The sequence below is a fragment of the Notechis scutatus genome, chromosome 2, assembly GCF_049901735.1.
Source record: "Notechis scutatus isolate UNSWTSFEM ecotype Mainland chromosome 2, rNotScu1.2, whole genome shotgun sequence".
In the NCBI taxonomy this organism is placed as follows: domain Eukaryota; kingdom Metazoa; phylum Chordata; class Lepidosauria; order Squamata; family Elapidae; genus Notechis; species Notechis scutatus.
The window spans coordinates 58872358-58944446 of NC_142010.1; the positions used below are offsets into that span (position 1 = coordinate 58872358).

At 37.6% G+C, this 72089-nt stretch overlaps 3 protein-coding genes across 10 annotated transcripts; 1 reads left to right on the forward strand and 2 right to left on the reverse strand.

Annotated features, from left to right (window-relative positions):
• Nucleotides 1-601: 601 nt before the first annotated feature.
• MKRN2 (makorin ring finger protein 2) lies at nt 602-16088 on the reverse strand. The gene is made up of 8 exons (XM_026677027.2): nt 15563-16088; nt 14390-14518; nt 13025-13212; nt 10674-10981; nt 7542-7756; nt 6596-6706; nt 1861-2005; nt 602-1114 (listed from the first exon to the last, which is right to left on the reverse strand). The coding sequence occupies exons 1-8, from the start codon at nt 15589-15591 to the stop codon at nt 971-973; spliced, it is 1269 nt and encodes a 422-aa protein (XP_026532812.1). The 5' UTR covers nt 15592-16088; the 3' UTR covers nt 602-970.
• A 1630-nt stretch (nt 16089-17718) lies between these two features.
• Nucleotides 17719-23918, forward strand: MKRN2OS (MKRN2 opposite strand). The gene is made up of 4 exons (XM_026676954.2): nt 17719-18056; nt 18361-18410; nt 21327-21489; nt 23462-23918. Exons 1-4 carry the CDS (start codon nt 17839-17841, stop codon nt 23697-23699), a joined length of 669 nt encoding a protein of 222 aa, XP_026532739.1. The 5' UTR covers nt 17719-17838; the 3' UTR covers nt 23700-23918.
• Nucleotides 23919-24218: 300 nt separating this feature from the next.
• TSEN2 (tRNA splicing endonuclease subunit 2) lies at nt 24219-47434 on the reverse strand. 8 transcript variants are annotated; one of them, XR_015747523.1, is made up of 12 exons: nt 47238-47365; nt 44548-44763; nt 44338-44419; nt 43272-43308; nt 39907-40384; nt 39249-39326; nt 38572-38622; nt 31537-31675; nt 29531-29580; nt 28539-28650; nt 27274-27363; nt 24219-24619 (listed from the first exon to the last, which is right to left on the reverse strand). XR_015747523.1 is itself a non-coding variant. In XM_026676929.2 (12 exons), the coding sequence occupies exons 2-12, from the start codon at nt 44734-44736 to the stop codon at nt 24560-24562; spliced, it is 1353 nt and encodes a 450-aa protein (XP_026532714.1). In that variant the 5' UTR covers nt 44737-44763; nt 47238-47434; the 3' UTR covers nt 24416-24559. The 8 variants fall into 8 exon arrangements, 7 of the variants coding, with proteins under 7 accessions (XP_026532714.1, XP_087810980.1, XP_087810981.1 ...); XM_026676929.2 differs by having other exon boundaries at nt 24416-24619; nt 29544-29580; nt 47238-47434; XM_087954854.1 differs by having other exon boundaries at nt 24416-24619; nt 29544-29580; nt 46941-47274.
• Between the last annotated feature and the right edge of the window lie 24655 nt (nt 47435-72089).

Genomic DNA, 72089 nt, shown 5'->3' on the forward strand with positions numbered 1-72089 from the left:
AACCCTTACCAAGTAACCTGCAGGACCTTGTTCAGTCTCCAAGAATCAGACACAATTAAATGGGAGGAAAAAAATAACAATACCCATATATGGATTTAACAGATTTTAGTTCAATATTGGAACATATTGGAACTAAAACAATAATTTATGAAAGTCCATCCCACTCCTACTTGGAGCTAACTAACAAAGGAATTATCTACTTATATGTATAAGTAGAATCTTGGTTATTGCTTCCAATAAAATCATACAACTAACATGGATTATTTTGACTGTACTTTCATTCTTAGATATCTCATTCCTACAAATAATCTTAAATGTGGCTACTTAAGTTGCATTAAAAAGGAAAAATGGGTACAACTTAAGCTAGGAGAACTGTAACATAGTGCGGTAAATGTTTAAATAACCATGCTGCTTATAAAATACATTAACAATGCTCATGCCCATTTTTTTTTTTAAAAAGATCACTTAGTTAAAAAAAAAAAAAGGCCATGTAGTGTTACATACCCTTGGAAGATAGCTTGTTGTTGTTTTTTTGCTAACAACCCTGAAAAGAGTCTGATAATTTTAAACCACACTGATATATTTGACATGGATAATTAGATGTATTTTTCCGTTCTTTTATTAAGATATTATAATATTAAAAGACAACCTCCAATTACTTGGATCTACCTCAAATCTTAATAGCAAGTTTTTTCAATAAAATGGGAGTAAATATTCGTTTAAACTAAAAAAACATTGCTGCTTCCTTCTAATAGAAAAGTTCTTCTCTTCATGATTACATCTATCACTTTTATTCCAACCACTCATTTTATGATGTTTCAACACTTTTGCTCTACAGTGACGCTCATACTAGAATTTCACCAGGACCTCAGTCTCCATGGCACAATAATTCTAACATTGTGGTACAAAGTTACTGAAGAAACAGAAGGATCAATATGGAATATGGACACGGGAGAGATCTTGTGGTATTCTAGGGAGCAGCAGCAGATTCAGCATCTGTGCCAGAAAGATGCATAAAAAGCTCTCCAATCTCAGATACATCATCATTGGCAACTGGCAGCATCCTGTTTTCTCGGTCTTCAATAAAATCCCACAGACGAACAGAGTTGAGGAACTAAAACAGAAGGCATATGAGTTACTCACACATATCTCTTACTAATATATTTAAAGCACTTTTTGGACTAAAACTACAGCTTTTTTTTTACACCCAGGGCAGCATCCCAACATCTCATTGTGGATTGGTAAAAGCATGAGGATGCAGGGAAGTAGAAAAGAAAGAATGGAGAGGGGGCTGGCACCAGAGTGACTTGCAACCTTCCCTGCCAGTTTCCCCACTGACTTTGCTTGTAAGAAACCAGCAGGCCTGTCAAGAGTGATGACACAACTGTCACAATTGTAAGTGCAAGCTGGTTGCCAAACACCCAAATTGCAATCTTATGATTGGGAACTGATGTGACAGCTGAAACTTTAAAGACTGGTAGTTAAGTACTATTCACTTTAGCATGGTCACAACTTTGAATGGTCACTGAACAAGTGGTGAGTGAGGACTACTGTATGTAATTTTCAAAGCTGTTGGAACTACAATTGCTATAGACAAACAGCTCCATGTTATTCTTAAATGCACGTTTTAAAATTATTGAGGTTAATTGGGTTCTAAAATGGAAACAAACAAGTGGAATGTCAAAGTAGGAACTAGGTTTATTATATCTGTGTTACATTTATTATTTAACACAGATGAAGTGTTCCTCCTATCCCAACTATTCAGGTGTTTTCAAAATAGCATGTGCTGTCTCAAATGAAAGGAGATGACTAGTGACCCCAGCAGAGACAGGATAGAGAGTAAGTTATGTATCTTCTTACCCGGACTGTCCCCTCAGAGCTGAGCTGCTTTCGTGGTTTCTCTGGCTCAGCTCGTCTTCCATCTGGGTAAGCATGGAGATACAAACATTTCCCCCCAAATGGGCAAGTCCCCTTTCCTTGTTCAAAATACTTGCAGGCTTTTCTCCTAGAATAAGAGGGTGAAGAATGCATGTGAGGGTTACTCATGTGGAGATTGATGGCTCAATGTATTATTAAAAACTCAAGGAGTTTAGTGGCTCTAAAAAGAAAAATAAAGCCAATTTACAGAGAAAAGATTAATCCTAAAAGCAAGCCCAATGCATATTTTGGGACAATTTTGAAATGTGAATTGTGATGACAGAAGTATAAAGGAAAGCAACTCAGTATTGAAATTCTTTGGCTGTATTTATATGCTGGAATAAACACCGATGCCTTTCCTTTTCTCTTCTCTCTCAAATAATATTGGCGATAACCCATGTTGAACAATCTGTAAATGTGCAATATTATAAAACCACTTCTTCTCTGACTGCCACTATCAAAATGAAACATACTCAGATATTGTTCTTTCACTACTCTAGTCATTTTATTCTATTATTTTCAGCCAGTTTCTCCAATTTATAAACATAATTTTGAATGTTATTTATTGAGTAATATTAATTACCCATTATGTAATTAATGTTATTTTAAGTATGACAAACATTCTCTCCACTTAGTTAACCATGGAGCTAATAAAGATGTGGAAAAGTCACTAGGCCTATTTGTGGCACTTTCCTTGATTCCTCACACCAGGCACTTTTTGAATATGATTTCCAAGCCAGCATTTACTGTCATTGCTACTCACACCTTGTATGATTACATTCCTAGTCAAAATGTAATGGGTTACTTTGTTAAACTCTTTGCTGAAATTAAGATATATTCATTCTAGAGCATTCCTATGTTCTGCTAAGGAAGCACACCAAAAATAATGAGAATAGATTGGTAAGATAAATTATTAACAAATCCATATTAACCACTAATCCTCATGCCTCATTTTGGGGCATATTAAGAGATAGTCTAGTGTGGAAATTAAGACATCCGGCTAGAAACTCACAGGAGAGTGTGAGTTCTCATCCTGTCTTAGGCATTAAGACAACTGGGTGGCCTTGGGGCTCTCTCAGTTCTTGGAAGTGATCATGGCAAACCACTTCTGAAAATGCTGCCAAGAAAACTTCATGGCCCTTGTCCATGCCTTTGTAGGAGTCAATATTGAGTTACACATACACACACCACCACCATCACCACAGATTATCTACTCCAGAATCTTCCCAAGTATAAATGCCTGCCTGCCTGATTTTTCTCTTCTCCCATTTTTGAAGATAAGGATAATATTTACCAGTCATCTGGTATTTCATTCTCAAATATTTCTCAAAGAGCCGTGGTGGCTCAGTGGTTAGAGTGCAGTTCTGTAGACTACTTCTGCTGGCTGCCTGCAATTTGGCAGTTGAAATCTCACCAGGCTCAAGGTTGACTCAGCCTTCCATCCTTCTGAAGTCAGTAAAATGAGAATCCAGATTGTTGGGGGCAAAATGCTGATTCTGTAAACCGCTTAGAGAGGGCTGTAAAAAGCACTGTGAAGCGGTATATAAGTCAAAGTGCTATTGCTATTTATAGCACATGAAAATTTTTAACTGTACTTCTAATTAATCTGATGCTAAGGATTCACATTCCAACACAGAAGTAATGATTGACCTTCAACAGAATAAATTATATGTAACATGGGAGATCTGACAAGTAAGTCAAAGTCAAACACGTTAAACTTATCATTTGGCAAAGAAAATAGCAGAAGTGAAAGAAATTATATTCCCACTTAGGGTAGACTTTTAACCAAACCATTGAATATTTTCTAGTTACATCTTTGCAAAATATAAACTCACAGGGTTTTTTATCTTGGTGCACTTAGGGATTTATTCCACAGGTTATCTGGAGACCATCATGGGTAAACCATCTAACAATCAGTTTTAATTTCTATGGAAATTTATATATTATAGACTTCAAACACAGACCAGAATATGTAATATAAATCTAATATGTGTGTTCTGATCAACAGCTGCAGATTTCAGCTCTACATTTATTAACAGCACAGCTCCTGATGTCACCGATAAGCAAAATGTTCCATAAATAGAAAGCAACATAATGTAAACAATGAAAGTTCAGCTTTTTTAGAGTCACGCACAAAACTTTTTAGAGACTAGCAGTGAAGGTCATAGAACTACAGATGCGTCATTTTGTTAAACATAATGTACATTTAACGATAGAATAGAATGAGTTGGAAGGGACTTTGGAAGTCTTCTAGTCCAACCGCTCCTCAGGCAGGAAATCCTATATCATTTCAGACAAATGGTTGTCCAATCTCTTCTTAAAAACTTCCCGTGTTTGAGCATTCATAACTTCTGGAGTACTATATTAGTACTATATGGTGTATGCTGATAACTGTTTTTTCAAATAAAACCAGTTTGTTAAAATTTTTCATCCCTTGACTTTTAATTGCCTTGACCTACAATAAAAACACTGAACAAAATACCATATGTTTCTTAAACCTATTCACATTTTTCATTCTGAATTTGCTACTTGCAGAATATATTTGAAAACTTCAATAAATCAATGAAAAATGTTCTAGCAAAAGAATATGATTTGAAAACACAGTCCTTCATATATACAAAAGAATACAGATTTGGGTTCAGGAAAGAAAAAAGGGGATAGTGAATCATTAAGGGATAAGGAAAGTCCTGAGAAAGGACCTAATCCCTGCGTTGAATTTATTTGATATAAGATGGGGACAGGGAGGAACTGTGGCAGACTTTCAAGATTCTCTTACTTCCCCTTCTAACAATAAAAAGTATTCCTGGAACCTCTGATGCTTATTTCTTGACCTCAGAAAGTTGACATCAGTCTTGTAAGCCTCACTACTGTCTGAGAGGCACTGGATCTCACCTTCTAGGTCTAGAATATGGTGTCAGATCCTTGAGGTATCCAGCTTCTGCAAAACACCTGGTTGAGGCATTATTACAGCCTCAACAGCAGCAAGATATAGATAATACACCCATAAAACATTGTGATACAGCTAGCACAGCATTACGGTTAGGGCTTATCTTAGTAGGAAGATTTTTTTTCTGGATGTCTACCAGAGAAGTTTGAAGAAACTCAAGATCCTCAACTTTCAAAACTCATGTGACTTGTTCATGGAAGGCTGACTAAACAGGATTTTCTACAGGTCAGAACAAGGTCACCTTTGTTCTTGGTCTGCTGAAAGAAGTGTCAGACAGTTGAATAGTCCTACTGATTGTGAGCAATCATACATTCTCAAATAATAATTTCATGCAAAGATTTGGAGATGCTTTTGATGACCACTGTCTGGCAGATTTGCAAAGTAAAACATGGAAATTGCAAGTTTGTTTTTTGTATGTGGCTAATTTTTAGCTTCATGCTGGAGATATGCACTAAATGAACTTGTCCTAGTTCAACAGTGTCAGAAAGACTTTGAGTCTGATAAAATGAAGGATAAATTAGTAAGACGGGGCATACCAGAGAATTTGGAAGAATTGTGCTGTATGCTAATTGATGGATGAGTTGAAGCACAGAAAGAATAGATATTTTATGGCATTTGGTATTTCTACCCCTATTGCCTCCTTGAAATCCAGCACAGTAAAACCCATGTAAATAGGAATGGTGAAGGAGTCCTTATCTGTAGTGAAGAAATAAAGGACAGATCTTGGTTTATGTTTCTGCTGTTGAGTTCTAGGACATCTAGCAATGGCTTGTCTTACCAAACTTTCTTCCTGTGAGTTTGTTGGAAAGCACCAAACCAGTGGAACTATGAGTCCACAACCTCCACAACCTCTATAACACTCCACAACCTCTTCTTTAGTAAATTTCAGGGTCTTCTCCTAAGAACTCAACAAGGAGGCCCAAGCAATTAAAAATGGCTCAGATAAGCAACAATAGGCAAGTGGCTTTTATTATCCCTGTTATTCTTCATATCCCATCAGCACAGAAATACAATAAAGGAGAATATTTGTATTTTGGGGCTGAAATGTGAGTGGGTGTCCTTGGTGCTCTCTGAGCTTGTTTGTTTTCTTGCAGATGTTGAAATACCAAACTAGGTAACATCATCAGTGCTAGTAAGGAATGGGGTTTGCGCTCCATTTATATTCTAATGGCATGTCCTGTCCTGTCAATATTGGTGGGAGTGGTATTGGGTATTCTTTGGCTGGGATAATATTGTATTATAGGGTTGAAATGAGAGGATTGGGTATCCCAATCAAGGAAATACCAAATAAGCAAACAGTAAACAGGCCAACCAAATAACCTCCAAGACCACTCCCACCAGCACTTCCAAGGCAGGTTGCTAGAATATAAACTAAGAGCAAACCTCACTCCTTACTAGGACTGATGATGTTACCTAGTTCAGGTAATGAAATGTCTGAAGGAAAACTACTAAGCTCCAGAATATCATAGAAAATAATAGAGTGTGTAGCAAGGATTACCCACACAGTGATTAGAGATGTACATGCTGATTGAAATAATTGACTGAAGCTGGTCCTATTTTGCAACACACAACTCTGCTTCAGTTGAAAATACATGGTCATACAGAATGCTCTTAGTCCTCTTTACAGGAAGTCCTTGTTTACCATCCATGTATTCAGCCAGAGTTTTAAGCAGCACGGGACAGAACAAAAATATCTTACAAATGGTTTTAAATGCTTGTACGTATACTTACCCAACCCCCTGCTTAAATGCTTCAATTAGCTCATTCTTTTTTGTCTGATCTTCTACCCAGTACACACTGGGAATGACAAACTCGGATATCACACGGCATTCTGGACAGGACCTTGAGTAGCAAAAAAAAAAAAAAAAAAAAAGCTCGTATATTGCTCGTTGAAGAAGCTATTTTATCTAACTCAAAAACAGAACAAGGTGGGGGACCCACACAACTCCAAAGGGTCTCTGCGTTTATCATAATTTTGAGGACATCTACCAAGTAATTTAATTAAACCTAAGCATTCTATTTATTAAGAAAAGTCCATCCTATTTCTGTTTTTCAGGTCTAAGTTTTCATTCCTGCAGATTAACTTTGTATAATAAAAGTAAGCTTTAAAGCATTTGAAGAGCACCTACTTCATTTTCTGGAAAGTTCTATATTTACCCCTTTGTGGCAGAAGTTGAACTTAAGAAATAACTAGTACCATCCAGCTCAAAATCTGCTGGATAACTCTTATCAGTTTCATATAAATATTGAAATAAAATGAAGACAGACTAGAACTTAAGAGGGACATCATAAGTACCCCAACTAAAATTTGTTTGAAAAAATGAGTAAATTATGGCAAACAACACTAGTCAATTCAGGAAGATATTGTGCTTAATAGCATTAATAATGATGCAGAAATCAGCCAGAACCAAACATTAGTCTGTAACCTGATGCCCAAAGGAAGATAATCCATCAGAAATCAAAGTGCCAAAGCCCACTCTAAAGCCAGTTTGAAATTAATCACGATAATCTGCAACTGAGAAATCCACCGTCATATTTTGTCCAACTTATGTGTCTTGGTAAATACCCTTGTCAACTATCAGCTACTCTATCATTTATTTAAGCTGCAAAGACTGAACAGTTTGAAAGGAAACATGTAACAAACTACGTTTTGGAAGAGCCGGCTATGGGAACTTACTTGATGATGGGATTCTCAAACTGCTTGACCCCCCTCCACTGACGGATACAGGATAAACAGTAGGTGTGATTGCAGTTAGAAAGGATGCCAAATCTTCTTTCGGATGCGGAGGGCTTGTCATAAACCACTTCCATGCAGATGCTGCACACCTTGTCCTGGCTTGCTTGGAAGGCAAAGGCGTTCTCCATGTCATGTTCAAAGCTAGCCATGCACATCTAGACAGGGAAAGAGAAGGCAAAGACTGAGGAAAGGAGTGGTTACTCTACATTGAGAAAATAGCATGCTTTCAGTAAAACACAAGTGCATTAAAATCAATGAAGTTTACTCTGAAAGAAGTAGATGAAGGACTGCAATTGAGAAAGGTCTGCTTCTGCATACAACTGAAGGCTTGAAGTTTTAGCATCCCAATTTTATTGGTAAGAACCACTGCTAATAACATTGGATTACATAATACCAAGTAACTTTATTAAAAACTACCAGTCACTTTGTTCTTACTGAAAAATGGGACATAATCCACTACTATAAATAACACTGGCATTTGAAGTGTCAGCCAGAAAAAAATATGATACAGATACAGACACATATGACAATCTGGATTTTAAAGGGAACTGGATAATTATGGGATAACAGAATTGTACCTTTTATAAATTGTACCTTTTATAAATTATCAAGCTAAATAAATGAGCACATCTTTTTACACAATAAGCCACAAATCACAGCATGACATATGAACCAGGTCAGTGTAAATAGGGAAGCTCCACATGCAACCAATATAACAGATTAACAAAGTTTGGCCCAATAAGTCATAAGCTGAACAGGAATGAATAATTTTTAACATTTGTAGGTGTTATCTTTAATGTAACATTGGTTAACAGAGAGCCTGAAATGAGAAATTCAAAAAGAAATAGGTTGACTGAAAAACTGATAAAAAAGGGAAAGCAGAAAACTTGGAAAAATTTAATTACATATAGTCCTTGACTTCTGACCACAATTGAGCCCAGAATTATGGTTGTTTGTCATGCTGGACATTACCTGACTGTGCTTGATTTTATGACTTTTTTCACATTGGTCCTTAATCACTGCAGCCATTAAGCAAATGCAGTGGACGTTAAGTGAACTGTCTGGAACAGATGTTTTCTTTTTTGCCAGAAACCATCCGGCAAAAAAAGTCATAAATTGCATTCATGTAACTGTGGGGCACTGCAAACAGCTGTAAATGTGGGCCAGCTGCCACGAGCCAAAATACGACCATGTGACTGGGGCAAACAGTCACCAGTCACTGACACATGTAGTCCTGGGAAGGCCTGTTGTAACTTAGAACAATTGCTAAGCAACAGGTCATACATAAGTCAATGATTACCTGTATGTTTATTTTCCAAACAGGGATTTTAGCATCACAAGAGAACCACCACACATGTAAATGATTATGATGGTAACTAACCCAGATTGGATCCTGCAACCTTGTCCAGGGACATGTATATTGGCCTTCATTCATGAATGATTGTATTCAGAATAGAATGCTAAACTAAGCAATTCTTCCTCTCCCACTTTCATGTTATTGTGGAATCAGTTAAAAATTTCTGTTAAACTTTATCACAGTTCACCGTGATTTGTGGTGACGCAAAGAGCTGTGGTGGTGAGTGCACTACTGTAGGCTACTTCTGTTGACTTCTGGCTGACTGCAATTTGGCAGTTCGAAACTCACCAGGCTCAAGGTGGAGTCAGCCTTCCATCCTTCCAAGGTGGGTAAAATGAGGACCCAAATTGTTGGGTGCAATATGCTGATTCTGTAAACCACTTAGAGAGGGCTATAAAACACTGTGAAGCAGTGTATAAGTCTAAGTGCTATTGCTATTATTATTTTCGATCTAGTAAGTTCACTTAAGTCATATTAGAGAAAAAAATATAACCATATTTTATACAGATGGCTTCTATGATCTATAGGTCAATTAACCAATTCTGCTTATCTGCAGTTAGTAAATGTAGCTCAGATCTTCCTATCCCTATTAAAGGATTTTGGCATAAGGCTGTGTTTGGAGGAGGACTTTTCAGGTACATTCTGTATATTTTATGCATGTGCAAATAGGAAGAAATAAGCTTTGGGGCATATGTAAAGTTCAGTAGGTTTTACCAAATCTTATCTGTAGGTTTGTTTCTGCACTTGTTAAGCTAAAATAAAATAGAGCTCAAATAAATGAGGGTCATCTTTGTTTGATTCTATTAACCACATTCCCTTGGATTACAGAATCTGCATGTTAATACAGAATATTAAATGATCTAAACAAGGCTAGGTAGATTCTTCCAATAATCCAAAGAATTTTATATAATACACAATTAACAACAAATTCATTCTTCTTAAATATAAATGAAGTTCGAACTAATATGATTGGTCCCATATCTCTTTCTGACATTTTTTAATCAAAGACTTAAATAGCTTTTTCACTATGTGATTAGGTAGACAGATCATAATCTTTTTTTCACAAAACTACTATTCCCCATATTCAGATGTTATGGGGTACTGCAATTTCTTTCTTGCAGGTATGAAAGAGGAGAGAAAAACTATGCAAACCCAAGGTTTATACAGTGATTTCCTATAATGGAAAATAATAAAAGCATTCCATTAGGTTTGCAGTAAGCCTTTGAAATTTAAGTAAAAAAGTTCATGTTTATATTTTGGTATGTTGTCTGTTCAGCTGTTTGTGCGGGGAAGATATAGAAGATCCTACACAAGGAATAATTATGCCCTTGTGGGCAAATTGAGTTTCCTAAGTATGCTTTTCTTCAGGGATCATTTTTAAAATACATTTTAACTGCTCGTTTCCCAATACTGATTTCAGACCAAGCCTACAGTATGACCTGTGCTAATACAATCCCAAATAACATACACAGTTATCATGTTTTGTGCAAGAGTACATAACATCCATCAGGAATTGGCCACTAGCATAGCAAGAGCTAGTAAATCAGATGAGGACCAGTTCCACATTTTTACATGCCCATATAATTGTTCAATCTTTGTCTTTTTTACATTTTACATCCTATATTATTAGTTGGCCTGATTATTTTTGTCAGTTAAATAATGATTTGATTTGAAAATAACAGAGCCAAGTTAGTTTTATTTCTGGTCATGTTTACCTTTTCATGTGCCTTCCTCTGTTCTGGATCAAAGGGATGGAGCACTTGCATTCCACAGATTTCACACACTTGCCCATGGAGGTAGAGGCACCGATCCCCAAACTGGCACATGCCGGCTGCTGCGTAGGGGCATAACTGTTCATCGTATGCGTATGAGCTCCCAGGTTCAGCATCATCTTCAAGCCCGCTGCGGATAGCATCTAAATACGAATGGGGCTTTGCTTCTGGTATGTCAGCTGGAATGCTGCAACATGCCAAGTCACTTACTGCCCCAGGCCTTGTCCTTTCTTCATTGGTTCCACACAAGTCTTGGAAGAAGAAGAAGAAGAAGAAAATATTTGATTGCATTCAAAACAGGCCACAATTCTCATGAAATCCCTATTCTAAAGCAGGGGGAATTAGCAAGCATTTCTAAGCTTAAGTTTTAATAGCAGTTGATGCGCTTCCATCAAACATGGAAAATCTGCTTTCAATTTCAAAGCATAGTAATTATAATAATCTTCAGCGACATACTATAAAACCACAAAGTTATGGCTATCAGTTGTCTACAAAACCATGCAGCAACAACATAATCTCTTAGTTTACAACAGTACATGAAAATCATTGCAAATTAACAAAATACCAGTAATGACAACCAGAGGAGTTCACATAAAAGAACTTGTTTCAAGGACTTTAGAGGTGAGGCTTGAGCATATTTTGGCCACAAAGTGAGTCTTCAAACACAGCACGTACTATTCTCCCTCCCTAAGTAGCAGCTATCCAATCAGGGGAAAAGAACATTGAGAAATGCAATTCAATATCACTACGGGGATGGGAATTGGGGCTAAAGTTACTTTCTGACTTCACCCATCACGAATCAGGTCTGCCCTTATAACTACAGTTTAATGTAGGATCTATTTCCTGGTCAGTCTAGCAAGTGAGAGAACAGTGGACCTGATGATTTTCTTTATATTTATCCCATAAGATCCTCTGAATATTATACATAAATTTTAAAAAATGATTGCAATACAAACCACAAAAAGCAAGTCTTAAAATATTTAAAAACAAAAGTCAGGATCTATAAAACCCTAGCAGGTTATTAAAAAAAATTCAATTGACCCCAGGCAAGCTTCTTAAGACAGGGGTGTGAAACTGGATTTCTTTTGAGGGCTGGATCAGTATTGTAATTCTTCTCCATGGGCTGGCAGGGAGGCAGGGGGAGAGACAGGACACCTCCTGCAGCAGCCTGCCAGCCAAAGTGGGGAGTGGGGAGGCGTGCCGGCGCCCTGTGCCTTGTTTTCGGCCTCTGTGGCACTCTGCTGGTCAAAAATGGGCCATGCAGATGCCATGCAAAGCTCCCTCATACCTCATTTTTTGCCTCCATGGCCTTCTGCGGCACCCTGACAGCCAAAAATGGGCCCCGTGAGGTCCCTGCATGCCCATTTTTGGCCGGCAGAGACATTGCGGGCCGGTCCTTTGATATTTCCAGGCCGGCCTTGTGGGCCAGATTTAAGCACCCAGTGGGCCAAATCTGACCGGTGAGCCTTGAGTTTGAAACCCCTGTTCTAAGACAAGGCCATTCTATATCTGTGATGCCAGCACCAAAAAGCTCTTCCTTGTCATTTGCTAGAAATAATAATAAAAATATATATTTGCCTCAAGATGTAGGTAGGTATGAATGGTATGAGACATGAAGCTTTCTTACATAAAGGTTTCTTAACCAATATGATGAACTATGGCTCCAATGGACGGAATGCTGAGAACTGCCATAAATGTCCAAAGACCTGGTTCTACAGAGAGTTGGCAAATGGTGATCAAATATTGAAAATACAAGTATATTTTCAGATGTCTGGTGAAGCAAATACTTTGGATGTATCTATACTTGCTTGAACAACTGCACTTTGTATAACATACTTGCCATTATTAGCAAATGAAATATAAGGGGAATGGATATAATGGTAATGACAGAGGAAATTATCAATCATCATATGCAACTCGTTAATTTTCATAGTACAATAGGTTGTTGTTTTTAAGAAAAAATAGGTCTATTTGCTTTAAAACAACTGAAAAGATAGGACATGAAGAACTAGTTAAGTCCAGACAGATGACCATGGCTGACTTCAAAAAGCTAAGCAGGATTAAGTTTGGTTAATACTTTGATGAGAGGGTTGCATACCATACCAGGGTTGCAGATTAGACTTAAAAGAAAACTCAGAAGCCAAAAACAAACAACTTCTCTATTGCTACCAACAAAACTATATGGGTATATCTGTAATGCAACCAGGAATAAAACCTGACTGAAAGATTTTACATTTTAAAGGACCAGTACAAAAAAGAAATTCCATTAAAAAAAATGACCCACTCTTACTCACCTCTGTCCCTGAGCACTAAGGTTTTCTTTTCACGTTTTCCAGATTCGTGTACTTTACTTTTGGTAACAGTTGGGGTTTGCTCTGATGGAGAGTTAAATCTTTGGAATGGTGGTGCAGCAATGTAAAGTGGTCTAGAACCCACTGGGCCCCCGGATGCAGAGGACCCCAGAGGTTTAACGTGATCATATCTTAACAAATGAGAAACAACAATAATGTACAAATGCATTTATTTCAGAAAGCCCGCTGAACACAAAGATAAGAATATTGTGAAGTTAAGATATTGTGAAGTTGGTTTGAAAGATAATGGTTTCTAATTATCTTTCTAATGGTTTGAAAGATAGCAATATTTGCACTATGGATTTGTTTCACAGAACTATTTATCTCAATGCAGGAACCTAAATTATTCTAATCCTAGAAGAAGGATGCCGAAGATAAAAGAAGTAAGAATTAACAGGATTTTAGTTATTTAAGTGCCTGAGTGATTACGTTTATAATATAACTAAAACTATATATAAAATGTAAAACCTTACCCTGTGAAATTTAAAGTTCAATGTAACTTAACTGTAAAGCAATATAATGATATATAGTAGAATTCCAAATGATTAAGTAAAACCATTCATGGTAATGTTTAGTAGTCGGATATAGCCACTCATTAAATTCAATATGGATTATTGTCATATATTCTAGTTTAACAATCTTAATTAAATCTGCTGAATTTGATGAAATAAATATAGCATGTGCAGTATTATAACTTTAAGATGTGGATATATATATATATAGAAAGTAAATCAGAATCTATTGATGGATCTGTGGGTATTTTACAATAGATCAGGATTTCTGACTTCTCAGTAGTTTAACATATAATTTATATCTGAACTGGCTTTTGGAGTTCAAGAAAAAAAGAAAAAAAAAATTAAACTACAAAGTCAAGAGTCTTTCCTCCTTTTAACAGTTGGGCTCTGAACACTGCATTATCAGTGTACTTTGAGATTGCCAAATTTGTCACCTATTTGGGAGTAAGACCTGCTGAATTTCACTTGTTTTGGAGTAGATATGCATATGATTGGGATGCTAAACTTGCAAACTTGTAAAAAGCTATCTCGGTAAAAATGAAACCTATTTATGGACCATATCTCTGCAGTTTCTTTTAAAACATTTATCAAAATTCGAAAGCTCTTCTTTTAAAATAAGTTTTCCCAGATTTCTTCAGTTCCAATCATTTCACAGCAAACAGTGCTAGTAAGAAATTATGAGAAGTGCATTGGCATGAAGTACAAGAAGTACACAAACAATAAGCAGCTTCTTAAATGTCTTTAGCATAATAAAATAACTGCAAGTTTTCTCTTGGAAACAAATAACACATACTTGCAGCGAGTTCCATAGGCACACTGTCCTTTTTGATAGAATTTGCAGATAGTAGATCGTTTGCTCGTAGCCAAGTCATGGGAAAACAGACACCTATTTCCTTCACGACATACTCCTTGTACAAAATACCTGCAATAATATAATGTAAAGTTATACAGCAACTGATGTCAAAATACACAATTGTTCTTTCAATATTTGTCAAGTCCATGAATAAATCTGCCAAGATTTTCTCCAGAAAGTTCATAAAAGCAGAATGCGAAACATCTGTATGTTGAAATATCCAAATATCCTAAAATAAGTAGATTCTAAACTCATGGCTCAAATAAGGTTACACTGATTTCTTTAGGAATATTGTTTTATTGGCACTTTTAAAAGAACTTACAGAATATATTTTAAGATTCTGAATGCATGTACTTTATATATCCTAAAAAGATTCCCATGATTATCAATAAGGAGAGACTTTGGGGCAAATCAGCAATCCACAGGTTTAATGTTATATTTCCATCCTGTGTGAAACTTCAATCTTTCATGATAGGGAATTAAGAGAGCCGCCTGATATTGACTGGTAGAAAGGTTTAGGTGTTTTCTGGGCACAAAGGCCTTGGTCCTAAGAAATACTAGGAGATACCCTTAGGAATCTTTTAGGGAAAATCGGGTTTAGATCTTTTAAGGGGGAATCAGTAAGTCTCGATAAGCCTCCCTGTTCTGCAAAAAGCTCCCCTATGTGTAATGCGCATTTTCAAGGGATACAACACACACAAACTGGGAGAAGTGAAAGAGGGCCATTGGGGACCACGTGAAAAGGATGGGATGGCGAGTTAGCGGGAAAAACTCTGTATAATGCGCATTTTCAAGGGCTACAACACACACGCACACACACAAAACTGGAGGGAAGTGAAAGGCGGCCACTAGGGCTGGGACAGCAAGTTAGCGAAACAAGGACAGGGAACCATCGGCTCTCCGGCTTTTCCCTTTTCCTCTCGCGGCTTCGTCGGAGATGGAGACCGACGAAGAGAGCGAGAAAGGAGCCCGGGAAGCATCTCGGTCCCGTCCTCCTCCTCCTCTGCCACCCCCCTTCCCCGTGGGTGGAGCGTCTTCAAGCGCCCGTCCGTTTTTTGGGGTGGGGAGCAAAGCAGAGAGCGCTTATCCCAAGCGGTAACCGCTCCGTCAGACCTGCAGGTTACGTCCTTCGTGCTGCTCATGTCTCCTTTGGCACCGCTCCTGCTTCGGTGTCTCCTCCCTGCGCGGCTCCTCGCATTTTGGTTCCGCTGTAGCGCCGGGGAGGGTGGGGGTGGTGGAGAGGAAGGGAAAGCTGTTTGGGGAGCCCAACAAAGAGAGCCGGGCCTTTGCTACAGGAACTGGTTTCCGGCCGGAAATTATGAATGAAACGCTCTACCATAGAGTAGGAGAGAAGGGGGGGGGCAAACCGGCTTTCCTTCACACCGGAGAGGGTAGGCAGGAGGGCCCCTTATGATAAAGGCAATCTGCCGCCCTTTTCCAAACTGACAAATTATTGGAAAACCGCCTTTTAATTAAAAAAAAAACTGTCAGTCGGGAAAAAGGACGGCCAGCCTCCTGCTTTTTGGCTACCGTAGACTAACGCGACTCCCCGGGTATACACTATATTCAAGAGCAGGGCATAGAGATCCGGAAAGCGGGACCGCGGCTGCCTGGGGGAAGCGAGATTACCGGCCAGAGTGCTCCTTCCCCAGTTTAAAGTGATAGGGTTTCGGGACCCGCTACTTTTGAGATATCTGTATGGTTCCTGTTTCCTATCTGGTAGGGAATGGGGGGAAATTCCCAACAAGCAACAGGAGAGGGTCCTCTCGTTTTTGAAGCGCGAAATAGATATGCAGCCTGCTGCGCCAATTTGGATTTATTGCAATAAAATGTTTTAAGTTGCAGCAAAAAAAAAAAAAAAAAAGATGGTGTGACACTGGGGCATTAAAGGATTCATCTTGACATACCTTGAAGGGTCGAGCTATATAGATGTATCAGAACTCAACTTATAAAATGCATTTTAAATGAATAAGTCCAACTTGGTACCTGTAGGTATACACACAGGCACACAGAGAAAACATGAGTATCTTAAAACTTCAGTGTATGTGGAATAACAGAATTATTCTGGCGCTGATAAAATAATTACCACATTTTAAATCAATTTACAGTCTATATAACCCAAACTCTTCATGCTGGATTCTCTTTTTGAAGTTACCTTGTAAAATGTATAGGTTAAAAGGCAGAGCATAGAGATCAGGAAAGTGTTACAGCAGTCTCATGACTGTAAAGGTAAGGACAGGCAATAGTTTATATTGCACAATACAGTATAATGTAAAGCAGATTAGCAGTTAAATAAACCTGATCTTGTAAGAATAGCAACTAGTTATATCAAGCAATAATTGGAAAAATCAGCATTTCTTCCAAATTGGATGCAAATATTCTCCATCTTATGTCATTTGTAAGCATTTATAATAATTTGTGCATTATTTTGTGGAGACATTATATAACCTGTGCAGTATGCAGGTAGTAGTTTATTATTATTAACAGTACTAGCTAACTAGAACCAAGGACACAACTTTTTTGGAAACTTTGTGGTATTGGGTCCTTGTACTCTGATATATGGCAGCTTATGAGAAGTATGCAGCTGTCTCAGTTTTGGAAAGCTTATTTTTTATTTGGGTCTTTCATGTCTATGTTTTTATTGGACAACATTGTGAGTTGTTTGCAATACTTCATTTATTAGTCAGAATAAATTTGTATTATTCAAAGTAATAGAATATTACTAAAAAGAGATAGTGTTCCCTATAACTGCATGATAAGCCCACATTAAATTTAGGCTGCTGATTTTTTTCCTGCCAAGGACAAATTAATCTTTCCCAATCTGATGTTTTCCTGATAATTTGGTACTGCAGTTCCTGAAAATCTCAGACAATACAGCTAACAAGAATAGTAGGGTTGTATTTGAAAAGTTTTGCTTTATGACCAAATAAACTAGAAAACTAGAAAAAAAGTTTAAACACTTTTGCCTGTAGTGCAAAAGTCAGAAGATCTTTGTCAGGAAGAGATGATGGTAATTCTAAATTTGTTTATTCCTCATTTTAATCAAGGGAGAGAGATCTACAAAGATGTATCTGTTTACCATTAATTAACAGACAATAACAGACAAATGTGATGGTTTCTATTTATCAAAAATTAAGTCAGCACACAAGTACCAGATACAATTAATACAAAAAGGGAACACTATCTCTTTAAAAGAATGTCCAGGAAAAGCTGTCCCGCCCATATCTTGTATCTCATTTGCTAATCCAGTTCACAGTAGAGGAAGAATTGGTACTGAGACCTGTCATTCTCAACTAATCTCTTCCTTCTTTCAATGTCCAATTCTACTGGCTTCTGTTTATTAAATACAAGTTGGAAAGCAGGTTCATTTACCTAAGGAAGGACTGATCATGCAACCTGTGGACTCGGAGAGAGCCTTAATTAAAATCACCCACTGTGACAAAGACATTTTTGGCTGCTTAGTTCCCAAGAACTGTCCATTGTGTGGGCAAAGATTGATTTACGGAAGTCTGGAAGAAGCACCTGTTAGTATTCCAAGCCCATTTGTTAATGGACACCGAGAAAGATGTTCTTTTTTACTGAAGCCTACTATAGGAACATTTCTAAGGTATGGGTCTTCCTTGTTATTCTATGGTTAGAAACAAGGCACATAGAAGCTGCCTTCTATCATTACCGGAGTATAAGGCAAGCACCAATTTAGAAAAGGATTTCTACACATCTGATTACTAGAGAGCATTTTACTCAGAGGTTTTTAGACGTAATTACTCTTGCCAAGCAAATAACTTTTGTATCGCTAATTGTATTTGAGTAGTATTATATTATGTCCAGCCTATTTTTCAAAAAATTCTTCAAATAAGTGAAAAAAATCTCTAATATATTTTTCCAAAGTGAAACCTTACATGTCTTTTCAGAGATTATGATGGAGATTCTGACCTTCATGTTGGAATAACTAATACCAATGGTAAGAAAACATATAATTAACCTTCTAATATGAAGTCTTCATGCATTGTCAGTATATACTGTACAGCAGGGGTCCCCAACCACCGGTCCCTGGACCGGTACCGGTCCGTGGAACAATTTCTACCAGGCCGCCGGTTTGCTGGGCACCACCATCTTGTTTTGATGAAAAAGTGCTTCCGGTGAGCTTTTCCGGGTAGAAAGCGGCGTTTGGGTGCTGAAAAAATCCTCACGCCTTAGTTTCATCGAGCGGGGTGGTGGCTTCGAACAAAATTAAGGCGCGAGGATTCTTTCAGCACGCATGGTAAGGCGAGCCGAGCGACCGTCCCGAAGCCGTCGCGAAGCCCATCGACACAGGTACAAAGGAGGAGTTGAAGGTGGCGGGGAGAAGCGGGGGACGGCTGGCTGGCCGGTCGCTCGGCTCGCCTTGCCATGCGCGTACTGATGCCGGTACCGGGCGCGGATAATTTTGTGATGCCGGTACCGGGCGCGGCACAAAAAAGGTTGGGGGCCACTGCTGTACAGGACAGACATTTTGTGTTTTTTATCCTGCAAAGTAGTTTGGTTACATGCAGTGCTGATAGCAATATGAAATGAAGCAGTGTCACCTAGAGTGGGGCCTAGAAAAGGTGCCTTTTCTGTCATAGCTCCTGCCTTTTGGAACACCCAGAGATTTGAGGGCTCCAACCCTGCTGGCCTTCTAGAAAGCCATAAAGACCTGGATCCCCCCTCTCTGTTACAGGCACTGTAACCAGGATGTCTAGTGAAGTTCAGCATATATCTGTTTCTTATGGAAGTACATGTAATAGTTTATGATTCTGTACTGTGGAGAAAATCTAGGTGGTTCCTGAATTGCCACCAACTTCATGATACATACATCCCAAAGTTTCTTTTTCAGGGGGCAACTGGACTTTCTTGTTTCTTCTTTTGAAGATGTTTCACTTGTCATCCAAGAATAGCAATAGCATTTGGACTTATATACTGCTTCATAGGGCTTTACAGCCCTTTCTAAACGGTTTACAGAGTCAGCATATCCCCCCCAACAATTTGGGTCCTCATTTTACCCACCTCGGAAGGATGGAAGGCTGAGTCCACCTTGAGCCTGGTGAGATTCGATCTGCCAAATTGCAGATAGCTGGCTGTCAGCAGAGTAGCTTGCAGTACAGCACTCTAACCACTGCACCACGGAATTTTCTTCAGCTCTGAATGGAAGGATTTATATTCTTTGCAAAAAGCTGGTCATTTACATCCTTTTAGAGGGTCGTAAACTTGGAGATTTATGCACTTGGAGGTTTATCTGGATCCTCAGGGTCACCTGAGTAGTGCTAATGGTTCCTGTAGTCTGCAATTTTTCTGGAAATCCGTTCACACTCCCACACCATTCAAAGTGTGCTCAGTCCAAATTGTATGTAGCTTCTACTATTTCATTCTGTTCCATTGGAAGCAGCTTTACAACTCAAAATGCCTTCCCTTTAGTTCAAACACAAGTCTGTTGGCCAAGATATCTCCGTGCAAGTAGTTTTGCTGATTTATCCCTCAAACCATTTCCAGTTAGAAGAGCCCGTGTAGCTTGCTGCTTATCAGCAAGTAATTTAATAAGTTTTTTTTAAAAAAGCAGTTTGATTCTAGGAATGACATTGGTCGTAGATATGCAAACTGGACTGTCAGTAGTGATGAGAATAATTGCCCAGCCCTCTTTTCAAAGTGTCCAGTAATCTACTGCGCTGAGAAAAACGTGGAGAGGCAACATATCTTGGGGCTGGATATATACTTAGAGAGAACTAGGAAGCACTTAATAGGATCACCCTTTGTGCCTTGTACTCAGTAAATTAATGAGCCTTTGGGAAAGACAAAGACTGAGATCATTTTGGAAGCACTATATTTTTGAAATTATTAATTTCAAATATTTGCTAACTCTCACATTTGTGCAGTAGTTCAGTTTGGAGTGCATGTGAGGGCTAGGATGCTTTTGGTCAAGGAACAGTTGGATGCTTGCACACTTGTACTGACAACATGTGAATTAAGGTGGCTCTCTGCCCCCTCCCCCCCATTCTTCAAGCCACTGGTTTCTTTCTATACATAGGATGCAGAACCATTGGCTGCTTCTTGGAGTGTTAATCCTACTATTTCAGCTTTTTTTCTCTCACTCTTTATTCAAATCATCAGCATCTTCTCTAGCAAATATTCGTGGGTTCTTCTGTTTCTCACTTTTCAAACTATTTTGCTTCCCTTCTCTCATCTTTTTTCTTTACCTCAAATCTAAATCAAACAGTTCCAATTAAAGTTTCTCACTGGCCATAGGGCTTCTGTACAAATAATAGACTTTGCCTACCCACCAAAATTTCACCCCTCCTTTCATTTGCTGGGATTTATGTTGAATAGTATGACTAAATATTTCACAGTTGTCTTGCATATTTGGCATCAACATATGGAATAAGAGTGAATGTTGTGCACGTAAGGGTGCAGCTTGTAGAAGGACAGTCTTGCAGGACAAGCCTAAAAGATTTAATTATATCATTCAAAATGGGAAGATGGATAAAAGATGGCAAACTCTGAAAGGTTATGTTTTGTTTACAAAGTAAATTTACTATTCAAATATTCTATTTCTATTAGAACAATCATTCTATTGTTCAAAATGATACATTTTAATGTTTTTGAGACACCAAAAGCTTAGACAGTAAATGCCTAGGACCCTAGACAATTGGATGGTCAGAAAACCACATTTGGTAAATATTCTTTGTTTCACAATTCCACATTATTCTTATAATCAGGATTTTCAAATAGCTTCTGTACATGTCTGTAAGGGAAATGAAAATATCACAAGAGATAGTTACTAATATATGGTAATCAGTCTTTCCATATTACCATAGTATACATAGCAGTTTTGCCCTTCTGATTGCATCTATTATTGTATTTGTAGGTTTGGTGTATAATTACAATGAAACTGGTATTACCATTGCTGAATATGGCTGGGAACAATGTGTCAGCATTCCACTAGTGAAGCCTGATATGTATGGCCTCCTTAACCAATGGGATACCTATCTAGAACAATTTTCAGCAACAGATATTTGGCTTCCACACAGGTACAGAATTCAAAATGGTATTGGGGACTCCCTCCAAAACTAGCATGCTAAATTTTTGCACTTTGCTTAGACTGAGTTACAGATGAGTCTCATGCAGTCATTTGGAGACAATAAAACTCTCCAGAACCTTTGTCTTCATTAGCCTGTTCTAAGAAATAGAGGTAGTCCTGGGTTAATGACTGCATTGTTTGGCAACTGTTTGAACTTATGATAGCACTGAAAAAAGTGCTAATTTATATGGTGGCGGTATCCCATGGTCATGTGGCTGCCATTTGCAATTTTCTCAGCTGGCTTCTGACAAGCAAAGTCAGCGGGGAAGCCAGCAGTAAATAGTAAGTTGCAACTTACATTGACATTGTGCTTAATGATGTGAGCAGTTCACTTAATGACTGCAGCAGAACTCACCCTGTACGCCAGGAAGGATCACGTGATCATTCACTCAATGACTGCATCATTTAGTGATGGAGTTCCCAGTCCCTATTGCAGTTGTTAAGTAAGGACTATCTCTGTAATTTACTTAACAAGAGTTCTAAATGAATAGATTGCAATTGAACCAGCTGTGATAAAGTTTGGAAGAACTATTGATTCTACAACAGAAAGCAGTTCCAGTGTTCCATAATATTTCTATATGTTAGATGAACAGGCTTCAATTATCATTAGGTCAAATACGGTAACCACCTCAGGTGGTATCATAAGTGCTAGATGTTTGTTTTCTGAGATTTCTTCATTCTTCCAGAAGAAAGGATTGGGATGGGAAAAGAAAATTAGTTTCAGACGCAAACTGGGAAGATCTTTTCAAAATACATTTTTGAAACATTGGGATACAGATAGTACTCGACCTACAACCATTTGTTTTGTGACCATTTAAAGTTATAAAGCCACTGAAAAAAGCAATTTATGACTGTTTTTCACACTTACAACTGTTGCAGCATCCCCATGGTCACATGATCAAAATTTGGGCGCTTGGCAACCAACATGTATTGATGATGGCTGTAGTGTCCCTGGCTCACGTGATCATTTTTTACAACCTTCTGACAAGCAAAGTCAATGAGGAAGCCAGATTCAACCATGTTACTAACTTAGCAACTGCAGTGCAAATGTGACAAGAAAGGTGGTAAAGATCATCGCAAAGATCATTCCTCTCCTTCAGATGATAGCAAGATATTCAATTAATTTTTCCACACAAGCTACTTTTATGGAATGAAACTTTTATACAAAATTCTGCAGCTGGCGAGCTCAAAGTTATTCAGATCTCAATAAATTTAATTTATTGGAATCAATAATTTTGAGCTCTCTTGTCAATTGCAGAATTTTGTGTTAATTTTCACTCCATAAAAGTAGCCTGTGTGAAAAATAAATTGAATATCTTGCTATCTGAAGGAGAGGAACTATATGACCTCCTCATGAGAATAACTTAGGTGGCTACCATGTGTGTTGAAAAATATTTTTTGATCTGCAGAAAATTATAAACAGATTTGCTTTTTTATCACAATAGGGGCATTGAGTTTTCATGATAAGTGCAGGGCCTTCCTAAAATCAGCTAAGCAATCTAAATTTTGTCAGCCTTCCATACAAGAAGCTACTGAACTCGCATTTTCCAATAATGCTCAAAGAATACACTGGATTAATAATTTACTGCAATATCCTTATATGGCAATATTCTTTGCCATACCTGTTCTTATTTGTAAATCTATTCTATTTATAAGTCTGCCACTGTTTATTTTTATTCCAGCTGAGCATGATACAAATTCGCAACTAAAAACCAGTGCCTGGCTTGCTCTTTTCTTCTCCCTTATTTAGACTGACTAATAGTGTTTTGGCTAAAGAGCAGGAAAATTATGTTAAATAAGTTAAGATTCCCATTGAGACAATGTGTTATAAAAATACCAGAAGTTAATAAAATATACAGTAGTTATTGCCGAAGCTTTGTTATTGTTGCTTTGAGACTCATTTCTCTTTATCTATTTAACAGGTATGAAGAATGTTTCCATAATTGTTATACGTATGCACTAACATTTATTAATTGTGTGCTGGGTGCCCAAAAGCAGCAGCAAATGAATAAAAATGAATTTACAGAGAAATTTGTAATTCCACAAACAAGAAAAGCTTCCAAATATATCACCATCTACAAGGAAATATGCAAGAACGGTTTTTATGTTGTTGTTGACCATCCTGCTCAAAAAGGCAGTACTTCTACCAATGCCATTTGACTTTAGGCCGAAACACTTACTGTAAGTAAAATTAAAATATTTGAGTTAAGACATAAGGTGTTGTTCTTATCTTGTTGTAAGGAAACTGGAAAACATTATCATCATACTTAATTGGACAGAAATCCAAGAAAAATCAGAACTATTTCCTATTATCCATAAAACTGCAGAAACTGAATCATAATGTAATCTTTCTAATAAACATCTTTTCTACCTGTCTAATTATATTTAGCATTATTTTAATTTAAAGACATTGATATGAAGTCTAAGAGTCTACGAATAGAAAAAAATATCCAAGGCTGTGATCAAGAAATAAGAAACTCTTCCTTTTTGTTGGAAGTCAAAGACAATTTTTAATAATTCTTTCTCTACTCCAGATGGCACTAGAGCAAAGACAATGACTTTTCTTTCTGCGGGTGTATTCATGAATAGAAGTTAAGGGAAATTCCTACCAACCAACAAAATTAAATTCAGCATTCATAGAATCATAGGGTGGGAAGGGACATATAACTATCAACCACATCAATAAAATGGACTTTTATTTGGCATAATGTAGCAGAAAAATTTGGTTGATAAAAATAAAAAATCTATTTTTTTGTTTAATCAATTTAAGCCATCTCCAACATACATGGTATAACTAGAACATTTTGAGCCAAGACTATAGTAGAGGTTAATTAACTCTAGAAGTATTAAGCTAAGTCATAAAACATGCTCAATTGTCACTATCCATTTGAGCTTTTATTAAAAAAAATCACAGTGCTCTGTATTATATACACTTAATATACACATGCTAAAAGGAATAGTTAAAATTTATTTAGTTTGCTACAGTTTTATTAATATTGCTCAACTTTCGGATTCCAATTTCACACCTCTTCTTGTTCACTACGTTCACAGGATGAAACCCAGCGATTTAGGATCAATTCCTTTAAAAAGAAAGACACTGGTTATAAAATAAGTAAAATACATAAATATGGTTGCTGAATGATATTGTTAGCTAATGCATATTTTTCTACTGAAGAGATAGCTTAAGGAGAAATACTGCATTTGGGTATTGTTAGTATACTATTGTTAGTATTTGGTTCACACCAAGCTATAGCAAGCCAGAGACATGATCATTGGCACAACTACGAATAGCACTGAGACTGTTAGTGAAAATGGAAGAATGATTCTTTCCTAAATATTGCTCCGCTCTAATCAATATATAATGGCTGCTTCATCTCTAAATAAAGCGACAGTTGATAAATAAAAATACAGACAATCCTTGTTATTTGGGGAGGAAGTATATTTGTGAATTTGATTATGAAAATATCTTTGTCATCCTGAAATCAGTACCTGCATAAATTATCACACTTATTAGCAGATAGACGGAGTGTCAAATCATTAGAATTGCCCAATATGCACATTCCCAATTGAGGTTTTGGCATTTGCTAATTCGGTATTTATAGCATTTTCGTAGAAAGTAACTACCACTAATAATTTCCTGTACTAGTTGCAATAGCACTTCCAATATCATTTGGCTGACCTTTAGATTTTTTTAAAGATCAACCTACTATTTGATGAATGTTTTTATATAGCTGATTTTTAGCATTACGCATATTATGAGATTTTTTAAAAAGCTTTTTCTCTTTGAACATATTATTCCAGTATTGTGAATGCTTCATAGACTTATTGTGATTTGATGAGGCTGCTTCATTTCAAGATACGTTCAAATCCCTTTAAAATTAAAGAACAGAGTATTTTGCATTCAAACCATTATTTTCCATAGTTTATTTTATTATATCAAAGCATTTTTTAGCATTGCTCTTTCAAACACAATTACAGGTAATCCTTATTCATGATTAAAAAATGAGACTGGCAACTTGACTGTAAAGCGAGTTAGTCGCTAAGTGAAACTGTGGGCTTATCTTAAGCTTTCCTTTGCTTTATAGACCTGGGAAGATTGTAAATGTAAAGCTGCAAAATTACTTTTTCATCAGCATCATAACTGCAAATGGTTGCTAAACAAAGCAACTAAATGAGGACTACTTGTATTCTTGGATGAATTAGTTCAATATACCTAGATCATGCATCATTCCTATTTTTTAGGGAGAAATGGTGTATTTCAATCTCTTCTAATACACACACAGACACACACAGACACAGACACACACACACGGTTTTAGAAAACTGACAATGAATAAATGACCCAGTATACTTACCGTATTGCCGGCGTATAAGAGGCGACTTTTTGCCCTGAAAAACATGCCTCCAAGTGGGGGTCGTCTTATACGCCGGGAGGACTCCGACTCCCACTTCGAGCTTGAGTTGCAGCCGGGAGGGAGGCTGGGGGGCGGTGTGTGTGTGTGTGTGTGTGTGTGTGTGGCGGGTGTCACTGCGCCACGCGCTGCAACCTTTCCCCCTCTTCCTTCCTTAGCGGTGTGGGAGGAGAGGATTCGAAGATCCTCACGTGCGGCGTACTTTTCTTTTTCTTTTTTTTCTTTTGCACGCAGGTTTTGCATGCGGGCGGCTGTAGGTTAAGGATGGGGAGCCCCGGGTGGGTTATCAGGTTTTACGGTGCTTCCAACATGTGCGAACAGTGGGAGAGCGGAGAAGAGAAGCGAGCGGCGCCCGCTGTGTGAAATCCTGCCATCAAAGCAACACTGGGGAGGCAGGGTATAAATTTACCAGGTTAATGTAGCAATGGTGATTAATGCCCAGAACATTGTTTGCGGGTATTGGGGTGTGTGTGTGTGTGTGGTGGTGGTGAGAGGTTGTCCTTTGAATGCGGAAAAGTAGGTGTGACCTTGTGTAGGAAAATAAAGAGATCCTTTTTAGCGTGTTTGGCTTCTTTGCCTCCCCTCGTTCGTTTTAGCGTGGAGATAATGGCCTTCGGGCGGGAGGGGAAGAAAACGGTAGCTGGATCATTTCAAATTTCACTTACTCTCCTGCCTCACTTCAATATGTCTGAGCGACTCCAGATACTGGAAGACTTTTTGAATGAAAGTGTTACCTCCATTTTTTTTTAAAGAGGGCCACTTGGGGAAAAAAAAAAGATTCTAAGGAATTCCTTGTTTCTTGATTAAAGAGAAGGCATTGAATATACTGTTCCTTGGCAGCCTTTTCAGTGTCCGGGTTTTGGTGTGTGTGTGTGTGTGTGTGTGTGTGTGTGAGAGAGAGAGAGAGAGAGAGAGAGAGAGAGATCAGCTGTATTGAGAAGAGAACGTTTCCTGTGTTCTCATTTTATTTACAACATATTTTACGCTTAATGGTAAGCAATGAAAAATATTTTTAAAACTCATTTCTAAACTCCATAGCTATTTGCGTATTCTTGGTTCAAAATTGGATTAGCTCATTTCAAAATTGTCCAAAGCAGAAAAGTGCGTCAAAAAAAAAAAAGTGCAAAAGTGGAAGGTGTGTGGAAGAGGGGGTAGTCTTATACGGCGAGTATATAACAAACTCTATATTTTGAGTGGAAATGTTGGGGGTCGTCTTATACGCCCAGTCGTCTTATACGCCGGCAAATACGGTATTTACTATAGCAGTAAATAAACAATTCAATGTTCATTTCTGACAAAATATTAAATTGGGACATACATACCTGGACTTTCATTCTTTTGAGACATTCAGGTGAAAGCATTTCTTTTTCATTCATATCAGATGGCTTAATTAAATAGCAGAACATGAGTTCCTGGTGACAAATAAATCATGTTACCAAAATGTCAAGTAAATGTAAACGCGATGTTTCTCCTGAAAACTTCAAATTAAGGTTCATGTACTCTTTATAGCAATAATGAGACAGACAGCATCTACTAGTCTAATTAAAAACAAGGGTAAAAGAGCCCTTTTGTAAGAGTGTTTTGATCATTTTATTGCACCCAGGGCAGCTCCAAACCATTTTGGTGATTTTCTAGAGCCAATTTTCAGAGAAAACTGAAGTGGGAAAAATGCATATGTAAAAACTAGAGGGATGCATAGCACTTTAGATTCAAAGGCAAAATATAATTTGGAGTGTGCAAGGAAATGTAGACCTGCCTGCAACTCCTGAAGGCAGTTGTGACTTTTCCTAGGATTATGCAGATGCCTCTTGCAGCCCAGTCCCAAGAAAATATGCATTTGGTGTAAGGAGTTTTGGGCATATACTCTATTGTGCTCCTGGATCTTCCGAAGCACCATTTGGCTTTGAATCTGAAGTGCTGCAGAGCCCTCAACATTAGGTTTCTTGGCCTTCAGAGGTAACTTTCATCTCTAGTTATTATAATTGTTTCTTCTTTCCATCCATTTACTCTTTCTAAAATGTTCAGTGGGGATTATCAACATTTATCCTAAATAGTGTATTAGGACAAACTAAATAAAAATAAAAATATATTTGAAAAGTGATCTGTAAAAGCACTGGGTAGCTAAGTATTCAAGCAAGCCTCAATTATTAGAGAAATACAATCTGAACAACTCAAGCCCCCTAGAAACTAGTAAGCTGAAATACTGTATAGCAGCAGACCAATATTATGGAAGTTTAGATTTAAAGCAATTTTTTGAAAAAATGGAATCTAAACTCTGCTTCGTATCTGTGATGGAATATTAAACATGGAAAAGAGGAGAATCTTTTCTCCATAATAGCAGCTTCAGTCAACCAGACCACATTTGTGATTGCTTTACAATTCACACACTGCAACATTTGTATGAAATATGATTTTCCACTGTTAACCAGAAACATATATACAGACACACATACGCTTACTCTCATTTATTGCAAAATTATTTTACTACACGCTTTATATAATTCTACCTACTGCGCTTAAAGTTATTCATCCATTTTCCTCCATAGCATTTTTGGTTTATTTTAAAATGATGCTTCTTATTGGCTACCTTGGAAACATTTGCTGTAGTTCTGTTCAATCCAGACAAAGATTTCCAACTGAATGGTCTGTGCAGTGGTCCATCAAAATCATCATTAATTAATTCAGCAATCACAGAATAGCTGGAAAATAACCCCCAATATCTTTTTTTAGGATGAAAAGTTAAAACATATATTCAAAAATCACAACCAAAATAACTTAAAATATTGATGGGCTCCTTTAGCGTAAGTGAAAGAATCAATTCAGCAAACAACAGGATATTTAGATTAGATCTCTTTTCACATTCTTTTAAGTCTCTTTTCTGGGGTTAGTAAATTAGAGATAGTTTCCCACAGTATTCATTCAAATAGACAAGTAGACTATGTAGGTTAAAGGGAAGGTAAAACCCAATGTAATATTATGATGAAACTGATTCTATCAAAGGCATGAAAATTCATCCCCTCTCTCTGTCACCAGAGTCATTTCCCCCCTTTCCAAATCACTTCTGGACAGCATTGAGAGTCCCCCAGAACAAATATTTGTGAGGAGAGGTACTCAGCACCAGGTACTCATCACCATAATGTTTTAATCACTTTAATTAGTAGAAGGAGCAACACTGGTTTGCCTCTATCAAAGCAGCATTTAAAGACCACTAGGGCAGCTTTTAATAAAATGCATACTGATAACGCAATATATGAAAGTATGCCAAAATCAACATATTTTTTCTTTATGTTTGAAATTCCAATTATTCAAGTTTTTGAGACCCTTATTTGAATCTCAGGATATCTCCAGGGCTATTCTGTGGGTAATAGAACATTCCAGAATAGGATTGGTTATCTGAATGTTCTTACTGAAGATGGCCGGCCATGGACTCTCCTAATTTGAGATTACTCTTAGTTTCAGCTTTGGAAAAACAATATTCTGAATTATGTTATATAATTTAGAAACAAATATATAATCATACTTTCAAGTAGCACAAAAATTAAGCATAGTATATAGTAAAAATGAAAACTATATCCAAACCTTAATGCTATACCTGGCATGGTAAAAAGGAGGGCCTTTTCGATATAGCACTACAACAGGAATAAAATGAACATTAATAATCAAGTATGTTATTTCTTTACTATAACTTTCAGGCAAAATCCCCATTAAAAAAATATCTCAGGTTTTAAGTCTATGTGTTGTTTTATCATTTTTTCCAACCATACAAACTAGAATTGTATTTGCCCAAAATTGGAAAAATGAGAAATTCCAATGGAGGAGGAGGTGATTAAGAAAATAATGGAATGTGCAGAAATAAGTAGATTAACATTAGCAATTAGGGAACAAGAAGAAAAAGAGTACTATAAGATTTGGGAGTTATTCTATGGATGGCTAGAAAATAGAGTAAGAAATTAAAGGATATTGTATTAATAATGATATACTAAAATTGATTATTTTTGAATAAGCTTTAATATAAATATAATTTAGTAAGATTTGGGATTTGCCTTTAAGGATAGTTTGAAATTGAAATAAAAACTTAATGACAATGTAATAATAAGAGGATATATAATACTGACTATAATATGAATGTAAACTCAATAAGAAATGTATGCCAATATTATTATTATATGCACACAATATATGTACCCAACCGACACCGTACAATTGAAAGATGGTTTTATTTGTTGTTTTTGAACATTCATTTACTACAAAAGCCATATTTTTTTTTCAGCTATAACAAGGTAAGATTGTGGTAACCCATTATAAAACTTTCAGAATCTAAACCACTTTATAGTAAGATGAGCTTGTATTCTATAACATGAATGTACTAAAGTAGAAATGATACCACGTATTTGTTGAAAGTAAACTTTTTTTTTACTTCTATCTACTAAAACTCTCATGTCTGTAACCTTTAACTGGGCAAAATGGTGCATCAAAGGGCAAAACCTTTTGAGCCAAGATATCTCAAATAGGCTAACTTACAGAATGCATCCAAAAACTGGATCCCATGACTCCCATGGAATTGAAATTTGACAAATTTTGTTTAAAAAATTATGTCAATTTTCACAAAGCATTTTAAGACATAATAGAGAATGTCACAAAACATTTCCTGTGATCAGTTCTTAATGTGCTGTACAGTTCAAATGGGCTTTGTTCAAGGCAAATGCATTCTGAATATCCCCTGAATTTTTAAGAACTTTTCAAATAAATTAAAAGCCCTGCCATTGTTGAAGGCGTTGAGGAAACGGGAACCTTATAAGGAAACAATGAGCCAAGGGATCACAGGCTGTTTAGTAGAGTTTTACTGATGTATAGAAAAAAAATTATACATCAACTGAACTGGCCACATAATACATAAATACAATTATATACAGGTAGTCCTCAATAACTGAGCCCAAATGACGTTGTTGTTGTTAAATGAGGCATTTGTGAGTTTTGCCCCATTTCATGACTTATCTTGCCACAGTGGTTAAGTGAATCATTGAAGTTAAGCTAGTAACACAGTTGTAAAGTGAATCTGGCTTCCCATTGACTTTGCTTGAACCCATGACCTTGGGACACAGCAATGGTCTTAAGTATGAACCCATTGCCAAGCATCTGAATTTTGATCCCATGATCATGGGAATGTTGCAAAGGTCGTAACTCTGAAAAATGGTCATAAGTCCCTTTTTTCAGTGCTGTTGTAACTTTGAACTGTCACTAAATAAACTCTTGTAAGTTGAGGACTACTTATATCATAGAACAATAAAGCCCAGCATTATTCTTTGCCATTTTTTCTCCAAACAGCACAAATCCCTAAAATGGGATGTTCAGTCTAAACACGCTTATAGGGAAGAGTAAGCTGCCTTCACATAATATATTCCAAGAATATGAAAAGCAGACACGTAACTATACTCAAGATAATATGCCAAGCAGCAGAACATCAACGTCACTAAAGAATGACTGAATGTAAAGAAAGAGGAACGTTCACGTAACAGAGAAAGTGAATGGACCCACTCTTGTTCAGTTACTTCATTCGGTGCTAATAATGAAAGGATACTACTTACACAAATCAGTTCCATATTTCAGGCCAACTTTAGGGACCCATCCTTTACTACGGAAGTAATGATAAGCCATGTATGTAGCCTTAAAATTGGGTTGTGCTTTACTAAAAAGTTCCCACAGCTTCAAGATAGATAAAGGTGCCTTAAAAACACAACCATATGATTATTGTGAATGAATATATTCTAATATTATAGAAATGTCATAGATAGTACTTTGCAAAATTATAAAAATTAACAAAATAGAAGCCAAGTGTCTGTTATTAAAAAAACAGACAATAATAGCTTGGTAAAGTTATTAATATTTCACGATAAAAGTTCAACAATAATTTCTGAAAAAATGTCCCGCATACTCTCTTTAAAAAAAATCATAGCCTCATACTTGTATTGAAGTTGAAGAGTCAGTTTTAAACAAAAATATTATTTCAGGAATGCAGCCAAAATTATTTACATACATTAATAAGTTTAAAATATTTACATGAACAAATAAGTAGCACCCTTTTTAAAGTTGATATAAAGTGCCTTAGAAAGAAGGCGGAGCCACGTCGCCGCGTTACAGCTGTAATTTCGGGGCTCCAAAGTTACAGCTGATATCCCCGCTCCTGGTCGGTCCCAACGGACTTAAACCGTCCCGTAGAGACGGTGATAGTAAGGGGCGCGTTCTGTCGATCACAGGGACACCGCAAGTCCCTGGTTGATCCAGAAGAAGCCCTTTTATCATCGGCGGGGAGGCAGTCATTAAGCTGCTGAAGCAAGGACAGCTCCGGAAGGAAGAGAAGAAAGAAAAAGTGTATCGGCTGGTGAGAATTTTTTTTTTATTTATTTGGGATAAGGACACCCTAGAAGAAGAAGGAATCTGTAAGATTTTTGACAGAATTTGATAAGATGGACTTAGTGGCGATTTTTTAGGAGATGTCAAAATGAGGCTTGGCTTTTTACTTTTTTTTTTTCTAGCGAACTTCTATTGTGATTAGTAATTGTAACCAGACTGGTTTTTTCTTTTATAATTACCTATTTTCTTTTTCCTTTTTGACTGTTTATATTTTTAATAGAGGCTTCCTTTAGTAATTTTTTCTTTTTTTAAAATTTTTTAAATATATACATATATATACACATATTTTCTTTTTCTGCTGGATTTTTTGTGGAGTAGAGAAACTTTGTAACTCTGTAACACTGCCAACTAGAGGCTTGAAAATACTTTACTTGAAGTTGAGAGAACTGTGAGAAACTCTTTCCCAAGGACACTGAGTTGATAAGATAGAGAGAGGAACTCTGGAGAATGTTTTCACAGGTGTCTCTTTGGGATTTCTACAATCAACTGAATATTTGAAGCTTGGCTTTGAAACTTGTGGAGAAGCCATAATAAGAGTCTTGGACGTTTAAATAAAATGCAGTGTGCTCCTTGCTTTATTTATTGTTAGCTTTTATCCCTCCTCCTCAACCCTATAGTATTTTGTAATATTTTTACACTTTTGCTTATTACTATTATCATTATTTTTCATTTTTTTTTTAAAGAAAGCCTCAGAATATTTTTCCTTTTTCCTTTTCCTTTGGGGGGGGCTTTTGATTTTTTCACCTTTATATATATATATTCTTTTTATGGTTATGTTTTATTTTCTTGAGATCTACGCAATTGGATTAAGGTGTGAAGAACGTGAAGAATTTTTTTCTTTTTTTCTCTTTTATTATTATTATTATTATTATTTTAATATTATTGGGTTTTATTCTCCTTCTGACTATCGTAACTGAGGATTAAGGTCTAGAAGAACCTGAAGAAATCTTTCTTTTTCCTGGAAATTTTTTTTTTTTTTTAAATTTTGGGCTTTTTATTTTTTATTGATTTTTCTTTTCCACGTTTTTCTTTCCCTAATTGGATTACAATTGCCACTCTGCCAACTGGATTAAAAGAGTGGGAAGATTCTGTGTTATTCAAATGAGTAAGAAAATTCTACCTTCTGTTACCTCAACTTCTGCTCCTGCCTCCCCATCAACTGGAGGACGACTATCAACAATGGCGAAGCAAGATAAAGGACAAACGGATTTAACGATGGTTATGCAAGGAATTCAAGAACTTAAAATGAGTATGGAACAAAGGATGGGGAGTATTGAACAAAAAATTGAAAACGTCCAACAAATGATGGTGAAATATGATGAGAGACTGCAAAAATGGAAGAGAAAGACAATCAAAGAGATGAGAAAATTGGAAATATTGATGACAGAGTGACAACGCTTGAACAAAACAAGAATGAGATGTTGAAGTGGGAGATGGACAGATCAGAATATTACCTCAGATTTCAAAATATAGAGGAAGAAAAAGGACAAGATCTTGCTGCAGTAATGATAGAAATCTTGGCTGAAGCTCTGGAAATAACAGAGGAAAAGATGATGGATGGAATAGATGAGATATACCGAGTATTTACAAGATATGCGTCAAGGAATAAGCTACCAAGAGAAGTTCATGTCAGATTTACTAAAAATCTATTAAAACACAGATATTACAAGCGGCAAGAGAGAAGGCATTGAAATATGGAGATAAAGAGATTGTGGTTTTAAAACAAGTACCCAGAAAAATTAGAGAGATGAGGAGAGAATATCGCTTCCTGACTAAAATATTATTGGAAAAGGAGGTGAATTACAGATGGTTGATTCCAGAAGGATTAATGGTTACATGGAAAGAACAGAGATACAGAATTGGCTCAATTGACGAAGCAGAATCGTTTATAATGAATTCTTTAAAAGAAGAGAAACAGAGATAGAAAAAGAGACTACCCTAACTGAATTTCAAGAGGACCAAATAGAGATGGGAAAAGAAGAAGGTGCAGTAGGTGGGCAAGTGGAGATTAAAGAACAGCGTGAAGTAAGATCAACGAGAGCTGTTAGACCTAAATATAAATCATAACTATGGAGGAAAAAGATTGATTTCTTTGAATATAAATGGACTGAATTCAGCTACTAAAAGAAGGAAAACCTTTCATAAAATAGAGAAATTAAAATTTGATATAATTTGCTTACAAGAAGTACATATTAAGAAACAACATCAACAATTATTGGTGCGACCAAAAATAGGGAAAATTTTTACTTCTTTGGCCCATTGTAAGAAAAGAGGAGTGGTTTGTATATTAAAGAAACCATTCCAGCGAAACTGATTTATACTGATGAAGATGGAAGAGTATTAATGGTTGAAATTGTGGATAATAACACAAAGATACTCTTGGTTGCAATCTATGCTCGAATGATAAACAAAAAGATTTTATAAAAAACTACATATGAAAATAATTGAATTGGACTACGCTAATATATTTATAATGGGAGATTTTAATGGAATTGTAGACAATGAATTGGACTACACAGCAAAAATACCACGACAAAATAGGAAGATTCTCCCTAAATCCTTTTTGAAATGATAGAGGAACTAAATTTAAAAGATATATGGAGGGAAAGAAATACTAAAACTCAACAATATACTTTCTATTCGAATAGGCATTCATCATGGTCCAGAATAGATATGATTTGGACGTCAACAGAATTATTATCTAATATTCAAGAAATAAATATTGAAACAAGTACATGGGCAGATCATAACCCAATGACAATTAAATGGAAAGGACAAAAAAGAAGATCTAGATGGACATTAAATAATACTATCTTAAAGGAAAAAGATTTTACACAATGGATGGAAAAAGAACTGGCCTTCTTCTTTAATGAAAATAGAAAAGAAGATACTTCAATACAGAATGTTTGGGACACAATGAAGGCATATGCAAGAGGATTGATAATGGAATATACAAAGAAAAGAATATTAGGAAGAGGCAAATGATTAAAACTTTAGAAGATGATTATAAAAAATTGGAAAAAGAATTACAGAGAAGCATACAGAAAAAAGATATTAAATTTAAAATGGACATAATTAAACATAAAATGGATCAAACAGAGAAAGAAGAATTGGCGCAAAAAATCAGAAGCGCCAAACAGAACTATTTTGAGGATGCAAACAGGCCAGGTAGATGGTTAGCATACAAACTGAGAAAAGAGAAAAATCAAGGAGAATACTACAGTTAATGGATGAACAAGGTCAAGTTTGTCATGGTAATAAGGAGAAAAAGAGAATTATTCGAGACTTTTATGCACAATTATATAAGCAGGAGGATTTTGATGAGGGGAAAATCAAACAGTATTTACAAAATGCTAACCTACCTAAGATACCTGATGAAACTGGGAAAATGTTAGAAAACCCTATAACAATGATGGAATTAACTGAAGCACTCAATAGACAGAATAACGGAAAGCACCAGGACCAGATGGTTTCCCGGCAGAATTTTATAAAACATTACAAGAATCGTTGAGTATTCCATTGTTAGAAATTATGAATGAAGTTATGATAAATAAGAAAATACCTAAAACATGGTCAGAAGCTTATATTACGCTTATCCCAAAAGAAGGGCTGACCCATCACAAATTAAGAACTATAGACCTATTTCTTTATTGAATGCAGATTACAAAATATTTGCTTCAATTTTGGCAGAAAGGCTTAAAAATACCTAAATAATTTTATTCATCCTGATCAGAATGGATTTCTACCAAAGAGACAAATTAAAGACAACATGAGAGTAATTTTGGACACGTTGGAATATTATGAGACACACCCTGAAAAACAAATGGCTTTGATATTTTTAGACTCTCAAAAGGCATTTGATAATGTGAATTGAGATTTATGTTATTATTATTGGAACAGATGGGTTTTGCTAGAAAATTTATTCAAGCAATAGAAGCTATATACTATAAGCAAACAGCAAAAGTGATGATAGAGGAGAATTTACAGACTCTATCAATATTAAAAAGGCACAAGACAAGGATGTCCACTATCCCCTTTGTTATTTGTATTGACTTTGGAAGTGTTAAATAGAAATATTAGAGAGGATACAAATATAAAAGGAATGAAAGTTAAAAAGGAGGAATTTAAATTGCAAGCCTTTGCGGACGATTTGGTCTTTATTCTGGAAGACCCTCTAGAGACAGCTTTAAAATTACTGGAAAAGATAGAGACGTATGGTGAGATGGCTGGCTTGAAAATAAATAAAGACAAAACAAAGATTCTGACAAAAAATATGTTATTAAGGCAAAGAGAAGAGTTGGCAGATCTATTGAAAATTCAAGTTACGAGTAAAGTTAAATACTTGGGGATATTTTTGACGTCAAGATGTACTACATTGAAAGAGAATAACTATATTAAACTTAAACAGCAGATAGCATCTGACTTGAAAAAATGGGAGAACCTACAATTATCTTTGATAGGTAGAATTTCAACAATTAAAATGAATATTTTACCCAGAATTTTATATTTGTTTCAAACAATACCAATTAGGCTTGGTAAAGATTACTTTGATGAATTAAATAAAATGGTGTTGAAGTATATATGGCAAGGTAAGAAAGCGAGAATAAAACTAAAACTTTTACAGGATGCTAGAACTAGAGGAGGATTTGGCCTTCCTAATTGGGAGTTGGATTATCAAGCTGCAAATTTAATGTGGGTTAAAGAATGGATAACGTTAAGAAAGTCTAGATTACTGGCATTGGAAGGACATGACTTATTATTGGGTTGGCATGCCTTTTTATGGTATAAGGGAACTAAATCGCAGGGTTATTTCAGAAGGCATTATATACGGGAATCGTTATGGTTGAATTGGGAGAAAATTAAGAAACAATGTTATTTGAAAATACCAGTCTGGTTATCAACTATCGAAGCTTTTTCCTATCCCATAATCTATAAGGAGGAACAAACAGTTAGATATGGGGAAATACTGGATGAAAAGGGTGAACTTAAAAGCGATGCAAAAGCTAGAAGAGCGAGATATAAAGATGAATTGGTTTTCATATGCGCAAATACATTCAAGGTATCTTAAAGATTCTAAAACAGAAGGATTTTATGATAAATTGACTGATCTAGATAGGATTTTGACAGGTTCTGATGAAAAAGTGATTAAAAAACTATATAGTTATTTGTTGGAAATTAAATTAGAGGAAGAACAAGTCAAAGAAACAATGATTGTTTGGGGGAAGAATTTTGGATATGGGATTGATTTAGAGAAATGGCAAAAATTGTGGTCTCAAAATTATAAAATGACAATGTCAGTAGCATATAAAGAAAATTTGTATAAGATGTTTTACAGGTGGCATTTTCCCCCAACAAGAATAGCAAGAATGTTCAAGAACAAATCTGAAAAGTGCTGGAAATGTCATCAGATCCCTGGCTCATATTATCATATGTGGTGGACTTGTGAGGAGGCCAGGAAATACTGGACTAGAATTCGCATATGGTTGGAAGAAATGACAAAAGAACATATAGATTTGAAACCGGAGATTTTTCTATTGGGAATCTTACCTGATACATTCAATAAAAACTTAAAGTATTTGATTGTAAATGTGTTAACAGCGGCTAGGATTGTATTTGCTAAAAATTGGAAGAGTGAGAAAATACCATTAGAGGAAGAAATTATTAAGAAAATACTGGAATGTGCTGAAATGAGTAGATTGATATTTGAAATTAGAGAACAAGAAGATAAACAATTTTATGAAGTTTGGGATCTTTTTTATCAATGGTTAGATAAAACAATATAATAATAGAATATTTAGAAACCTAGGAAACAATGAATATATATATTTTTTTGGTTTTGATAATATTTTTAGAATATTTTATTAAGATAGATTTGGTATGTTTTTACGATTTGTTATAAAATAAATTAACTAAATTATAGTTATCTCGCTTAAGTATGAATTAGTAAAATTATAGTCAAATGATTGTTTAATAATGATATTAGGATATATAATTGTTGATTGATAATATGAGTTATTATGTAACATAATTATTATGATGACTACGAAATGGATGCACAAAAAGGAGTGGTAAACCAACCGATACACTGTCTGTAAATTTATGAAGAATGATGATGTTTTTATGTTATGTTTTATGTTAATAAGTACTCCAACAAATCTCTCACTCAAGAATTACTACTGAGAACATTACCTCAACTGCAATTAACTTACCTCATTGTAATAAATATTTAAACATCCGAGAGCATAGACCAGGAAAAAAGCCTAAAAATGACATCAAATAAAATTAGTTTGTGCATGTTTAAAGTAGTAGAGTACTGGGAAAGCTTTCTTATATAGTTAAAAATCATATTTAAGGATACAAAATTATAGTGCAATATTGACAACTTTATAAGAAAATCTAACTAAGATTAATTTACATCTGAATAAGCAAGTATAGGATTGCAGAAAGGTATTTCTATACAACAATTATAATACCAGAGACATTTTCCAAGTTAAACTGGAGGGGGGGATAGTATTTTTCCCTTTACTTATGTACTACCACAAAATGGAAGCAGTCCAAAGAGGAATAAACTTCCATTGTGTACATTAGTGCTAAGCAACAGAAATCCATTGCTGAAGGAGGAAATCAAGGGAAATCTGAGGGAACAATTCTGTGAAAAAAGTATGAGGTGGTAAGACTTGGTGAGTCAATTTTTGCTATCATGCTCCAGCTAGTTGCTGCTTAATCAAACTTCTGACAATGGGTTTGCTAGACAATGTCACTTTGCTGTTCCAATTATGCAAGCATCCATTTAATTTCCCAATCTTATATGTTTGCCTAGAAGTTCCTTATAAGGCTTTTTCCTAATGTATGCCAGATACAGACTAAGAGAGTTCATAAAACTTACCTCTTCTAGACTGAGTTGCAGATATTCAAAAATCCTGAAAGGGTTTCTTCGGCATACTAAGTTTGCTTTTTTAATTAACTACAAGAAAGTAATAAAAGTTATAAAGAAATCAAAACATTTCTGTAATTTACACACCATCAGCTAAAGCTCAGTCATCATAATGAATTATATTTTCTTTATGCATAAGACATCCTCTTGATCTTTTTGGCCTTTCATTCCTAAATCCACCAGCTTTTGCTCTAACATTGTAGCAGTTCTGCAGACAAAAGACATGACTTTCTAGATGTTTCTATTCCAGGGGTGTCAAACTTGTGGCCCACGGGCTGGATGTGTCATGCCCATCCCGAGTTTAGCGAAGGGAGAAAAAAGTCGCAATGTCACATGACGAAAACGTGATGCCATGAGTTTAACACCCCTGCCCTATTTATTCAGTCTTATCTGTGTTGCAATATGCTTTGGATAGGGCAGACGAATTGCAACAGGACTCTTCAAGTAAATTGGCAAATAATTTCTTTAAGTGCACTTTGCTGATATCCATCAACTGATTAGTTTCAGAATCTCTTAATAAAAAGGAATAAAGGACATCTATAAAGCAAAATACCCGATTTAATAATTTTTAAACTGACCTTACCATTACTCACAATCAAGTTATACTTACATGAAATTCATCACTTGTTTCCTCTTCCATACACAATTCTTTTTCTTCTATTAATACGAGCTCGTGCTCATATTCATTATTACTGAAACAATGAGATTCTGGTTCAACATAATTGTCTTCTCTGCAGCTATCATACATATTGAGAGAACATTGTTGTGGTGAAGGAGTTTTAGCTAAAATGTTAGAGTCTGTAATATCTGATTCACTACAGTCATGTTTGTCTAATGAATCACAACACGTATTAGCTTTGAAAGATTTGTTATTCCCATTAATTTCAGATGATGTCATTAGAAGCTTTGGTTCTTCTTTATCACTTTCCATTTTAAATGTTCCTTCATCTTGAAATCCATTATTTTGCCCAGTTTCTATTTTCAGATTAATTTGTTTAGTGTAATTTTGCATGATGTTGTTAATTGTGGAGTCACCCATTCCCTGTTCAGACAGACGTTTTTTAGCCCATTCAACACAATGCTGGTATCTGGAATAGAAGAAAGCAGAAAGTATGGGCTCATAAATAAATGTATGAACAATATAGAAGTATCACAACAAAATAAATGATCACTTCTCAAGTTTTACTGAAGCCCTAGGTATATTAGGAGTCCCTCATTGAGGTGGTATAGAAATATGAAAAATAAATAAATCGTTTATTTAATCATATACTCTATATCCCTGGCTACTCATAAATATTTTTATGGTTATTCTATTGCACAACGTACAAAGACTACAAGTATGGTTGTCTTTCTGGGTTATTTAGTGAGGATTGCCCTATGTGAGAAATTCACAACTGCCGAGATTCTCAATGGTGCATATAAAGAATATACTATTATCTGCTCAAGTTTTTATCTTTCAATCAAGACAATAGAATTAAGTGGCATTGTATTAATCATTTTATTTGCAAGTTACTCTTGCAACTTGAGTATCCAGAGGAAGAACAACTTGTAGATAAAATTAAAAAAAAAATACAACAATGCCAGATTGGAAATGCAGAGCTGAATCTGAATTCCAGCTTGAGTTCTGGAGTCTTAATTAAATTTAGGAAATATTTTTTAGGAATATTTGAGAATTCCTTTCTTCTAAAAATATGATAGACTAAAAGAAATACTTAATTTTATCAGTTATTTGTATTAATTGTTCAGAAGGTAATCTCTTTAATTAAAAATTATTACATTATTTGAGAAATCAAAATTTGGTAGTATTATTTAGAGAGAATGATTATATACTGCATTTTTCCCCATAGAGAAGGTTGTGTTTGACTGATTGTATACTTCTTTTATTGCCCAAGTAAGCTTTTACTGAAATACTGAAATGTTGTTCATGCTGACACTGAACCTTACTATTTTCAGTTCTAGCAACTAATATTCTGTTTTGCCACCTTGAGGTTGAAATGCCTTTAGTAACTTGGATAGTGATTAAACAATTATAGTTATGCTTATTTTGTTTGTAACTTCCACAATCATTTCCACTGTAAATTTAGACATTCAGCCGCAATCCTAGTTTCTTATGGATTGAAACTGAGATGGACCCAGAGACTCAAATAATTGTAAACAGGCCAGTGGTTTCTTTTCTTATCACTCATCTTGTAGTAGAAAATGGAAATGAGACCAAAAGCAAGGTTCTGGCAGTGCATGATCATTCCTATAGGTGAATGCCAAATGTCATTAGATTCACAGTATCAGAAAAACTTTGAAGTATATAATACTAGCTTCTTCTTGACTAGGATATGAAGTATGCTTCAGAAGAATTACTGATGCCAGTAATGTTTGATGATGGCAGTCAGACTAAACTCCAACACTTCCATTTTTAAATGCTTCTTTGAGTTTGCTCAGCCCTTTAGGATTCAAGATTGCTCTGAAGCATATATTCATCTTTTGAAAATAAAAAGATGGAATAAACCAAGCCATATCCAAGCCAAAGCATGTCTACTATTTCTAACATTCTGCTAACACACGCTTAAATATATGATTTTTCAGCATATTTCTTGAACATTTTTTACATTACTAAGAAACAATAGCAATGACAGATGTGACTTTCATTACAGAACATAAACGTATTTCCGAACAGGTAAGCAAATTCCAAGGAATAATTTTTTTGAAGCAGTATTCCTCACCTAAGGATCTACAGTAAACTGTGATCTGATTAATAATTCTAAAAAATGTTCTCCTTTAGCTTTCTGGATTGCTTTGACATCACAATATTTTTAACCCTTCTTAAACTTGGATAAGAAAGTATACAGTAATTTCAAGAAGATAAGATATTTTGTATGCCTTTATAATTATCTGAGGATCTCTGTGTAAGCAACTTGTTTTGCTAGCAGAGGTCAGACTGAAAGGATACAGCAGTTTTAAATACGTTGTTCTTTGTCACAAACAAGGCTTTTTTCTGTATCCCTAAATATAGCAAAGAAGGATTACTCTAAATTTCAGGCTCTTATAAAGAGGGAACTTATTATTGCTTAAGAATGTGAATATATGTCGCGTTCTCAGAAAAATGTTTTTATCTCTATATTAAAAGTCAATGAGGAATGAAGCATTGACAATTTTAAAAAAAATCATCCTTTTTGAGAATAAAATGTACGGATGAATGTTCTCTGCTAAATTATAAAATCTGAGTCAGAAAAGTTGTAGCTAGTCCAAACTCCACTGCTGACCAAGAATTGTCAGAAACTGTCCTCCATTCAAAAAGGCAAGTTTAAATGTGCAACCAGCTTAACTGTCCCAGAAGAATTAATTAATTCCAAGAAGGAAGATCACTGATCATTCTGGAAAGATAGGGTTTGCTGAAAACAACCCATAATCACTGATTTCTTCACTAACCAAAATTTAAACAAGCCAAGGTTCCCCATATTAAGCCCTTGTAAAAAAAATTCACCTAGAAATTTTTTAATTGTTTTCTTTGATATGAGAGCAAGAAAAATGGGACCACACTTGATATACTTTCCTGTTACATCTGAAGCAAGATTCAATATATTGTATATTGCAACAGATGACTTCTAATTTAATACTCAAAAGTATATTCATGATATTGTCCAGTTTAGTAACTGAGAGAGCACCAAGATCCCACAGTTCAATGCTGAACTACAAATATTCTCTTCTATTGGTAATACTCAAAAGGCATATCAAATTAGGACTTAAATCATTGCTTGATAATTCTTGGTTCAGAAAACCTGCCCATATTTAGTTTTCTCCACTTTAATCACTTAATAATTGGAACGATGGTACAAAGATTTAATTGAGGAATCAAAGAAAGAGTACTTTGTCTCTTTAAAGTATCTTAACAAGGAGAAAAACACTTGATTAAACTGTTATTTTTATAGTTATTAAGTATGCTCAAACTCTAGGCTAGGCCAACCAAAAAGAAAAACTTACTTTTTTGATGAGATTATTGGCATATTTAATTTAGCATCTGCAATAAAAAGTATAATTACTATTTTTATATACATAATATTAAAACATGAATAACATAGTTTGCATACAATTTCAGAAAGGCATTCATATTCATATTTACCGTTTAATATTCAAAATGCTTTATTATGAAAATTATATTCAATGTTGGGAGCAGGACAGTATATAAATATATAGGATAAATAAATATGGAAATATGCTGATCTTGAAATAAATTTGAAAACTATAGCATTGTCCCAATCTGCACAATCAGAGAACGCAAAGCAGCACTGTTGCAATATTGTGTAACCAAATGCCTACCACATGCCCTTTTATCTGGGAAGATTCTGAGATGGTTGCTCTTGAGGAAATGGACAGAGGTCCTCAGAGAGGCCAGTTTTGCTACTTTTGTGCTGGACTGGTGCCCCTCTTGGTTGCTTAAGGTCCTCTAGGAGATGACACGCAGTTGGATCCAAGCAGCGATTAGTGACTCACTGGAGGATGGGGCAAGGCTACCTCCCTTGAAGAAGGCATTAGTATGCCTGTTTCTCAAGATGCCTTTTATGTCCATTCTCCAACCTTCCCTTTTTAGGGAAGATTCTTTTGAGGCTGAAACACTAGGCTATTTGTTCAATGGTCTCTCCCAGAATATCTACTTTTTCAACTAGGTCTGATAGGGTGGGCACATGCCAGATCCCTTTCTTTAAATGCTAGCAACCCATGGGAGCAAAAAAGTGTGCCTTCTTTCCACAGCCCCTGCTTTGTGAAGTACCCTTTCTCCTGAGATCTGGCCTTCACTCTCCTAAGCTTTTGAAAGGCTTTGAACAATTGGCTCTTCCTGCAAGCATTAGAGTAGGGTGAGGCTACAGCTCAATTCAGCTGAATGTGGCTATGTAAAGGTGTATTGCCTTTACGGTACCAGGTATTTGTTACTTTTGAGGTGGCAGGAGGTTGGCACTGTTCTATGGTCCTGTCCAGGATTCTGATATACAAGATCAGGCTATATAAGTATAATACATATATATGTACATTCATGCATACTTCAGTTTACCTTTCCATTTAGCAGTCAACATAGGATCTGAAATACTATATTCTGGTCGACTTCTTGAAAGAATACCTTTTCCAAAAAATCCCTAGAAAACAAGCAAAAATATGGTATCACTCATTTAAGAGAACATTCTTTGTTGAAACAGAAATGCAGGATCAGTATCCAAGACTGATTAATTTAATTGATTATAGAGATAAAATGAGCCCAAAATACCTTGCTATATAGCTGTTCTATATCTTCAGGATTCTTCACAATTACATTGTTATTTATCAATTCAGCCTGGCACATTTTATAAACTCTTCCATGACTGCCTTCTACGGAAGGAGAAAGAGGGAATGGAGAATCATATGATTCATATACTTTTCTTTTCCTTCTGGGAGGATGAAAAACTGCTTCTGCCATTTGGTATTATTTTTCTCTTTCAAGTGCCTAAGGGTAAAAGAGCATAAAGAAATATTTTATATATTTTGTTACATTCTAAATTATTAATTGTTCATGTTATCCAAAGCTATGTACAGATAGTCCTCACTTAGCAACTCCCCTGTTAAGGATCATTTACAGTCAGGGCAGCACTGAAAAAATAACTTTATGACAAATTTTTGCAGTTATAACAGTTGTAGCGTTCCTGCGATTATAATTGAGATCCAGGCATTTTACAACCAGTTGGGTGTTGATGACTATTGCCATATCCTGTGGACACCATTTCTATGCTTCACAATTTGCTTCCAACAAGCAGTGAATGGAGAAACTGTCAGTAAAATTGCAAACTGCAGTCATGTGATGTGCTTAATGATTACAGGTAAGTTGCTTAACCACCTTGATAGACCTGAAGTCATACATCCATCATAGTCATGTGATATTCACAAAATAAGTATGTTGCTTTGTGATACCTGTCCCAATTGCAGTTGTTAAACAAAGGTGATACCAGTCCCAATTGCAGTTGTTAAACAGATTACCCGTATTTTTAACAGCTTGCAAAGTGTTGCATAGGTCCAAGGCTTAAAATAGTGGAAATACCAGAATCTGAATATGGACTTTTATGCATGATAACAGTATGACTCTTTACTGAGGTATAGGGTCTTTGCAAACACAAAAGAAAATATTTTGAATCAATATAGCTTCAGGGAATGTCACATACTGGATCCATACTGGAACCTTTGGCAGTAACATGACCACTATTTTCTTTTATAATATATCCCAACTTTCTCCTCTAGTCTCCAGTGTAGCCACTTGCAATGCTCTCTTCTCCCCTATCCAATTATTAAACAGGCTGGATAATGCTTAGCATTTCTGGAGGTTCATGGGGAATGTCTAGTGTCCGCTAGATGCTGCCATTTACTCTGGCACTTTTTATAACCTTTCACTCAATACCAAAATGGGAAAGGGGAAAAAAAAAGACACTTGCACAAGTTCTTCTTTTATACAGGCCATAAGCCAACTAAGGGGAAAGTAGTAACACATCCACGCCCACATAGACATGTATTTTTTGTCCATCATCTTATTCAGAACAGTTAAGAAATAACTTTTATGGTTATTTCAAAGAGTGATTATAAGTGTGTTTCTGCAGGTATATCCTAGTCTTAGAAGTAAGAAACTCCATATATATTTTTTCTGCAAAAATGGAAGTAACAAGAGCTTGTTTCCCTGAGGAAAACAACAGCAGCTCCAATGTTTATTTCTAGGTCTGACACTTAGACTTTTATGTGCCTTCTAAGAAAGAAAAGCAGGCATGCAGTATATGAACTTGTTACTATGTAATAAGTTTAGAAACCCAAAATACCCGATTATTCTCACATTACGAATGCCAAAAACTAAAAGAATGCCTAATTCCCTAATTAGGTTGCTACGAGCATTTTAAAAAATACACCTGTCTACTGCGTGGAAATTCAATTGGTGCAAGGAGTTCTGTCTCCCTGATTTGGCCTCTATACCCTTCACTTTAAAATAGGATTGAATGTTTTTGAAGAAGAGGGACTCCTTATCAGAGATTTCCTGTAACCATTTTTTAAAGAGGATTGCATTTACTATCAGATCAGAATCTCTGCTCCGCACATGGACGATTTCGTACTAAACGCGGAATACGACTGGGTGACTTCGACTGCAGCCTTCGCTCCCAGCTTGCGCCTTATGGGTTCCCACAACTACTGAAAGCGATTATTACCAAATCGGTTTTCAAAGTGATATATCTCAAGCAAGGAAACCCAACTCCCTGCCCCTGACTCTTAATTTTTGAAGAGGACCCTGCTCCTCGTTCGTTCACCGACCACATAGCAAAGCGGCGCTTTTCTGGAAAGAGCCTCCGGGTTTCAAGCTCTGGTGCATTCGTGGGCCGGGCGACTCCCAATCCGGATGGAGGCGAGGGGATTCCGCTTCGTTTGGTCAAGGTTGCTGAGCAGTTCCCTTTTTGGGGGGGCGGGAAGTCCCCGCGAGCGGAGGACTCTTCTGCTCGGTCCCTCCGTTTCCTCAGGCATCTCCCTTGCTCAACTCAGTGAGCCCGCCTGCCAGATCCGCCTTCACACTATATGCTGGTTTATCACCAAAGCCCCATTTTCTGAGTTCGGAAGTAGAACCTACGAGGGAAACTGAGCTCTGGGAGTAAAACGTGCCTTAGTGCCCCTTGCAAACGCTGCCACAAGGGCAGCCTAGCCCGAAGGTTAACTTCTCGCCGATTCCTTGCCGAGCACTGAAGCTACTACCCAGGTTGGGCCTCACTTAATGCGTGGATAGGAGACCCCTCCGCAATCCCAGGGCTGCTCGAGACGAATGGGAAGTCGGAAAGCAACCCAGCGGAAGGAAGCGGGCTAAACCATTCGGCGCGGCCGCCCAGAAAAACAACAAGGCAACCCTTATGACGTCAGCAGAAGTCGAACCCAACCACCCGGCTTACTAAACTCCCGACGTACTGTTAAGAGCCGAAGGGTCTTAGTTTGACGGCCGTTCTCATTTACGGCCCGACGTGGTTGTTGTGGCAACGGAGAAGCGCAGCAGAAAGCCGTTCAGAAGACGGCATGGCTTTACGGCTCGGTTGCTGAGGCAACGGGAGAGGCGGGGTTGAGGAGGCGAGGGAGAAAGCGCGTGATTACGAAGGGACGTCAGGGCTCCCTCCTCGCGGTTTGGGCGGCCACGTGCCTTTCATGCGACTGACTCTAGGGATGTCTTGGGGGATGGGGGGGGCTATAATAAACTGAGTTTACTTGTGTTGGAAGAAATATCCTTCTGGGTTCAATTCCAAGTAGGGAAGAAAGACACCGGAAACATGGTGACTGCTTGGAAAGATGGATTAATGGTGGACAGATTGGGTGAAGAAAGAAGGGGCAAGATGCTGAGAGACCCTTAGTTATATACCCTCTGTTGGGCCCCACCTTAGTGTTTCCTGTTCCTGTGTACAAAATGTATCCCATTGGCTGTCAGACTCGCGAGGGGGAGTCTTAGCTAACTAGGCTTTGTCTAGACCAGGGGTCTGCAACCTTGGCAACTTGGAGACTTGTGGACAACAACTCCCAGAATTCCTCAGCCAGCTTTGCTTTTCTGGGAGTTCTGGGAGTTGAAGTCCACAATCTTCAGGTTGCCAAGGTTGGAGACCCCTGGGTAGACCCACATGGCTTCACCTGAGTGTTGGCTGATGCAATCTTCCCAGGCCAGGTGGTGAGATGGGCAGAGGCCTTTGTTATGTAGAATACTCTGGCCTAGGCCTTAATGGCCCACCCATTAACAAAGGGTGGGGTGAGCTTCTGCTTCTGAGGTGAGTTTCTGCTTCTGAAAATTTCTACTCTTTTTAGGGGAAATATTCTGCCTTTTTAATATTTCCTAGGATATTTCATTTTTCTAGGAGAAGGGTGGGTGCTAACTTCCTACACCCGAGGTTAAATGTATTGGTGCATCAGTTTGTTGCAATGGTGTAATTGGGAGATTATTTCTGCATATCTCTTACACATATAGCTATTTCTTTGCAAGAGTTACAGTTTTCCAGCCAACTTTTTCCAAAACTGGGTTTATAATGTGGATGTAAAAGAATTTTAAAATGTCAGAAAAAATAGTAATGTACAGGTAGTCCTCGACTTACAACAGTTCATTTAGTGACCATTCAAAGTTACAACAGCACTGAAAAAAGTGACTTATGACCATTTTTCACACAACCATTGCAGCATCCCCCTTGATGAGCTGTCTGCTAAAATAAAGCCAGGTCCATGGCATACACTTGAAAGTAAATCAGGAAGCCTGTAATTGTGGGTTCTGTCTGACAAAAACAAAGAAAGAAATATGCAGGTATAAATCTGGGTAGTTAGAAAGCTGATAAAAGTAGCAAAGAGTTAGGCAACTTGCAGACCTCAGCTAAAAATTAGGAATGGAGATGGCCCGCAGTAAATAAAATGTGTATTTGATAACTCCTGGGCATTCATTAGCCACGGCTTAGGAATAGGGATAGCTAAAGACCAATAGAACATATTGTAGAATTATTACTAAAATGTTTATTAGATGATATTTCTTATTATCCCGCCTTGTCCTGCCTTCTTCTTGAGTGAAAATGTATGAAGCTTACTTAATCCTTTGTTCTTGGTTCTTGGCATTTTGGCCAGGAGCCCTTTTCCTTGGGGTTCCCCAATAAAAAGCAATCAAAACCTGCACCTCATGTCTGGCATCCTTTATTGGCCTTGGCACCAGGCTCAGACCCGAATTGGGGACAACACCATGGTCAGGTGATCAAAAATTGGATGTTTGGCAACTGGTTCATATTTATGATGGTTGCAGTGTCCTGGGATCACCTGATCCCCTTTTGTGACCTTCTGGTAAGCAAGGTCAGTGGGGAAACCGGATGACTTAACAACCATATTAGTAACTTAATTGCAATGATTCACTTAACTGTGGCAAGAAAGATAGGAAAACTCACTTAACAAATTTTCACTTAGCAACATAAATTATGGTCGTAATTCGAGGACTACCTATATGATAAATTTGGTCACTTTAGGATTCTGAGGTGCGTATCACACACAGAGGCATACACACATTGTGCCTTTAGGTCAGTGATGATTCCTGTGGACTGGTCCCTGCATTTTTCTTGGCAAAGTTTTTGACAGTGTTTTACTTTTGCCTTCTTGCTAGTCACTAACTGAAGATCACTCAGCTGGGTTTGTACCTAAAGCAGGACAAGAACTCAAGGTTTTCCTATTTCTAGCCTGGTGCCTTTAACCACTGCACCAAATTGCTCTCGAATCAAATATCTAAAACATGAATACAGTGAAACACTATAAACAATATAATTTAAATTAATAAATATAATGAATATGTGACTATTTGGAATATAATAATTCTTAAATTTATTTGCTTACTTTGCCATGGGGCTATTTTAGTTGGTTTACAACAACCACAACAAAAAGGAAGTTTAAACAAAGTGAAGATAAAATAATAGGACAATAAAATGAACAAGGAAAAAGAAAGCAAAGAAAATACATCAATATGACTAGTAAAAATATGGGTGAGTGGGGAGCAGGGGGGGAGGTGGAGTCTGTTGTCAATCTAGCACTTATAATGAAATGTTCTTTAATTGCTCAGAAAAGTGGATGTTGAAAGCAATATTGACTGGCCTTAATTTTTGCTGTGTTTATGTTGGCAGTTTCAGAACAGGCAGAAGCAAGTGAGCTATGGTCAGAATAATTCATGGAATGGCTGACATCCTATTACAAGCTGTCTAACCTCTCTGCCCCCATACTGCCCTTTCAAACCATTCAGTTTATAATGGCATTATTATCACTCACTACCGTTAAGATAGTAAGCATAGCTATGTACTGTTTTGCAAAATTGACAATGGCTTCAAGGAGGATAACTTTTCAGTGTTACTCCCCCCACCCCAATAAAGCCCAACAACAAAATGAGCTGAGCTTTAGCATCTTATATTTATTTTTAATTTATTTTAAGTCAAATAAGCTGAGTAGAGTTACCTCATATGATACAAATTGAACAAGGCTATTTTTCAGTTTCTGACAAGGCTATTTCTATTTGTTCTCTGATAATGCTCTTTATTAAGATAATTATTATCTTAAAGATCAAATTTGTGCTTTAAAATATGTTTTTTTGGGGGGAAAGACTCAGAAAATAACACCCTGCAGTAATTTTAATTCCAATAAGTATAGCAAGATAGAGAATTTGTGTCTTTAAAAGTTTGAAATGCCCATTTATTGCCAGAAATAGGTATGTGTCAATATATTTAGTTGGGGTTAATAGCAGTTCACTTTGTTTCAAAGTGATAACCAAATTGCTGAAGTTTGCAGCTCATTTAAAGAAAGGTCAGTAACCTGGTAGATAACATATGAACTTCCTTTTAGAGGTCAGAATTTGAGGAAATCATTTGGAAATACTTGAAGTAGTATTACCTGTAATTGCTTTATACTGAGTTTTGGGGTCAATACAGGAAGATGCATATATATTGCATTGACCTGGAAATGTAATAGCCTTCTATATCAAAATAAGATCTTCCCCTCAGAGATTAAAGAAGCATCTTTTCCTTGGGGAAAAAATGGCAAGCAAGACAGCTTGATTGAGGGTGGAGCTAATGACCATGACAGAATGAAGAGACAGTGAGTGAACTGACTCTTCGTGATTCCTCTCTGGACAAGGAGACCACTTGGGATTGCCCACAAGTGCTCCAGACAATTACTCCTCATGAGAAGACTGCAAGCCAGTGATCTCCAATGGGTTTAGAGTGGGAGGTGTCAAACTCACACCGTCATGGTTGGCATCATGTGACATATTGGGACTTTTTTCCCCTTTGCTAAATCAGGCGTGGGCATGACCAGCATGTAACTCATCTGACCTACGGGCCGGGAGTTTGACAGTTCTGGTTTAGAGCTTTGGGAGATGAGGGAATGCCACTGTCAGTGCCTTTAAAGATACAGAGTTCACATACTTTTCTAACCACTTTTGTAAATTGCTTGTTAGGGCTTTTCATAACATAATCCTATAACAACTTTTAAAATATCAGAAGCCATAAAAAGAATAAAATAGGGAAAGCACCAAGGCCTGATGGATTACCGAGTTTATACTATACATGTTTCAAAGACCAACTTTTTCAACCACTTAAAAGCATGGTGAATTACAGAGATCTGCTATGCCAGAATCTTGGAAAGGGGCTAATAGTGCTTTACTAGCAAAGGAAGGATGAGATTTAGTTTCAACTAAGAATTATGGATTGATTAAATAATGACTATGAAATATTTACATTGACATTATCTGATAAAGAGGATTTTACATGACTTTATTCATGGTGATCAATGTGATTATTAAGAGATAATGTCAGAATTGTATTGGATATAGTAGAGTATCTACAACGACACAGTGAGAAACAAGTGGCACTGAGTTCTAGAAGCTGAGAAAGCTTTCAGTAATTTGAATTGATCATTTACGTTAAAAATTTAGGGAGGGATGGATTTTGGGGAGAATTGTATTTCAGGGATTAAATCTTAGAAAAATATTATTGTAATAGCAATTTAATTAAATCATGTAAGATACAGAAGGGAACAACACAATATATTTTATCCTTGTCACTTTTTATTTTTGTTCTTTAAGTGCTGAACAGAGACATCAAGATGAGAAAATAATGAGATTGAAAATTTAAAAGAGGCTTACAAATTCATAACTTTTGCTGATGATTTAGTTTAGTTTATGAGATCCTCAGAAAGGGATTGAACACTTAATAAAGAAATTGAAGGCCTTTGGTGCATTAGTTGATCTTAAAAAGCAAATATGTTGGTTAAAAATATCAGTATACAAGATCAAACAGTCTAAAACATAGCTTTAAAATTAAGGTAAATATCTGGAGATCAGATTAACTAATATAAATTGTCTGATATTTGGAAATAATTATATAAAAATATGGAACAGTATTAAAAAGACTTATTTACAACTGTAATTGTTGAAAAGAATTTCAGTAATTAAGATTAATTTTATGTAGCATGTTCTTATTTCAGACAATATTGATATTAATCACTGATGTATAATTTCAACAATAGCAAAAGATGTTTAAAAACCAAGAATTAAATTGTAGATACTAAAAAAAAGAGGTGGGCTAGGATTATCTGACTTAAAATTGTTGCTTGTTGTCTGATATGGGTGCAAGATTGAGGAACAGGAAGATGTTGGAATTAGAAGAACGTGATTTGAGATTTAGGTAGCATGGCTGCTTATGGTATAAAAAAGTTCAGGTTAATGTAGATTTTAATAATCTCTTTATTAATCTCACTAGACATGCATTTTGGGAATTTGGAACCCGTATAATAAAGCAAAGATTGGCTCCAAAATTCTTTTATGGTTGCCTCTCCAGGAAGCTTTTGTTAGAAATTATAGTTAAATAAACTTGATTGCTTATGCTGATTAATTGATTTTTTTTAAAGGAAAACCTAAATTGAAATCAAGAGTGTAATTCTTGGTTTCTGATATTAATCCTGAAGAGACATTTAAGATTGCCAGGTTCTGTGTAGTGGCATACAAAATTAGACAACAAATGATGAGCCATTGAACTTGTTTGAGCAGAGAATGGATTAGATGATGTACCATTGGTATTGGTACCTAATGAATTGTCAAAAATATATAAGGGAGTATAAAATGTATGTTGGAAATACAGTCTTTGTGGAGGTACTTTTTACCATTTTTGGTAACTACATAATAGTTTAGAACTACAGGGACAAGGTATATATTGCAATCCAGAGAAGGACTTTTTTCCATACAATTTTAATATGAAGTTATATTTAATTGAAAACAGATTTAGCTTGCTTTATTGTTCTATTACCACCTTAGAAATGAAAGCCAGCTGGGTTACTTTGGGCCAGTGATTTTCTCTTAGTTAATTTCACCTCACAGGCTTGTTGTGGGAAAAAAGAGGAGGAGAAAGTATTATGTACGTTCTCATAACTTTATAAGTATCCTTGAGATACTTATAAAGCAATAAAAGTGGGATAAAAATCTAATAAATATTTCATAAGCACTGCTTATTTTTGTTTTAGCTATTTTATTTCCCATTCATTAGCAAGGATTCTGTCCTGCATATAATATGGCAATAGCAGAGACCCAGAAATGCAGGAAAAATATAAAATTGTTTGAAAAATAACAGAATGGCAACATACGTCAACATATTTCAATCCAATTGAGTGCCACAGAGTTGTTCTTTTTGTATTAAAAAGGTACATATTGGTATAGGTATAGAAAAGCTGACTTTTCATTTAAATCATGCTATTGCTTATATAAGGTTGGTTTATTGCAATGATACTTTAATGTCACTTTGCCAAAAAAGGCTCATAAAGCAGAGATTATCTTACATGCTTTACATGCCATTAAAATCTAGCTTTGTTTTTAATTCCTGCCAGTTTCTCTAAAGGCATTTTTTATATCTTGGTTCACCCTCAAATTTGGCTTGCTACAATAAGGATTTGCATCATTAAATTCAGTGGATTTATGGATAAGGATTTGCATATCGACACACATCTTATTATGGCAATCTATAGCATTCTACTATTATAAGTAGTACCACTTGCAATTTACACTCTGAAATATCTCTAAGAAGAAAATAAGTAAAATTCTATGTTCTTAAAAATGAAATAGAAATGAGACTGTAAACTATATGCACCATAAAAACAACATTCAAATGTTAGGGCATGTTTTTTAAAAAAGAATATTAACTTTATTAAAATATCTCACATGTAATGCAAGAAACTTCCCCCGATCAAATGAAGTCCAGGTCATGTTTGTCCCAAAGGTGCCTTTTCGCCCCCCTCAAGACTTTGAAGATATTTGGCTTCTCATCCAAGAAGCTTGACTTCAGCTCTGACTGGATGGTGGGGAATGGAACTATTTATATTCCTTGCAGATAGTTGGTCATTTGCATTCTTTTAAACTGGAGAGTTGTTGAGGCCATTTGGAGGTTTATCTATATGTGCAGACTACCTTTGGGTGCGGAGTACTTTTGGGACAACTTCTATTTCAGCCTCTAGGGCAATGTATCTCAACCTCAATCTGGATGCCTGGTGTTTTGAGGAATTCTGGGAGTTGAAGTCCAGGCATCTTAAAAGTTGCTGAGGTTGAGCAAAACTGCTGTAGGGAGACATATTAAGTTGGGAGAATGAGCAGAATCAGCCTATCCTCCTTGCTGAGAAGAACTGGGGCTTATCTGCTTCAGTTTAATTCCGAGTGAGGAAAAAAGTTGGTGCAGGGGACCTGATAGCATAGGATTGATATTGAGTCAAAATTAAAATAACAGATTACCTGGTCAAAACTGATTTAGGAATTTAAATATTAAACATTTTAAATTATAACTGAAAGCTAATTAATATCCCACACTGTATGGTACTATAGCATGATGGCTACACACTGTACTTGCAGATTTATTCCTGATAACAAATGGGCTGCTGCATTCTGAATTAAGTCTAACTTTACCAGTAGCAGAGAATATTTGTAGCTCAGAGTTGAGCTGTGGGATCCATGCTGCTCTGAGAACACCAAGGACCCCACAAATATAACCTTGAAAAAACACTAAACATGTGCATTAAACAACGAATTCTACATTATTAATATTTTGTCAAGTGCTAATTTTTAAGGCTCAGATGGTTCTGTTTTGCACCCTTACATCTTCTGAGCCAGCAAGGGTAAAGCAATCAATTAAATCGTATTTCTCAGTGAAAGAACAAGTCCCTTGTGTTTTGTCATTGTATTGTCAAGCTGTGCACTCTTTTGAAAAGTAGGAATCGATGGAGCCACTAGATGTCCCCATTTCAGTAATTTTCACTGTTTATCCCTGATTTAAGATTAATCTTCCTGCATAGTAGTTTATGGGAATGTGTTTATAGCCTGCTGAAAATGTCAACAGAAGGTGAGGCATGCCAAGTTAGTCATTAATGAATGACATTAAATCTCCCGCAAATCTCTTAAGACCAACCTCAATCTGATTTCACTTGTGAAACCAGCAATATCACATAAATGTTTTATTCTCAAGTTCATTAAATACTTTAACTGCAGTTGGGTGTACATTTTATTCATGTACCCAGTTTTGTTGTACTTTATCTGCAATACTGCCCAGAATTATGTCCTCTCTGAACATCTGCAACAAACATCTAAGAGTTGGTTCAATGTCAGCATAGTGCACTGTTCTGATTCTGCAAATTGAAGGGCATTTCTGAGAGAATTAAACCTCCTTACCACAATATTCCACTGCAAGTTAGATGAGATGGTGACGTGTTCTTATCCTTCAGAATAGAATTTATCCAGAATATAGAAACTAGGCCCAAATCCCAAGAATTTTAATTAGTGCTCTTTCTTGTGAGGTTTGAGTTTAAAATTTCACCAGTTCCATAAAGGAACCCGCTCAAGGATAAGGCTTAATAAGGGGCAAGAGGTAAATATAGGTTGCAATATATCCATCACATTTGTCAATGTCTTTGGAACATTGTTGTTAACTGTTTGACCTGAGCATTTTGAAGATGGACTCCCTTTAATTATTGTGATCCCTAGAAACCCTTATTCTTATAGACGTGGAGGGATGTAGCCTTTGGGACTGTATATGTTTTGCCTGTGCCTGATTATTCACAGCACAACCTAAAATATACTAAAGTTGATATTTTCATTCAGTGTGCATTTGTGAAACAAGGATATAATATCCCGCTTCTCTTTTTCTTTTCGTGTATATTGTTAACATGCATAGAATTTAAAATAGCGAATAAAGTATTTTTAAAAATTGGTTTTCAAGTGGAATGTTGTGACTCCTTGGAGCATCAAGAGTAATGTACAGATAATAATTTTGATCATGCTTATTCAGGAAAAGCAGGAGCACACTCAGAAATCACTCACATTTTGCTTGGGCAACTCACAGCAGGTTTATACAAACCAAGTGAAGGAAAGCCTGGAACTGTTATAAGAGGGTTAAATTTGGATGGTCCAGACATCTGTGAAAACCATCTACCACTAACTGGTTTTATAATTGATTGATTGATGATGCCCAAAGATGCTTTTTCAGGAGGCAACTGGACTTTCTTGTTTTTTCCTTTGAAGACATTTCAGTTCTCATCCAAGAAGCTTTGTGAGCTGACTGGATGGTCGGGAATGGAAGGATTTGTATTCCTTGCAGATAGCTGGTCATTTACATTCTTTTAGAAAGTCATTGAAGCCCCTTGCAGGTTTATCTGTGTCCTCAGGATCATGTGAGTAGTGCAAATGGATGTGGAGCCTTCTTGGCTGTAGGATGTTTTCTCTCCTGTGTTCCTTCACTGTTGAAGACAGGTGCAGGTTGTTGGGGATGAGCCTGTGTTGTCTGCATCTCAAACTGAAGCGCAAATGGTTCCTGTAGTCTGCAATTTTTCTGTAAATCCATTCATACTCCCACACCATTTGAAGAGTGTTTATCCCAAAGTGAATAGCTAAAAATCTATGGAGACTCCCAGTCATCCAGGTCATGGTTGTTCCAATTGGGAGCAACCATGACCTGGATGACTGACAATCTCCATAGACTGATTAACTGATGATTCAATTTTACTAACAAGGGTTAATATTGCAAAGTTTGGGCAAAATTCTGGGATTAGAACCAGGTTCAGTTCCACCCTCAACTCACCCTCACCCTGGACACTGACTGGGTCTACTTCTCTCAGCCCAGCCTATCTCACAGAGCTGCCGCTGACACCAACCTTAAAATCTGTGCACTATCATATTGGTAGGATAGTGTTCATTTTTTCACCTTTTTCACCTGAAGCAGAGATCGATACCTTCCTGAAGGAGCTTTAAAAAGATAGATTTTCCCTAGTGGCGCCTTACAGGTGGAGCAGGGTCTTATTTCATCAGGATCTATCATTAACAGTTTCTTAAAAAGCCCTAGAGACCTACTGATTTTCTCCCCAAGTTTTTCTCCTAGTGAAGTTTTAGTGTTCCCTTCTAGGTATTAGCTATAACAAAGCCTAACTTTCAGAGCTGTTTGAGACTAATGGCTAAGACAGAAGGCTAGAAATCATGAGATTCTAGTCTCACCATAGGCACAGAGCCATCTGGATGACCTTGGTCCCGTCATTCTCAGCCCTAGGAAGCAGCCAAGGACAAACTAATTCTGAAAGTGCAGCATGGCCTTATCCAGGAAGCCGCCAGGAGTCAACAGACTTAGAGGCACGCATATACCCTAATTTTAGTAGTCTGGTATAGGAATGATCACTTTAATTGGTGGTGATTATAAACCTTATTCATTCTTTATATGTTGTGGGCTTTATTGTTGCTTAATAAATGCTTTTATTGTAATCCTGTAAGATACTTTTGGCTTCAAAACACCTTAGAAGTATTTTAAATAAGAAAATAATAAAACTTGAATTCCTATTCTTCTTAGAAAAACTAGAAGATATGTAGGAAGACAGTAGACACCAGTGATATTTACCACTCAGAGATTAAAATTGCTTCAGAGCTGTCTAGCTCAATGTTTTTCAAACTTGGCAAGTCTGGGAGTAGAAGTCCACACGTCTTAAAAATTGCCAAATTTGAAAAACACTGAGGTAGCACAATGGAAAAGCAGGATGTGTGTGGGAGAAGTGGGGGTGTTTCCAGACTGTCCTAGAACTTCAACCAGGAAGGTTCATGGCCACCTTTAGCTTACCTCTTAGGATTGTTGTGGGGGGAAATTGGAGGAAAAGTGTCATGTAGATTGCCTGGAGCTCCTGAAGGAAAGGTATAAACAAACAAACAAACACGGATGAATATTTATTATATGCATATTTGGCTTCTCCCTCCCACCCCAGAGAAGTTCTATTATCTTACCTCTGCTGGGAGACAGCCTGATTGTTAGTAAGACAAACCAGATTTTGCATATAGAGAGCTTAAAATAGGCTGCTACCTTCCGGCATCTTGTGGGATGCTATCCTCTCATTCGCAGGTTCAATTGCCAATCCAGTCAGCTTTCCTACAGGGGTTGGAAGCATGTCTGCTTTCTTGCCCTTCATGAAAAAGATGGCTTGGCTTGGTTTGTAGATTTGTCATTAAGCTTGGAATCACGCTTAAAATGGCAATTTAGATGGCAATGATTTATTCTGAATTATTAATTCCAGGCATCAGTTCACTTCTGGCAGAAAATCTCAAGTTTCATTGACTCTAATCAGACTAAAATTGGCCCTCGGTCTTCCCTTTTTTGCAGGAATGTTAGAAACAATGCATGGACTTGATTCAGCAAAGTACAGCAATCAAGCACATGTTTTAATGGGCCTTTCTATTAATAGTCCCATTGTATACAGTGTTATAAATCTGGCACATGCCTCAGAACTTTTTTGACCTGGTGCCTGTTTATTGTCTAAAATGTCCTAAAAATTAAAAAAAAGACCCTTCCAAAATAATTCAGAAAACTGGTTTTCTGAAGGATAATGCCCTAAATCATCACCTTCTTAAAGAGTGTGAAAGCAAAAAACCCCTAATTTTCTGCCAGAAAAGACATGTTGTCTTTTCTTAAACAAAAATAAACTGAAAAACATCCTCTTGAGAAATGTCCCACTTTTTAATATTTTCTTTCCGTTCTTTTTTCATAACAGGAAAAGGATTGCTGTTCTTTTGTTGAATCTGAAACACCAACAGCTTTATTCCATTTTTTTACCATTTTAACAACAAAATACTATATGCCAAGGCATGTGCTAGGAAATTTCTGTTTATTTAAAACACATTGATAAGCAAGTAAATGCAAACAATTGTTTCCCGTAAGCAAATCAGCTCAACTTAGGGTAAAGAATTTGTTAAACATTCTGTCATGGCTTCATATCATTTCAAACATTCCCCTTGCCTGAGTCAGCCACCCCTAACTTCTGTGCAATTTTCATTTTCAGCACTGTAAATAAATTACATTATTATTTATTTTTAAATAGCAATACCTTCATAGCCTACTCGGGAAAATATATACCGTGTTTCTCCAACAATACGGCCTCCACCAATAGGAAGGCCCAGCATGATTTCTAGGCATGAGGTGAAATTAAGCCCCACCCCCAAAATTTAGGCCTATTTAATCCATGCGTTTCCCCGCCATTTCTCACATTGTTCGTTAGAACTACATGAGGTGAAGAGAAAAGGGGGGGAAGGGCAGGGGGTGGGGAGAAAACTTGCCTTTAGGAGTGCCCTGCAGGTAGCCTAGGCTAGAATACCCCGATCTACCGATAGAACATCAGCCGATAGAAGCTCCCCAAAGGCAGAGTCCCCAGCCACTTCGGGGCGAGGCATGGCTGCCTGTGTCCCCTTGCCATTAGGCAGTGTCTTTCGGGTGATGGAAGCTCCCCAAGGGCAGTCACCAGCCACTTTGATCAGCCAGTAGAAGCGGCCTCACGGTGAGGGGAGTGTGTGTGCTTGCCCCGAGGACGTTTCTACCGGCCGATCGAAGTGGCTGGTGATGCCCTTGGGGAACTTCCATCGCCTGAAAGACACTGCCTAATGGCGAGGGGACACGGGCAGCCACGCCTCGCCCCGAAGCGGCTGGGGACTCTGCCTTTGGGGAGCTTTCGTCAGCCGATAGAAACGGCCTCGCGGTGAGGGGAGTGTGTGTGTGCGCTCGCCCCGACGCTGCTTCTACCGGCCGATCGAAGTGGCTGGTGACTGCCCTTGGGGAACTTCCATCACCCGAAAGACATTGTCTAATGGTGAGGGGACACGGGCAGCTATGCCTCGCCCTGAAGCGGCTGGGGACTCTGCCTTAGGGGAGCTTTTGTTGGCCAATAGAAATGGCCTCATGGAGAGGTACATGCTTATGGGCCGCTCTAGGTGGGGGAGGAAATTAAGTCACCCCCGAAAAGACGGCCTAGCCATTTTTTCGGGGTCAAAAAAAAAAAAGGCCCGGCCTTATTTTGTGAGAAACATGGTATTCATGTACACCCAGTTCTTGTCTTCCTAGTTAGACTGTGAGATGACACATAACATCTGTGGAACTGAATATGTGTCAAGGCTATTGCTCTAGCTAAGATGCAAGTTTCAAATAATTTAATTATTAATTAAGACTCATTGGCCTAGAATTAAACCAGCATAACTGATGGTTGGCTATCCCTAATGATACTATTTAATCTGAGTTTGGGATGAGGGGCTCCAACAGCTCCCAGAAGTCCTTCGCTGAGCAAGACTAGAAATGAATCTGTAATTTAATTAGAAATGAATCTCTTTCTAACAGCTAGTTTGCTCAAAGTGCTTTTCAAGGGAAGAAATGGGTTGCAAATGATTCTGCAAAATAATTTGTGGATCTCATGTCATAATTCCTAGAAACTAAACCATGGTTTGGAGAATTTCTGTTTCCAAAAATGCTGATGTTAGTATAAAAATAATGTGATAAATGAGTATTGAATACTCCTTAACTAGTCCCCCCCAATTCTTTAGAAAAGAATTTTCTGATTTTAAAGTTAGGAAAACCACCACAACATATATAACAGCAGTAATACATCTAAATGCCTACAGTGGAAAAGTAGAGTAGAAGTAAAGCTGGTGTAATTCTTGGAGATGGCGAAATTGCCAGCTTTGACTGAAGAAAAGATTTTGATCAATTTTATTTCTATATGGAAACCACTTTGTACTTTTTGCAAGGAACTGAAAGAAATACAATTTTGATTTTGGGATTTGATGACTAGAATTATGTGGGATTGTGGAACTAATGTAGACTATTGTGAACTTTAGAGTAAGGGTTTGGTGAATTTTATCTATATCTACACCAAAGAAAGTCAGAAGTCATTCCTTTTCTATTCTCTTTACTTGTTGTTTTTGTTGTTTTTTGCCTTTTTATCATGCTTCCTCCCCCTTACTTTCCCTTTTTTTTTCAATTCTTTTTTTCCTTTTTTATCTTTTATTCTTGGAGGTTTGTTTTTTTTGAAATTTTATAAAATGATATATAAAAGAAAAATTCCCAAATTGCTGCAATAAATAACTTCTGACCTGATCCAGGAAGACTTTTCTTATGCTGCTTATCCCAGAAAAGTCAATTATATGGCTTCACAATCAAGTCCATGTTGAGTGTTAATGCTTCCTTCCATTTCTAGGAATAGTACATTTGTGATGAAGATTAAATCTTGTGCTCAAAGCAGCCATCCTTAATCTAATCTGCTCCAGATGTACCAGACTATTAACTTTCAGAATTTCCACTTAAAACTCTTATTAGCTGAAAATGTTAGAAACCATAGCCTTGTCTATTTGGAAAGCAACAAGGTGGACAAGGAGAATGAAGGGTGTATATTGAATCTTATTTCCAGAATACTATAAGTAAATAAATAAAGTGTGTTAAACATCTTCTGAATATTTGAAGGTCATGCTTCAGAAATCTAATAGAATGGGATGGCCTTAATTCCTACTATTTTGCAACAGGAAAAGTAAGGCAAAAGAAAATCCAATAACCTGGTTAAAACCAGCCTTCAGTTGCTACAAAAAGAATCTCAGAATCTTCTGATAAACAAAATTTAAAAATATTTTACATGCCACTTATCTTGATGGTGGGGGAAATAAAGTAGGTTAAAACATGATTCTTGTGTCTTGTATCATCATCTGATTGGACTCAAATGCTAAAAACATCCTTGGGTTCTCAAGTTTGCCTGTCACCTATCTCTGCTTAGTTTTATTGAAGGAAAAGAATGGGATAGCAAATGTTAGGATATGACATTTTAAATCTATTTGTGCCACAGTTTTCAGAAAGCAGATTCCCTAGAACATATTGGAGAACATTGAAGTACTGAAAGAAATTGCTTTTATTTAAAGAACAGATATCCAGAATATATCAAGGTCACAGAGATGACATGTATATATAAAAGTTGCTAAGTAGTTAGTACAGAAATATTTCCTTATTTATTCTTTGCTTTTCTCAATAAAAGTCTGCTTAGATGGAATAATGCTTGTGTGCCTCAATAAGCTTCTATTCTATTTTTAAAGATGGCACTGTTTTTATTCACCTCCTTCCCATCATTGAGGAGTGAAGAGTTCCATTGTTTATTGTTATTCCAGACACTTGTGATAAAAGACTACATTTTATGCACTAGGCAAAGTTCTTAGCCACTGTGCTATTTTAGCGCTGATTAAAAAGGGAAAGTAAAAGTAATTAGAATGTAAAATTATTGTTGTGTCTGCACATACATACATTTTGATATTTTAAGCAACAATATATAATTTGATGTTATTTTGTGTGCAATTGTGTACACATATGTGTATATATGCACCCAGGCATGAAGTTAAAGGGGCAAAGCAATAGAGGTAAAGCAATAGGGGAATTGTCTGATAGGATGATATGATACCTTTCATTTTGGATTGAATACCTTACAAACAATTACTGTAGCATCTCAGTCTGGATATGTTTTTTCTAACTCTACTCTTAACGCTGCCAGGAAAGACTTTAATAATAAGTCCAGATGTACCTTTTGCTTGTAGAAAATGTATTTTCATATCAAATTCTATCAAAAAATATTAGGTATACATATTGTAAAAAAGAAATCAATTCCACCCAAATTCCATCCCACAGTATTTGCATTTTTCATATAAATTTTTCATCAAATAATAAATATCTTTCTATATTAAATTATCTCAAATTTGTAAATTTTCCCTTGGCACAACTCCAACTGAACTTTTGGGAAGAGTCTTATCATCCCAGACTATTCTTGCAAATGCCATCTGATTTTGTCTCAGAAGAGTAAAGCGTCTTGTCTCCTTTCCTTTTTTTAAGTGAAATTTAAAGGAGCATGAGTTTATGTAAAATTAGGCTTCAACCGCTTGGCAAATTTCACCTCACTTTGCTGAAGTATTAGAAAGTTGAATATCTTGCAGGTTTCCTATGCTAGTTATTGGGAGATATCAATCTCGCTTTGGATTCATTCCAAGTCTATTTTGACTACTTTTTGAAGTGATGTATTGAGACTGAACAAATTTTATGATCAGTGGGAACATCACTCTTCCATTTGCGCTCACATAAGTAACGATTGAATGATTTATTTATAGCATAGGTTCATTTATCATAAAAGTGTCCTCCTCACTAAGCACGATTGGTGATAGTTCTGTCCTGAAAATATATATAGATCATAGCAAGCCCAGGTTTATCTCTACAAAATATGTGCTCCTTAAGAGTAGGCCTCCAGAGTGGTTCTTTCCTTATTACTATATGTATGGTGTCCTTAAGGTAGTTGACCATCAAAGTTCATTTACTCCAATATTTTGACCACACAGAAGATGGATGCTCTTGAAAAATAAGATATTTTACATTTCTAGCAGTACTCTTTACCCCAGTCTTTTCATTTCATTGGCATTTGGAAAAATTTCATAATCATGTGGTCTCTTGGAAAAATAATCTGACTAAATTTTTGATAAATGACTAGCTCTATAGGAATTGTTCTTGGAAAATCACCCTCAGTTGGCTTTCTACTTTAAATACCCACCCGTAGAGAAACAAAAAGATCATTAGCCCAACATTGGAATGTAAAGGATACAATACATGAGGGAAAAATCCTGACAAAATGCCAGAGGGACAGCCAAATTATCACTCTTCATCAATCCTAAACTAGACTTTATGTGGAGACCTTGAATTGGCTTTCTGGAGCTCTGATAGGTACCATGTTTGTTTAATGAGAACTAGCACATCAGCTAATATAAGGTAAAAACGCTTATTGATCTCTATTTGTTTACATATGTGGGAGAACAAAATTCCATTAAAAATGACATCCATTCTGATGTTGCATAATCAGCAAATGGTTGCATATTGATGGCAGATGCAGAGAATAATGCTAGCAACCCTGCCTTCCAAATTTACACAAATCCAAATTTACAAACCCATATAATAAGATGGTGGCATCTGTAGCATCCAAAGAAATAAACCCTTTGGTTCTTAAAAAATTCATTGTAACAGAAAGCATCAAATGAAGTTTGAAACTGCCAGTTGTATTTCACCAGATTGATTGTTAATTCATTAAATAAAGTGACATGGAGGGGATGGGTGCAATAAGGAGTAGAAAGCCAACAAAACTGATCCGAGAATTCATTTAGTAGCAACCTGAAAATACAGTAGTGTACCCTAGAATAACAATCTGGATGGCATCAGATTTTTAAAGGCTCAATTAGGCTCTTTTAGAAGCCATTATGGTTTCATTTTTTATCTGAGATTGCAGATAGACTCAAGGCTGGTCCCCAGGTTTGGTTTGCAAATATAAACAGTACCAATTGCTTGAATGTGTCCTATTTAGCTATGGAATTTTCAGACAAAGACATATGCCCTCAGTTAAGTAAAATAACTTTTTTCCTGATCCCACTCAGCCATAATTGTGTATATGCAGCCACAGAAGTGCTGGATTTTTATACAAAAAGACAAATCTATTTGGCAGCAGCAAAAATCTTGATGGAAGCGAAACAATCCACACCTTTACATCCCTGGGAAATTAATGGATGGCGTCTCCTGATTTCCTAACTGTAATTTCATATGAATTCTGGACTCTTCAAGATGGTGACCAAGGCAGATGCATAGTCACGCCACTGGGAGCCCGAAGGAGAGAAAGGTACCAGTAACTAAATTCAGAGATAGGAGTAGAAGTAACAAAAGTAACAAAAAATACATAGATTAGGTCCTAGGGATCTACAAAGTAGCAGCATAAGGATTTGAACAAATAAGACCCTAAAACCCAACTGCAAATCCAGTTGCCTATGTGGGAGTCATCCTGGAGGCCCTGTGACTCCAAACAAATGGAGAAACTAATCTAAAAGGGCAGAATACAAGCTGATCTGCAGCCATCTAGCAAGGAATCAGCAAACCGGAGCAGTTCCTCAACATCAGCCATTGGTGTGACAAATCCCCACTTGACAGCTGACAAGGCAATCTAAGTGGAGGGCGAAGCTCCCACTGGCTGCTCTGAAGAACCCAGCCACATAAGTAAATAATAAATAAATAAAACACCCTTAAAACACCAACACCTCCATAGACAAGCATGACTGCCCAAATTCCTCCTGCTTCTAAATGTGGTCCTATTCAACCTTATTTTTGTCTGCAAGACATGGTTGAATGTATCCTTTCCAGACTCCATTATTACATTGTTCCTAAATACCACAGTTCATTTCTTGTTATAGAGCCCCCGACTATGACCTTGGTCATATGAACAAGCTAATTGCACTACTAATGTGGGCAGCTTCCTGCCCGCACCCTCTTATCTTTCTTTGTGACCTCAATTTGCCTCTTTAATTGGACCCTAAATGAATGTACAACTGAACCTATAGATGCAACCCTGTACAATGCTGTTATGATTCTGGGGCTGGAGCAATTGGTAACAACACTAGGCTCAACAGTTGCTTCAATCTCATCTTCTGCAATAGCTTAAACTCAATTTATGGCCTACAAATTAAAGAACTTTTTTTCCAACAGCGACCACTGCATGATTGATTTTTGTCTCAATTTGTGTCCTTGAAAAGAGGGTCATAATGATGGGGCCAAATTATAATTTTAAAAAGCCAACTATGATCTCAGAGCTGCCGACCTTGTGTCTCTTGATTGGCATCTTCTGTTCACTGATTGAATAACTGCAGAAGACCATTATAACCTTTTTTGCTTGAAGTCAATAGAGTCATTAATCTATACATATCTAATATAACCCCAAAGCAAAAAAATAAAAATAAAAAAAAATACCCATAACAATAAGAAAGTTACAATCCAAGAAAAAAATCTCTTTGGTGAGAAAACAAATTTGGCTACGTAGCTAACTTTAAAAATCGCTACAAAGCCTTATGCCACCAGATAAAGGCTGAATGTACCAATCAGCACTGCAAACAGGAGGAAGAGCTGTTAAACTCGAACTCTTCCCAAGCCTTCTATAATTTCCTAAATGCCAAACTTATCCCACCCCTAAAACTATCCCACCCCTAAAAGGGCCTAATGGGGAAGACTGTAATGATGAAGCTGTTAAGGCTAACCTCTTCAATATGTTCTTCAGTTCAGTCTTTGTCGACAGCAATGGCTGCTGCCCCCCATTTCCTAGTCGTGCCATAACAAATTTTAACAATTTACTACATATTGATTTTACAGTAGAAAACATTGAAACGGCACTACATAACCTAAAGCCATCTCTATTGACCCTAATGGATTATGTGCCTACTTTTTGAAAAAGTTTGCCACTGCTGTGTCCTGCTGATGATGTAAAATTATTTAACACCACTGACAATGCTGCTGCTCTACAAACCAACCCTGACTACGTGTCAGAATGGTCGTGCATTTGGCAACTCAAATCTCAACTAATAAATTATCTGTCCTGCACATTGAGGAAAAAAAATCAGAACACCAAATACAAGTTGGGTGGAAATGATCTCATAGGTGACCCTCACTTTGTCAAGGACCTAGGAGTACCCATCTCAAAAGATCTAAGCTCTAGAGTTCACTGAAACAGCATTGCCAAAAAAGCATTAGGAGTTGTTAACCTAATCTTGCAAAGCTTCTTCTCTGGTAACATTGTATTGCTAACTAGAACATACAAAACCTTTGCCAGACCAATTCTTGAATACAGCTTGTTGTATTGGTCTAGACGGACACACCAGGCAGACACAGGAGTTGAAGAATAACGTTTCTTTATTTGAAGCAGTAACAGATTAACGTGGCTGCCCAGCTGGGCTGGCAGCCGGCTGGCTGGAGCCGGAGCCCCAACTGCCCGGCTGATGCCGTTTGACAGCTCCTTATATAGTCTGCTGTCAAACGGCACCAACCAATGGGAACAGTCAGATGGTCCCGCTCAAAATGCGGACCAGGTTGAAGACTTAGCTAGTCAGGGACACAACACCCCTTTCCCTAGCTAAGGGCATGCGCTGCCCAGCCTTTTGGGAATACAATGGTATAACAAGGAATTGAACTAGTGGCCCGGGAGGAGCACCTGACCTGGGAAGGAGACCCTGACAAACGTGGCAAGCAACCCTGCCCAGGTGACCTCCGCCTGTGGCGGAGTAGGGGCCCCATCCCAAGGGTTGTGGGTCAAATATTGACAGCTGCCTGCCTTGGAACCAACGCTGCAGAGATGGCAGGTCTAGCTGTGGCTTGCGTGAAGGGTATGTGGGGACCACTGAGTTAGGGAGCTGACTATGATGGTCAGGGCCTAAGGCTGAAAAAGGGGAGCAGGCCTTCGTGCTCTCCTGGCCCCCCAGGGTAGTGACAATCCAACCTCCCACCCACCTAGCTTTCGCTCCCCCTTGGGGAGTGTAGTGCTAATGTCAGGGAGACAAGCCCAGGTGGGAGAGACCCTGGAGGTGGGTGCATGGAAGGACTCTAATGGTGGGTGCGCACCTCCTTGTTCAACGCCTGACACCCACCACCCCTAAATACCGGATCCATCCCCCAGAGTCATTGGGAAGGGGGCAGAGAGAATTTTATTTAACAACCTGAGCGAAGAAAAGGTCTCAAACAGTTCAGTGAATCATGGAAACGCACACCAGCCATGCTCAACCCCGGAGGGCTGCATCTCTGCAGAGCCAATGGCTGCACTCAGTCCACAATGGTGAAAAGCTGCACCGGCAGTGGCCCATCGCTCGGCAGCCGGTGGAAGTCGAGGAGGCGCTCGGGCTGTCGGCGGCCACGGCGGAGAGCGGCAGCGGCGGCGGCACGGCCGGACGGGAGGCGACTGCAGCGGGAGGTGGCGCGGCGGCGGCGGAGGCCGGAGAGGCCGCGCAGCGGCGGCGGCAGCGGAGGCGGCGGCTGCGGAGAGGCGGCGGCTGCGGAGGCCCGACGGCGGCGGCAGAAGGAACGGAGGCCACGGCGGCGCAGCGAAGGCCGGCGGCTGAAGAGCGGAGGCCGCAGCGGCTGAAGAGCGGAGGCCGCAGCGGCTGAAGCGGAGGCCGCAGCGGCGGCAGCGGAGCCCGCAGCGGCGGCAGCGGAGCCAGGCAGCGGCGGCAGAAGAGCGGAGGCAGCGGCGGCGGCAGCGGAGGCAGCAGGGCGGCAGAACGGAGGCCGCGGCGGCTGAAGAGCGGAGGCGCGGCGGCGGCGGAAGAGCGGAGGCACGCGGCGGCGGCAGAAGAGCGGAGGCCGCGGCGGCGGCAGAAGAGCGGAGGCCGCGGCGGCAGCAGAAAGAGCGGAGGCTACGGCGGCGGCAGAAGAGCGGAGGCTGCGGCGGCGGCAGCGGAGGCCGCGGCGGCGAAGCGGGCGAGAGCCGGAGGCGCGCAGCGGCGGCAGAAGAGCGGAGGCCGTGGCGGCGGCAGAAGAGCGGAGGCGCGGCGGCGGCAGCGGAGGCGCGGCGCGGCAGAACGGAGGCCGCAGCGGCTAAAGAGCGGAGGCCGCAGCGGCGTCCCAGCGGGCGGAGCGGCTGCAGCGGAGCGCTCGTCCTTGCGGGAGCGGCTGTCGGGAGCGCGCGGCGGCAGCGACGGTAGCGGCGGCCGGATCGGTGGGGGTGGAAACGTAGTCTCGCCGGCCTTCACGGCCTTGAGGCGAAGTCTGGACCTCTGCTAGAGGCTGTAGGCTTTTGCGCTCTTGGCGCCCACGGGTGGGGTTTTTCGCCAGCCTTCACGGGCCTTGAGCGATGTCTGTTCCTCGACTGGGGAGGCTTTTCAGACTTCTGCGCTCTTGGTAGCGCCAATGGGGTTTTCACCAGCCTTCACGGGCCTTGAGGCGACGTCTGTTCCTCGACTGGGGAGGCTTTTCAGACTTCTGCGCTCTTGGTAGCGCCAACGGGAGGTTCGCCAGCCTTCACGGGCCTTGAGGCGACGTCTGTTCCTCGACTGGGGAGGCTTTTCAGACTTCTGCGCTCTTGGTAGCGCCAGCGGGGTGCCTTTCGCACGGGAGGCTAGAGTGCCTGTCAGGCAGTGACTTTCTCCTCAGCTCAGGGTGACTTTCTCCTCAGCTCAGGAGACTTTCTTCTCAGCTCAGGAGAGACTTCTTTTCCTCAGCTCAGAGAGACTTTCTTTTCCTCAGCTGAGGAGGCTCTTTTAAATTTGGCGCGCGCAGAGACTGTCTGCGGCTCCAGACATGCTGTGGCTTCAGCTCTATCTTCAGTGACTTAGCTTCTTGCCTGGGTGTCTCTTCTGACATCCCATCCTCGTCGCCAGTGTTGTATTGGTCTAGACGGACACACCAGGCAGACACAGGAGCTGAAGAATAACGTTTCTTTATTTGAAGCAGTAACAGATTAACGTGGCTGCCCAGCTGGGCTGGCAGCCGGCTGGCTGGGCCGGGCCCCAACTGCCCGGCTGATGCCGTTTGACAGCTCCTTATATAGTCTGCTGTCAAACGGCACCAACCAATGGGAACAGTCAGATGGTCCCGCTCAAAATGCGGACCAGGTTGAAGACTTAGCTAGTCAGGGACACAACACAGCTCATCCGCCTGGAATCCATAAGTGCGTGCATAAGTGCACCAGCGTGCCTACCATCCCTGTCTTACTGTCCCCGTTTATCTGTATTTACTTCCTTTGTTTATATTTATGTTTATACCTATACCTGCTATTTTGTACATGTTAGACAAACAAACAAACAAATAAATGTCCTGTTCTTTATCCATACAAGAAATGAAAAACAGTGGGGATGAACTCAGAAACAATGGAACACTACGCCTTTCATTTTTTAAAATTTTACTTGGAGAAAGCAGTTTGCCTTTTGGCAAGAAATTGGGGTGTGTGTGTGAAGCCAAGACACCTTGTTGCTTCCTGATGATCAAGTATAAAGAATTTGGCTACAGTCCAAAGCAGATTTTAATTCTTTTTAGGCCAACTAAAATTCAGAGAAGAAAATTTGGCCATTTATCAGCATGTGAAGTTTTAATGATTTAGACAATTTGTATAGACTCCTAGAATTATTCTTTCACAATAAGCTAAATTGGCTAGCAGAACTCAATAGGTTGACACAGAAGCTGTAACTAATAATTGACAAATGACATCTCCACGTGTAGATTTCTATCACAAGGTGATGATAGAAATATGGTGCAATGCAACAATGCAATACATAGTGCAATAATTACTCCTCCTCTTAGTTGACAAGCTTCCAAATATCTCTAGAACAGCCATTTCTCTTCTTGCAGTTACACTTCTATCTTATGTCTAGCTGTTGAGTAATCTTGGTAGCTTCAATACTTTTTGTGCAAGTTTCTGACTATGTTGCTTTGTTTTCTACAGTGATGTTTCTTTTCCTTTTTAAATGTCTGTTTTGGTCTTTGACAAACAAAGGACAAATAAACAAGCAATAATGTGGGTTAAACTAGATACCTGTAATAAGCAGTAGGAATAGCTTTGAGGGCAAGAAGAAGAACTACCATCAAGGTAACTATCATGAAAAGAAATCTGAGATTGGGGTAGAAATGTAATTTGAGAAAGCGTGCCAGACTTGGTTGTTTTTAGTTCTCACAAAGATAAAGGGATGGAGGGAAAGAGAGAGAACACATTTAGATTTGCTTGATTCTGTTCTTGTAACATTAGAATAAAAGTAGTACTTATAAGGTAGGTTTCCTGGTCTGCTCTACCTCGAATGGCTGGCAAGGCCTGGAATTAGTTGCATATCTAAAATAAAATTAAATGCATTTAATAATAAAATTAAATGCAATATATAACATGATATGATACACAGTTATGAAAACTCAGAAATCTCTTAAATACTTTGAATATCTATCAGTTCAGGGAGCAGATATTTACTTAAACCAGGTTTGAAGTCTGACTGAGAATTTGTCATTGGAGATTTGCAAAATTAAATAAGAGCCTTCACTATCTTAATCAGTTATTCTACAATTGTTGAGTGGTTTCAGGCATAGTACAGTTCGCAATTCTAATAATATTACTATTTCCATTGCTTATAGTTATGTCTTTTTCTGTAGAGAAATGTCAGGTCCACCGAAACATCGGACTGGTCAATGTAATTTAGACTCCAGTCCCAAATACTGATATGCAAATGCAGATAATTTCAAGGCTGCTTACTTTGCATAGCAGAAATTCAAGGAAAGATGCATTGTTGATTCTTTGCTATCTTGTGCTATTGTTAAATAATATAGTGCTGTTACAATCAAGGATAGAAAATAACTGACTACACTGTTAGGGAATTAATGATTTATTATTTGTACAACATGTATGAAATAGAGAGTGGAGAAGAGAAAATATTGGGAGAAGGCATAACAAAGTGGTCTGATGTATCTTATAAATCCGTAGCCAAAGCAAAGATATGTGCATATGACAAATTTCCTCCCCTCCCCTCCATATAAACATAGAATAGTATACACACAAGAGTAATAATCAACTGGTATTCTGGAATAAAAATAAGAAAAATAAATTAGGTACAACCATCAATGCACCTAGACATGGAAAAAAATTTATGGTGAGAAGGAAAATACCTCTTTTATTCTGGAATAACTAAAGACAACTTCACGAAGGAAGCTGCAAATCCAGGAAATGAATCATTGATGAATTATCGCATAAAGAGGTGGGGAGGCATTTGAGAAAAGTAGTTCAAAGCAAGGCTAGGAAATCCTTCTTACAGTTTTCAAGAGTCTGCAGTTGCTTTTGGGTAGTGGTTGGTGGTTTGGTGGGTTTCATGTAGGCTTTGAGTTCTAGTCCCACCTAAGGCATGAAGCCAGATTGATGACCTTTGACCAGTCACACCTGCTCAGCCCTAGGAAGAGGCAAACCATTCTGAAAAACCTTGCCAAGAAAACTGCAGGGACCTGTTCAGGCAATTGTCAGGAGTCAATGATGACTCAAAGGGATGGGACAAAAAAAAAAAGGCTTATGGATTTCCATCACTGATTTCCATTATTTATACAATGTAAAGGTTGCCTGACTCCTAATGGATCTGGGCAGCTTACAATTAAAAAGAAACAAAAGAGATCATGAATGGCTGGAGACAAA

What these genes read in the sequence shown, in the direction of transcription:
- MKRN2 (XM_026677027.2), bottom strand. Translation starts at nt 15,591, where the DNA reads ATGAGCAGCACGAAGGACGTAACCTGCAG. An exon ending in ACGAAGGACGTAACCTGCAG is followed by an intron (nt 14,519 to 15,562) that starts GTCTGACGGAGC and finishes ATATTATTGCAG; the next exon opens with GTATTTTGTACAAGGAGTAT. An exon ending in AGAGGAAGGCACATGAAAAG is followed by an intron (nt 7,757 to 10,673) that starts GTAAACATGACC and finishes TTCCCTGTCTAG; the next exon opens with ATGTGCATGGCTAGCTTTGA.
- MKRN2OS (XM_026676954.2), top strand. Translation starts at nt 17,839, where the DNA reads ATGCAACCTGTGGACTCGGAGAGAGCCTTAATTAAAATCACCCACTGT. An exon ending in ACTATAGGAACATTTCTAAG is followed by an intron (nt 18,057 to 18,360) that starts GTATGGGTCTTC and finishes ATGTCTTTTCAG; the next exon opens with AGATTATGATGGAGATTCTG. An exon ending in TGGAATAACTAATACCAATG is followed by an intron (nt 18,411 to 21,326) that starts GTAAGAAAACAT and finishes TTGTATTTGTAG; the next exon opens with GTTTGGTGTATAATTACAAT.
- TSEN2 (XM_087954851.1), bottom strand. Translation starts at nt 44,736, where the DNA reads ATGGCAGAAGCAGTTTTTCATCCTCCCAGAAGGAAAAGAAAAGTATAT. An exon ending in CCAATAATCTCATCAAAAAA is followed by an intron (nt 40,385 to 43,271) that starts GTAAGTTTTTCT and finishes CTTCTATTCCAG; the next exon opens with ATACCAGCATTGTGTTGAAT. An exon ending in TTACTGCTATAGTAAATACC is followed by an intron (nt 25,890 to 27,200) that starts GTATTTGCCGGC and finishes CAATACGGTAAG; the next exon opens with TATACTGGGTCATTTATTCA.